This window comes from Poecilia mexicana, unplaced genomic scaffold (assembly GCF_051168715.1).
Source record: "Poecilia mexicana isolate PSO_F unplaced genomic scaffold, ASM5116871v1 scaffold_22, whole genome shotgun sequence".
NCBI classification, from domain to species: domain Eukaryota; kingdom Metazoa; phylum Chordata; class Actinopteri; order Cyprinodontiformes; family Poeciliidae; genus Poecilia; species Poecilia mexicana.
In genome coordinates, this window is record NW_028263391.1 from 3,583,074 (window position 1) to 3,644,021 (window position 60,948).

General features: G+C 38.7%; 6 protein-coding genes across 6 annotated transcripts in view; 3 read left to right on the forward strand and 3 right to left on the reverse strand.

The window, feature by feature from the left end:
- LOC148152751 (uncharacterized) overlaps positions 1–3,216 on the reverse strand; it is a 4,989-nt gene extending 1,773 nt beyond the window's left edge. Inside the window, exons 1-2 of the mRNA XM_088002871.1 lie at positions 3,068–3,216; positions 1–887 (exon numbers count right to left, since the gene is read on the reverse strand). The exon at positions 1–887 is cut by the window's left edge and continues 1,773 nt beyond it. Coding sequence (XP_087858997.1) covers positions 1–887; positions 3,068–3,110 — 930 coding nt within the window. The 5' untranslated portion in view covers positions 3,111–3,216. The remainder of the gene's footprint in view (positions 888–3,067) is intronic.
- Positions 3,217–4,825: 1,609 nt separating this feature from the next.
- LOC148152752 (uncharacterized) lies at positions 4,826–7,272 on the forward strand. Its single transcript, XM_088002873.1, has 2 exons — positions 4,826–4,943; positions 5,691–7,272. The coding sequence occupies exon 2, from the start codon at positions 6,150–6,152 to the stop codon at positions 7,134–7,136; it is 987 nt and encodes a 328-aa protein (XP_087858999.1). The 5' UTR covers positions 4,826–4,943; positions 5,691–6,149; the 3' UTR covers positions 7,137–7,272.
- A 3,261-nt stretch (positions 7,273–10,533) lies between these two features.
- On the forward strand, positions 10,534–13,269 carry cfd (complement factor D (adipsin)). Its single transcript, XM_088002872.1, has 5 exons — positions 10,534–10,686; positions 10,782–10,938; positions 11,130–11,271; positions 12,386–12,676; positions 12,830–13,269. Exons 1-5 carry the CDS (start codon positions 10,629–10,631, stop codon positions 13,007–13,009), a joined length of 828 nt encoding a protein of 275 aa, XP_087858998.1. The 5' UTR covers positions 10,534–10,628; the 3' UTR covers positions 13,010–13,269.
- Positions 13,270–13,645: 376 nt separating this feature from the next.
- LOC148152754 (GTPase IMAP family member 8-like) lies at positions 13,646–19,340 on the reverse strand. The gene is made up of 3 exons (XM_088002869.1): positions 19,235–19,340; positions 18,275–19,114; positions 13,646–15,681 (listed from the first exon to the last, which is right to left on the reverse strand). Exons 1-3 carry the CDS (start codon positions 19,242–19,244, stop codon positions 14,981–14,983), a joined length of 1,551 nt encoding a protein of 516 aa, XP_087858995.1. The 5' UTR covers positions 19,245–19,340; the 3' UTR covers positions 13,646–14,980.
- A 1,336-nt stretch (positions 19,341–20,676) lies between these two features.
- Positions 20,677–50,963, forward strand: dnaaf9 (dynein axonemal assembly factor 9). Its single transcript, XM_088002358.1, has 37 exons — positions 20,677–20,829; positions 21,612–21,691; positions 21,808–21,933; positions 22,024–22,148; positions 23,389–23,485; positions 25,437–25,543; positions 25,647–25,724; positions 25,963–26,064; positions 26,808–26,863; positions 26,950–27,085; positions 27,258–27,339; positions 27,668–27,704; positions 27,823–27,907; positions 27,983–28,059; positions 28,140–28,184; positions 28,323–28,368; positions 29,558–29,669; positions 29,927–29,997; positions 30,141–30,188; positions 30,311–30,401; positions 30,502–30,605; positions 31,861–32,004; positions 33,087–33,172; positions 33,295–33,396; positions 34,983–35,100; positions 35,233–35,321; positions 35,439–35,555; positions 35,716–35,841; positions 38,832–38,869; positions 39,156–39,291; positions 40,521–40,607; positions 41,163–41,269; positions 41,561–41,635; positions 42,863–43,035; positions 43,125–43,190; positions 44,585–44,678; positions 44,944–50,963. Exons 1-37 carry the CDS (start codon positions 20,774–20,776, stop codon positions 45,048–45,050), a joined length of 3,426 nt encoding a protein of 1,141 aa, XP_087858484.1. The 5' UTR covers positions 20,677–20,773; the 3' UTR covers positions 45,051–50,963.
- A 297-nt stretch (positions 50,964–51,260) lies between these two features.
- Positions 51,261–60,569, reverse strand: ky (kyphoscoliosis peptidase). The gene is made up of 7 exons (XM_088002359.1): positions 60,328–60,569; positions 58,054–58,652; positions 57,542–57,656; positions 57,322–57,439; positions 56,416–56,607; positions 56,061–56,251; positions 51,261–55,961 (listed from the first exon to the last, which is right to left on the reverse strand). Exons 2-7 carry the CDS (start codon positions 58,630–58,632, stop codon positions 54,625–54,627), a joined length of 2,532 nt encoding a protein of 843 aa, XP_087858485.1. The 5' UTR covers positions 58,633–58,652; positions 60,328–60,569; the 3' UTR covers positions 51,261–54,624.
- Between the last annotated feature and the right edge of the window lie 379 nt (positions 60,570–60,948).

A 60,948-nucleotide genomic window follows, 5' to 3' on the forward strand; every position in this document is an offset into this window, starting at 1 on the left:
AGTGTGGAGCACCACGTGTTGTGCTAAATGTCCCTTTTGAGAGAATTTACGGCCACAGAGGTCACAACAGTAAGGTTTCTGTCCTGTGTGGACTCTGATGTGTCTGTTTAGACTTGATTTTGTGCTAAATCCATTTCCACAGAGAACGCAACAGTAAGGTTTAGGTTCCCTGTGGATTCTCATATGTGCATTTAAAGTTCGTTCATGACTAAACATCTTTCCACAGTCTTCACAGTGAAACTTTTCTCCTGTCTGGACTTCTAAGTCCACAATTTCCTTCTCTTTCAATCCACTGTCATCCAAAGAGCTTAAATGCCCTGTTTCTGAATCTGTCATATGTCTCTGGAAAGAATAACAACGAAAAAGTTGTTCAGTAATTTCAGAGACGCTTAAAACTCGGTCAACAAGGTCTTCCTCTGACTCAGGAGCTCTACTCTCCTTCCATTCATTGCCCATGTTTTTAGTTTTCAGTCCAGAGTCTGACAAGTGTGTCAGCTCAGAGACGGGGTACTTTACATCATCATCGTCCTCTTCATCCTTCTCAGTGTCTTCAGGCTCTAAGGAGTTGGAACCATTTCCATGATCTTCTATCTTGATGGATTCCCACTCGTCGTTCTCTTCTGGAAACTCTCTGTATTTAATCTGGTCTTGATAAAACTGTGAGAGCAGAGGGGGATGTTCATCATCTTCAGTCTTTATGGCAATAGCAGTGATTGGAAACTTGAAGGCATCAATCTTCTCCTTCCCACTGAACTGCCCTCCCCACAAACTGATGCAGATTCCCTCCTGTTCCTCTTTTATGTGGTGGGGCTTTGGGTCATACAGGTCAACACAAGGTTTGTGGTCATCAGGAGCTTCTTCTTTAACTATCATTAGCTGTTGAACATCTGCAAGAAACAATGAAGCACATTACACATTTTAGAAAGTATTTAGACTGCACCAGACTGTCACATAAGGTGAGCCACTAACCATTTCTCAGTTTAAACATTTTTTAACATGGGCAGCTATTAAATAATCCTCAAACTAAAAATAATAAAAGAAAATTAAAGCTGTGAACAGCACCGAGCGGCTCTCGCAGTCGAGTGCCTCTCTGACCATGTAGACGAGAGCTATGGTCACTTCCTTTTTTACACAGTGATTTGCTACTAATTGTCAGCACTGTGGCAACTACAAAAAGTCCATGAGTATCACATTTCACAGGTCAGAAACAAGTTTTAATTGGAAAAAAAAAATAGAGAAGTAGAGGAAGGTAGGTTAGTTGTGCTAGCTTGACTTTGACAATCTTCACATGTACATGTGCTGCAGAATTCAGTGTGTTTCGGTTCAGTTTGAAAAATAACATGACACCTACTTTCTGACATATATACATTTCATCAGGTGTTTAAATTAGCTAATCAAACAGATGTGTTCAGATGGTCATTTATTAATAACTGCAAAATAATCATCAAGCTTCAAAACATGATATTGTAACAAACTGAATATTCTGTTCTTTGTGTGGGTAATTTTTGCATATTTTTTGGCGTAATCTTTACAAGAAAGTGGAATGTGAATGTGTTGTGTGCTGGTTTGTGTTGACACAAAGAAACTGATAGAGCCTGTGTAAGGAGTTTTTTTTTCTTTACGTGTCCTGTTCAGCAGTGTGGCATATTTAAAATATGTAACTTTAACGTGATGTCACATTTATTTTACACAAGGGAGGAATACAGATGGAGAGCAGGCAGAGAAGTAGCTAAGGATCTACCATTTGAAAAAAAAAAAATACTATTTGTACAGTTTATGGCTGCTCCAGACATTTTAATGAAGGAAAGGGAAAAGGTTATTACAGAGTGCTAAAGGGAATAACTGGAGATGTGGCTTTAAAATCTATATCTGAGGTCAGGATGAGCAGAGTTTGCTTGATAATGGTGTGGCAAAAAAAAAATTACATAAGAAATCTGATTCTCAATACCACGATTTTAAAAATAAAATAAATCAGCTGTATGTCAGCCTCCATTTTTTAACTAACTATTGTTTTTTTAACCTGTATTGTCTGACATTCTGGCAGACAGTAGTTGGAAGTAAATGTGTGGACGGCACCAAAACAAGGAGGAAACTACAAAAATAAAATGGAGAAAGATTCAACCAGCCCCATCTTCGTTGAAGACAAACATTTGGACTGATTTTTTATTTATTTATTTTTTTAATTCCTGGGACAACTGAGTTTGACCTGAGCCTCAGAAGAAACACTTTAATACTGAACTTTACAGAAAATTAGTCCTCGCCACAAATAAAGTGTACATGTTAGAACAGGCCAATATACTGCCAGTGAGAACAAAGTGTTTACTATATATTTTTTTCCATTTGTGAAACTTCAAAGGCAATATTAATGCTTCTTTTTGTTTTTTGTTTTGTTTTTCATTTGGATCACACTAGAACTGGTCCAGCAAAAAGGAGAAAAAAGTCCAAGTGTGTTTGTGCGTTAGGGGTCTCCAATTAGATTAGCCTAATTGTAAAGGCTAATAAAATACCACGATCAATGAATAATATATTTTCACTTTTTCCTGCAGGCGACATGCGCAGTACAGTAGATGCTGACGTAGAGTGACGTCAACTGATAATCCCTCAATAAAACACTTTATTTATACTGCTTGGTTTCGAGCAACCTTTGTCAAAAGAACACATCAATACATTTTATACATGTCGTTGAAGATACTGCATGCGAACTTGACATTTTTTTCTTTAAAGAATTTAGTACGAGTCGCAGGAGACCAGCGGCCTATGTGTGGTCAGTCTATCCGAAGCTAAAACCAGCCGATCGGTGCTAATGGCCAACAGAGGAAGTAGGTATTCCAATGGGTGACCAGACTAGGCATGCTAGTCACCAGCCTGCCCAAAGCTAGTTACCGGTTGCTCAGTTACAGGTACCGGCCTATCAGAAATCAGATCCGTGGCTTCGGAATATAAATGTATATAGCCTCCTGCGAGAAGGAAGTAGCCACCTATGGTTGCACAATATTCAAGAAGCTAATCCACTTTAAAATCGTTTCTAGGCAACAGCTGACACATATATAAAAATAAATATACAAACCTAATCTGTGTAGCAGAACCTTGGGGTTGAAACGAGCCTCCATGGTAGCTTTCAAGGTCGCTACGTTGGTGTAATTCACTGTGTTCAAGCCAGCCTTCGGGTGGTTTTGACCCGCAAGACGGCAAAACAAAAGCGTTAACGGTGCCTTCGTTTACAAATGCCTTTCAAAATAAAAGCACACTTCCGGTTCACGGTTGATTCCAGAGTGGCAGTAAGAAATGACCTTTAAGAGTGGCTTTCAAAGTAAAATGCTTCTTGTTCGTGTATTAGTGGTTGGAAATGGAATGTATGCATATGAATGTGAATCAATAAATTGTTTTTAAAAGTTAATGTATCTATAAAGATTTGCAATATCTTCAAGTCCATTTTGGTGATGCTTAACATTTGATTATTCAGAATCTTTCTAATCCCAGGTTATGCTGAGACAATACAAATTCCATTCAAAAATACTTTATTGAACTTATATGGAAATTAAATAGTCCTCTGTTTTACAATTTAAAACTGATTTGATGTGGAATTATATCCCTGAGTTGCTGTTCTTATTGCTGAAAAATTTTAGACTTCTCTTGCTTCAGAATGACAAGAGAACTGCTCTAGAGGACACCCAGCAAATCTCCAACATCTGATGTGCAGTTTTAACATGGGAACCATTCAGAAGTCATTTTTAGCAATATTTTATTATTTTCCTCCCCCTATATTAATTTTGCGTTTGTATTCTGCTAAACAAGGAGTATAATATGCAATAATTTAATTGAGAGCTTAGATTTTGGTTTCCAATTAACAGAGATACTCAATTATTTCCTTTTAATACAGCTTTGAGGCTTGATTTGAATCATGATTAGAACACAAAACTATTTGTGACTTTTATGAAATAATAAAATGATCATAGTAGTAAAATTACATTAGATTTGGCCACATATTTTCCATTTAAAAGATCAGAAGTCAGTAAAACAATCTACAATTGGAATTCTACATCAGATTGGGATATTTGCCGTGTGTCATCACTAGTGTTTCCTCTGTCACTGTGAAATGAGAGAAGTCACTGGAAAACAGAGTTTTCCACCAATAAGCATGTCAACTCATCATTCATTCATTTTTAATTCCTTTGTTTTGTTTTATTTTTTATGACTATTATTATTAGTTTTGTTTCTCTACCTGTTACCAGGTTCTGGAAGAATTGTGACGTGTGCTCATTTTTCTCCTACGCTCTTCCTTGTAATTTCCACCAGAGGGCGCACGGGAGCCAGGTGCTGCAGCTGCTTGAGGTCGGACCTCTGCTGGTGTTCTACTGCTGCGCACCTGCAAGTGATCAAGCTTCACGGTTCTGGTGCTATAATGAACTGGATGGGTGCCACTGCTTTGACTCATGAGTGTTGAACCTTTCCGGTAAAATGTAAGCCCTCCGAGACTCCACTCCATTTTTATTTTAAATGGCATAATCAGTATCAAAAATTACTGCCTCTACACTCCTTATTTAGTTGTACCGTTCTAATCTCACACTCTAAACAGAATGCTGAACCAAATGTCGCCTGTCTCCTGAAACAACTCTCTGCTGATACAGTTTATTTATTCTCTATGCAGTGCGTCTGGAAAGTATTCACAGCAATTCACTTTTACCACATTTTATACTACAGTCTTATTCCAAATTGCTTTTAATTTATCTTTTTCCTCGAACTTTTACACACAATAATGCAATATGGAAACATGGAAAAGGCTTAGCGCTGCTGTTTTACAGCGGCAACTGTTTTGTGCTTGTTTCCTTTCCACCATAGACACCCGGAACAATTCCTGTACCATAACGGTTGCTATCCGGGCATATTAGTTCAGCACGCATCCTACCTGTCTGCGGTTTCCCTCCTACTACAGAAAACTGCAGGTGAGCTATAATAAAGGGACGATTACCACACTTTTTATGCAAGTTGTGCATGTGCATTTAATGGTTTAGGACCCATAACAAGCCAACTCGTTGATAGTAGTTAGCAGTAGCTAACGTTGCCTAACACTTTATGCGCATGTCTATGCCCAGTTTCTTATTGGCAGCCCATCTGGAGTTATTTTAAATTTCACAAGCCACAGTCTAATTTGTCTTAGCCGCATATAAAGTTGTACAGCTCTGGGCTCTTTTGTGTAATGTGGACACCACCGAAAGAGCAAAGTAATCAGTACTTTGGGTATTATCTTCTTGGTCACGCACGTCCGAACAATAGACTGGAAGTAAGCGACGCCGGATAGGATACCAGTAAACAGCGTTACATATAGGAACAGCATTACCAAGGATTGAATTCGGCGTTTTCTACTCTTCAGAAGAATTAATTTAGAGATTGGGATTAACACATCTTATAAAAATAGTCACATTATTTGTGTAAATTTAAGAAAAAATATTATTTGTTAATATTGTGCCAGAGTAAATATGGTCAGATGACCAGTAATCGAATGTACTGAAGTATAGCAGCAATTCTGAATGTGATTTAGATGTGTTTTTTTGTTCAAGTTCAGGTGTAACAAGAAAAAAAGTGTACATGTGCATTTGCACACCTATATTTCATCGTTGCATTTCAAACTTTGTACAAATGGTATTATGTTTTCTTTCTGTAAGATTGACAACGTTTTATGTTTTAAACAGAAACCTCCAAATCAAGAACTCATCCACCCATCCTGCCATGACTGAAGCTGTGACTCTACCACTTTCTGGACCATTTTAGACCACATCAGACCTGGTCTAGCTGCTGTCCTAGACACCACACACCTGGCTTTTCTCAACTCGCATACCTTTTTTAAGCTGTCCACCTGATTCTCCAAGACATCCTCAAGATTGAAAACAATTTCAAAAATGCTAACGTGAATAGGAAAGCGGATATCCTTGGCTGAACAGCTTGTACAAGCAAGGTTGTTAGAACACAGCTTGCTCAAACAAATACCTCCTCTTGGACTGATCAGCACATCACATCAATAGCCATTTCTTGAAGGCTATAAGAAATGGTTAAACTGAGAAAAACCTTACTGAGTCAATAAAGTCACTCAGTCCAGGCTGCAGTGTAAATACTTTCTAATATGCATAATATTTTGTGCATGTGATAAGCAGATGGTGATGGTTAAAGAAGAAGCTCCTGAAGACCCCACAGCTTGTGCTGACCTGCACGACCCAAAGCTCCTCTATATAAAGATAAAGGAGGAACAGGAGGGAGTCTTCATCAGTCTGGGAGGAGAGCAGCTCTGTGGGAACGAGGAGATTCACGCCTTCAAGTTTTCAGTCACTGCTACTGCCATAAAGAGTGAGGATGATAAACATTCCCCTTTGCTCTTACAGCTTCATCAAGACCAAATTAAACACAGAGAGCTTCCAGAAGAGAACAATAGCAGAGAATCAATCATGATAGAAGATCATGGGGATGGTTCCAACTCTTTAGAGCCTGAAGACACTGAGAAGGATGAAGATTATGATGAAGCAAAGCACCCTGCTTCTGAGCTGACACACTTGTCAGACTCTGGATTGAAAACTAAAAACATGGGAAATGAATGGAAGGAGAGCAGAGCTCCTGAGTCAAATAAAAACTTTACCAAGACTTTTAGCTCCTCTGATGTTGAAGAATTTGTTCATTATTCATTGTCTCTCCAGAAACACACAAATTCAGAAATGGGGTCAACCTCTCTGGAGAATAAGAAATGTTTGACTGAGAGGAACAATGTTGACTCACAAAGGAAAGTCCAGACAGAAGGAAAGCTTAACTGTGAAGACTGTGGTAAAACATTCACCAGAAAACAAGCTTTAACCAGACATAAGAAGATCAACACGGGACAGAAAGATCTTCGTTGTGACCTTTGCAGAGTCAGATTCAGTTGCAAATCATATTTAAACGCACATGTGAGAATCCACACAGGACAGAAACTTTTCTGTTGTGAACTTTGTGGACACAGATCCAAACAGAAGTCACATTTAAACACACACTTGAGAAACCACACTGGAGAGAAACCTTTCCTCTGTGACATCTGTGGTAATGGATTTGTTGAAAAAATCTTGTTTAAACAGATACATGAGAATTCACACAGGAGAGAAGCCTTTCTGTTGTGATGTTTGTGGACAAAGATTTGGCCGAAAATCACATGTAAACACAGACATGAGAATCCACACAGGAGAGAAGCCTTTCTGTTGTGATCTCTGTGGACATAAATTTACTGAAAAATCTAGTTTAACCAAACACATGAAATTTCACACAGGACAGAAACTTTTCTGTTGTGAAATCTGTGGACAACGATTCACCATAAAATCTAGTTTAAACACACACATGAGAATCCACACAGGACAGAAACCGTTCTGTTGTGATCTCTGTGGACAAAGATTTGTCCAGAAATCCCATTTAAACGCACACATGACAATCCACACAGGACAGAAACCTTTCCATTGTTATATCTGTGGACATAGATGTAGCCTGAAGTCAAATTTAACCAAACATATGAGAATCCACACAGGACAGAAACCTTTCTCTTGTGAACTTTGTGGACACAGATTTAGTGTGAAATCAAATTTAAATGCACACATGAGAATCCATACAGATTCTACAAATATTTAAACTTCACACCTGCAATTGGCTGTGACGAATGTATCCGTTGCTATGAAAGGCAACCGTCATCACTTGTTGGTTTCTGTATTTGTCTCGTTAAAAATTTTATTTTAGTCTTAAAACATTTTGGGAATTTTGTTGCAGTTGCATAACTGGTGGTTTCTTATCCAGTCATGTTTTATTCACTGTCTCTTCTATGGGTCAGGTTGAGTTATTGTCAAGTGTGCAGGTGCATGTAAATAGCGTTTTATTGTATAAGATATATACTTGGAACACATCACTGTTACTGAGTTGACCATGAAATCCGCTGTATACAAGAATATCCTTGGGTCAAAATAAATTCAGCTGACACTTTGACCAAAGTGGACCAGTGACAGGACAAAAATCCCAAACAAAGAAGTAAATCTAAATGGGATCAGTTAATAGGAAGAAAAAAAAAATCAAGGCACTACAACACCCTAATTACAATCCAGATTAAAATAATCCCACCAGAGCTGTTGAGAAATAGATGTCTCCAAATTTCATGGAAAACAATCTGCTTTCAGTCCTCTGAATCAGATTTATTTCCACTTAAGTGCACATCTCAAACAGTATTCACAGCCATTTTGATAATATCAGAATCTCTATTTTGTTCAAATAAGTGTTTGTAGAAATCCAAACTTTACAAATGAATCGAATGGAGAATAACAATAAAATGTGTTGTACTTTTAACACTCATCTCTTTTTCCTCTTTTAGTAAGAGAATCGATTTTAAAATACTGTAGAAATGTTTGTTCAACCATCTTCTACATTTGAATCTACATGCACATTTTAGTTTATTTGACAATGAATCAATGTTGATTCAAGTACATTTAAAATATTCATATTTTCTAAAGCAATTTGCTATGTGAAGCCCATTAGAAAAATTTAGTTTTTCCCCAATGAGCTGCTGCTGATAGGTCTACATCATAACATACCATTAAAAGTTTCTTCACTGGTGTTAAAAACATAATTTTGTTGGCAGACAATAGGAATTATATTGCTCAAAATTATCTTACATTGACATATTTCCAAAAATGTGTGTACACAAGCTTAAAAATAACATAGCGTTGATATTACATTTTATTTAATTTCACTCTAGTTGGCGTCACTTTGGTTGCCTTCAGATGCCTCCCTTTCTGGTGTATAGCAAAGTCATTTCTTTACAGTTTCACTGTAGGCTTGGTCAGTTAGCTTCGGTTCAAACTCCTGAGCAGCAGCTGAAAGAAACGGAAGAGTGAGAAAGATAGAATGTATATCCGATAGAGTGTTATCCTCTCCAATATCCAGCTTTTGATGTGTGTCTCACAAACATTCATTGTCAGTGGGAATGTCAGTCCATTCCCACTGACAATGCATGGACAAATTTGAGTGTTTGTAGCACAGAGGATTGCAATACATTATAAGAGTTGGATTAGAATTCTCTACTCTATGGCACACGAAGAAACCTCTAAATTTAACCTATTTAGAGGTTTCCAGGGGAAGAAGCTCACCTTACATGCAGTGTTGCAGCGTTGTGTCCTTGAATGGCTTCTTGCTTTCTGAAGACTTTATTTTTTCCCCAGCCCAGTTGAAGTGACTGGACAGAGCGTTAGTCATAGAAGTTGCCAACATTCTTATGTTGGCTGAATTGCTGCCTCCTACTAAACCCAGCCGAGCAATCTAAATCAGAGACGAGTAAATGAAGGCACTGCGTTAGTCAGCAGCATGACGTCATTTAATTTAAAAACAAAGCAGAGCCATAAACTTGTCTTTACACTTTATGCATACACAGATCTTCCAGCTCATAGTGTTCTTTCATGTTCATGCAAGTCATTATGTTTAACCACATTAACTCTCCTAGTCCCAATTTTGGTCATGTCAATAAGTAACCGGTATATTGGAACAACTGCAAAGTGTTTCATAAATAGCATATCTACAAGCTTTTGCATGTTTTGAACTTGTAGACCAGAATTTGTGCTAAACAACATTGATTCAATGGCATCCTTTCAACGTTAGTTAACTGGTTTAACCAAACATCTACCTTTTTGACCATAATGCAGCGTTGAATCACCATCGCCTTATTGCCGTCATCCTGCCCACCACAGAGACTTTTTCCCCTCCCATATCACACCAGTTTTATCTGTTTTGACTGTTTGTTTATAAATGCCCTAAGAACAGCTGTACTACTAATTACAATGACAGTCAATCAAATCTATATTTTTATGTTGTTATTAAATGCAACAGTCTGTGGGTTTTGGCATTTTTCTTGCGGGTAATTTTTGTATTATGTCCCTTTTGAATTTTAAGATTTGTTCAGTTCGTTTATTGTTTGAACTGTAGTATGAGTGGTCTCAGAGTTTCAAGCTAAGCTACAGGTAGCTCTTGATGCTAACGGCATTTTAGAGTTTCCACAGTGCAAATTGTAGCTTTCTATTACACTATTACACGATGAATAGTAATATTGTCAATGTTTCAGACTTGGAGAGACAGACTTGACTGCAACAATTAGAGTTAGAGACACAGGAGTTTGTGTAGATATTTAAAGAGCATGAAACCCAAAGTTTTGCAAAAAAAAAAAAAAAAAAAAAAAAAAAACGTAGTCTTGCTCCTTGTTTGTATTCTGCTGTATTTACTGGAAGAAATCCAGGACAAAATCTTCTTTTTATTTTATGCACAGCTTAATAAATTGACTCCAAAACATTATGTAACTTTAAGATATTGTGTCCACAGTTCTTCATGTTCCACTGATGGGATTTTTGCAATGTTTGTATCTTGCACAACTTTGATGTTTTTCCTCACTGAGAAGAAACAGAACATTTCTTCAGCATTGCATGTTTTCCTGCTGTTCCAAAAAAAGAAAAAAAAGAAGAGAAGAGAAGGAATTCAGCACCCCCCTCCACTTCTCTCTTGCACAACATCCTCCTAATTTATGTTTCCTTTCTTTCGGGAGGAAGGCTTTAAAAGAGTCATTTTTGGTTTTGGGGGTTAGTTACAACAGGACCATGGAGAAACAACCAGCTGTTGGGGTTGCTCTTTTTCTAATTGCCCTCATTTCCCATGGTGAGTTTTAAGACTTTTTACAGATTTACATTTGATTTATTGTTGTATTTTGAATAATTTTAAAAGCTATGAAATATGCTTGTAAATCCCATCAGGTGAGGGTATAATCGGTGGCAGAGAGGCAGTGCCACACTCTCGACCCTACATGGCCTCCATCCAGGTACCAGAGGGCAACACGCTGAAGCATGAATGTGGGGGATTTGTGGTTGCAGATCAGTGGGTGATGACTGCAGTACACTGTATGCCGAACGGGTGAGGGAACTTTCTTCTAACCACCAGACAGGCAGGGAAGACGAGCATTTCTTTGTAAATGTTTATTGTCATTTGTGTTTTTGTTTTCTTCTTGTGAAGGAATTTGCTCTGCAACCTCTGCAATTTTTAGCAATTACAATTAATTTGAATATTTGTTCATTTTCTTTTTCAATATCTTTGTCCTTGTACAGTGCAAATGGAAGGAAAGTGGTGCTGGGTGTCCATTCTCTGAGTGATGCTGAAGATACAAAGCAAACCTTTGACATCATGGAGCTACACAACCATCCCGACTTCAGCATAGAAAATTATGATAATGACATTGCTTTAATCAAGGTAAACCTAAAATTTAGCATCAGTTTTGTTTGATATATAGGAATCGATATATTTTTTTTACATTCATCAGGTCAAATACAGAAACATTTAATTTTTTTATATTATTAAAAGTATTAAAACAGGGGTGGGCAATCCTGGCCCTCGAGGGCCGGTGTCCTGCAACTTGGCCCAACACACCTGGATCCAACAGCTGAATCACCTCCTCAGTGCAGTCAAGTTCTCCAGAGTCCTGCTAATGACTTCATTATTTGACTCAGGTGTGTTGAAGTAGAGACACATCTAAAAGTTGCAGGAGACCGGCCCTGGAGGCCTGGAGTTGCCCACCCCTGCATTAAAACTAAGATATCCCATTAATTTTTTTGGTCAATAATAACATCAACCAACAGAATTTTTGATGCACTTCCATGAGTTCAATACATGTGATGATGTGTTAGGGCCATTGTAGATGGCAAAAAAAAGAGTAAATTTCTGAGTTTTTTTGGCAGATTAATCTCATAAATTTTCTATAAAAAAACTGAGCTTCAAAAGTTGAACATTTTAGATTTCCCTAAGTGGACAATTTTTCAACTTTGGAAATCATAAATTTTCTAAAAAAAAAAAAAAAAAATGTTTAGAACATTTCTGAGATTAATCTCAAAATATTTTTTTTTCTGGCAAATTTTCAACTTTTGAAACTGAAATTTCCAAGTTTTTTTTTTTTCAGAAAATCTTTGAGTTGAAACTCAAGATTTCTGAGTTTTTTGGAAATAATTTCCTCCTTTTATTTCTGCCTAAAATGGCCCCAATATGCCATTATAAATTTATGCTTTGGCATATAAATACAGCGATTCAATAAATCCTCCCATTCTAGTTGTACTCTGAACAGCTAGTAACCATGTGAATCTCTGTGTTGTAATATTACAACACACCTATTTAAAATAATTTTAAACAACCATTACAAATGCGTTTTTAAAAAAATATATTTTATTTCTGGCTGACGTACTTAATTTTTTGTGCAACACTTGTCCAAAATGTAAATAAATTTAACATTAAAAGAAAAAACGCAATTTGAAAACATAATTTAATCTCACCATGTCAGATAAAAACATCTAAATGTTTTACGATATTTTCGCAGTTGGACCGACCGTTCAATGCCTCCAATGCCATCAGGGCCATTGAACTGCTGCGAGCGGGAGGCACAAACCCCGACACGGGCGCCGTGGTGGAGACGGCTGGCTGGGGGTCGCTGGACAACCTGGGGTCAAGGCCAGACAAACTCAAAGAGGTGGTCATCGAAGTGATCAACCGGGCTAAATGCAGGCGCACCGACTACTTTGGCAGAAAGTTCACCAACAACATGATATGTGCCCACAAAGTCTGCCGAGAGGACTGTGTTCACTCTCATGCAATGGAAGACAGCTGTGATGTGAGTTGTAGCTTTTACCCCCACCCCTTAAATCAAAACAAAAACATTTAAGATTTCTTCATTTACATCATTTTAACAACCCCATAATCTCCCAAAATTAAAAAAAAGTATATACATTTAGCGACTCTTACCTGCTCATTTCCATTTCTTTAGGGCGACTCTGGCGGTCCTCTGCTTTACAACGGCATCGCTGTTGGCATCACCTCCAATGGAGGGAAAAAGTGCGGCCAAATTAAAAAGCCCGGGGTTTACACCATCATCTCCCACTTCACCGAGTGGATAGACAGCACCATGGGCACTCAGCCGGCTGCAGCTCCACAGGAAGCAAGTTAAAGGGAAACTTCACACAAAGAAACAGTGTTTGGGCCACGAGGTTATGAATTCTGACTCTAGCACTGTGAACATACTGCAAACATGTGTAATCTCATGAATTTCACCTGTGTATCTCACTTTTTTTAAAAACAAAGAATAAAGTTTTGTCACTGTTTCATGTTTGTTGCAAACGTATGCATGTCCATTCAATTTTCTTTCGCGTACAGATGAAAAGAGGTGAAATTTTAAATAAAGTTCAAATTGCTCTGCTGGCAACATGATCCTTTGAGGACGGATATCCATCTTTTTTTTAGGATGAGTCACTTCTTTGGTTTAAAGCGGTAGAACAAAGTAAAAGAAAACCTGTCAGAGACAGAAAGACTTAAGACTGGCATGTCCTAGTCAAAGTTGATAGACACCAAAAAAACCAAAAAAAAATTCTAAAGTCTTTCCTTTACAGTGCAAAATATTAAAAACCTCAACGAATATGATTTTTATTTATTTATTTTTTTTTATTGCAAAGTACTGTGTGTTAAACCCCGTGAAGAGAAGGAACACATAAAATGAATCGATCAACATGAAACATTCCCTAAGCCACAGAAAAAGAGTAATGTGAGTTTGCAGTTCTGGAGGAAAACAGCAAAACAAGACAAGTGATTTACATTCAGAATGATACGTTTTTATTGCTTGCTGTACAATGGATTAAGAAAAAAAGATTAAAAAAGCAATAAAAAGTCATACCAGATAACTCTTCTTTTTCTGCAGATGTTTATGAGGAATCCCTCTTATGCAAGAATTATATTTCTTAACAACCCAGATATCAACAACACAATCTCAGAGTCTTGAGAGAAAGAAGAAAAAAAAACCTTCCAAGCAAAGCAGACGTAAATGAGGAGCAGATGTACTTTATCATTCACTCCCTTCCTGGCTCAGTAGACATGCACACCAATAATGTGAGTTTTGTTACTTAGACAAACCAAGCAAACCACCACCATTACATGTTTCCACATTTCTTCTCTCATTACAGGTAGCTGATATTTAAAAGGAAAAGAAAAAAAACAATTTAAAGTTGATTTTGGTGACATTTCTTCATTTAAAGATACATTTCTGTTGCTTATCCAACTTTTGTAAAACTGTTGGAAACCGGTAGCAGCTAGAAAGTTAAAGGGATGATATTATGATGTAAAGCACTTTGAAGTGCCTTGTTGCTGAAATGTGTTGTACAAATAAACTCAATTAATGGGCATGTATTTTCCAGCCACATAGCACCATTTTATAGCACAATCAAGTAACTGTTACCTTCAGTTATTATAAAAAATTATGTATTTGTCAAATATTATGAAATTTGACTTTATAGTCCTGCTCTTTCTGAAATGTGGTGCTAGATCCAACCAAGGGTTTTGCACAGTTGATTGGTTGCCATGGATATTAAAGAATTTCTGAAGTCATTCATGAAAGAACCAAAGCAACACACCAGGTATGTTTTTGATGAGGGAATAACATTGTAAAGTTGATTTTACCTAATATTGTTTCTTTAAAGAATTCATGCAATTTAATTGATCTCACATTATCTTCCCTTTGCATTTACCAATGCTATTGGGTTTCTTATAAGGTCAGACGTAAAGCTTTATCTATGCACAGCTTTGAACAAATATACACTGCTCAAAAAATAAAGGGAACACTCAAATAACACATCCTAGATCTGAATGAATGAAATATTCTCATTGAATACTTTGTTCTGTACAAAGTTGAATGTGCTGACAACAAAATCACACAAAAATCATCAGTGGAAATCAAATTTATTAACCAATGGAGGCCTGGATTTGGAGCCACACACAAAATTAAAGTGAAATGTTCCCTTTATTTTTTTGAGCAGTATATATTTCTATTGGTAGATGCGCCATTTTTTTTTTTGTAACTTTACATATTTTTACATATGGAACTTATTTCTAATGCATAGTTTTTTTTTCCCACTTCGATACATGGGGGAAATTAACTATCTCTTAATAAATACGTTCCTTCTTTTCTCTCTGCAGTCACATTGTTTCTTTCCTGGAGCTCTTGTAAGGAAAACCTCTTCACCGTGTACGCTCGGTCCCCGTGTGACGCCACCAGCTTGTCGATCCCTGAGAGCAGCTCCCTTACCTGGGAGTAACTCAAAGCACTCTGAGACCTTGTGACGTTCAGCTCGTAAAATCGGCTCCCACACTTCCGAACAAGATCCTGCAGGATCGGATGGGCCCTGGTCACGTAGTCGTTGATCCTCAGAGGCTTGGGCTGGTTGCTGTCGAAATGAACGAACAAGACGATGATGTGCTCTGCCACCTCCCGTCCAAAGATCCTCTGGACGCGTCCGAGCATTTCGCTCTCTCCCTGGGTGAAGCGGCCCACCTGGAGCACCAGCAGGAAGACGTGGGGTCCAGGTAAGGCCAGTGCCAGGCAGTCTTTCACCAGCTCCGTGTTCTCAACCCCGTCTTCATCCCAGAGTTCAGGGGTGTCCACTAGAACAAGCCGCTTCCCACCTGTGAAGATCTCCTTTTTCTCGCAGGATATGGTTGGCTGGGTCTGGTCGTGACTGGAGCTAATGAGTGAGTATAGATTGGCTCCTCTGTTTAAGATCAGCTGGTGAGCAGAGGACTTCCCACTGCCGGTGAGGCCCAACAGAACGACAGATATCTTCTTTGTCTTATCACCTCAAAGATAAAACAGAAAAATGTTATTGTCAAAAGAAATGCTAAGAAGCTGATGAGAGAATAGAGATAAAAGGGAAGAAAATCCCATTGAAACAACAATTGCAGTGAAAAGTAAGAGACAATTATTAAGCATCACAAAAACACTAAGAGACATCCACTTATTCTTGCAAGGTCACGAAGGGGCTAGTACCTATCTCTAGCGGTCATCAGGTGACCGCTAGAGATTCTGTGTGTTGCAATTGCAGTTCTGTGTGTTGTTCTCTGTGTTGCCCTGCAACACACATGCACACACTCTTACCTAAGGACAACTTAGGGTGCATTCACACCAGACCTGATTAGTTCACTTTAATCCAACTCTAGTTCCTTTACCTAGAAGGTCGGGTTCGTTGAGGGAGGTGTGAACTTGCAGTCAAACTCTGATCCGCCTACAAACCTATAGGTTCTGGTTTGGTTTAAGTTGAGTGTAGCGCAGTTCCAATGCAAATAAATGCAAGTGGACCAGAGATCGCTCCAGAAGCAGGAAGTGGACTGTAGCACAGGGCATTGTGGGTAAATACAACCAAAATAAAAACGCTGGTGTCTAGCGCCAGCGGGAGAAATGGCTCATCCCCAATTGAACTGAATATATCAGACTGTGAAAACACCCTTAGAAAGATCAATCAACCCACTCTATGAACTCTTTGAAGGCCTACATCAGCACTTGTAAAATATCTCTGGTTAGATTAAGAACCCTAACGAAAATGTCAAGCATTGTAAAAATGAAACAAATGAACGTGAACAGCTGTGATTTTACACTGCTTTACATTTTTATCAGAGAGTTACCCTGACAAGGAATGCTTTTACTGCACACATTTTACACAGGAAAACCTTTGTTGGTGTACTGTTACTTCAGAATGTAAATAATTCTTGACTTTTCTCTAAATAGTCCAAAGCAAATTAAGGACAGTCTAAATGTTTATAACATAATATTTACAAAAATTGCTGACATTTTAGAGATTGGAGTTGTTTTTTTTAGATGGTTTTATTTAACTGTTATCTATTAGCTTCAACCTCCAGGTCCAACAAATCTGGATTTATTCTAAGCAAAGATACCGAGAGTTAGCTACTGCAGGCTACATATTAGCTACATATTAGCTACATGCAACATGCTAATTAAGCCTACATTCAAAGGTGTTACTGTGGACTTTCCTAGATTTTTCACTTATTTGAACAAACTGTAACAGAAATGCATTGGTATGAAATCTACATTTGTATTTCCATAGATGATACATTCTATGGCACTGAAGTCAGGGATGGCACTGCTCCAAAAACTCTACCCGCCTCCTGAGCCTCCTTGGAACAAGGAAGTACTTTGACTAGAAATCACATTGGGTTCCCTGTTTATTTTACAGCTTCTTGATAATTACTGACACTAACACACCCTGTCATTTAAGAGTAGATCATATTTTTCAATTTGGCTAAGAGACCCTGCAAGTAACCCCTTTTAGATCCCAGTGACAGCCTTTTTTTGTCTTTTATTTTTTCTTTTTTTTTACTGTCTTTAGCTTTCTAACTGTAGCCTCACACAGAAGCCTGAAAAGAAATTCAGTGTTGACACCCTCTAGTTGCTGAGCTGTGCAATGCAAGATTTGCCAACCTTTTTTTAAATTACCCCTTGGTGAACTAGTTCCGTAACAACACCGTAATGACAACACAAACATCAATTCAGGATCCAGTCTCTGTCTGGAAAACATCTTATGAAAGTTGTTAGGATAAAAAAAGCTGAAAGGGAATGTTGAAACTTTTAGGGAGGGCTCCCTAAGCCTGATGCCTCCTAGAGGAGAGGTCATTAGGCAGGAGGGAAAGAGGAGCCAAAGTCATTTGAAAACAAGACAGGAGGCACTGCTTCCTGTCCCACCTGAGACTTCTACAACCCTAAGCGGCTATTTGTGCTTTTGCAGCTTGAGGATCCAAAATCCAACAGGGAGTTTCCCAAGACAGAAAGTTTCTCACTGCATGATTTCACCTTTTGTTGTATTGACTCATAGCCGATATAAAATAACATACTTTTCTCTGGTTTTGCTCTTTGGCATCTCTTGCCTGTCGAACTATCTCACATAGAGTGACCATATTCGGTCACTCTATGTAACATGCAGGCCATATTGAAATTGGTGTGTTTCGCAAAATGGTAGTGTAAATACTTTTTTCGCATCCCACAGGTGCAAACCATGAAGAAGAAAACAACAAGAAGCAGTTGGAAGCTTTTTCACAGCGTCAAAAGTGTAGGGAAATAGATATGATCGGTAAATACTGCCAGAACAGCAGTATAAATATCGGATATCGATATCGGCTCAAATTTTCAAACTACTCCATCCCTCATAATTTCTCTTCTGTAGCTTAGAAAATTAACCTGTAACAATAATAGCTCACTTTTTAAGTCAACCTGGACAAAAGTGTCGTAACAAAAATTAAAAGTAGCACCAAAAGTTAATATCACAACTTTCCAATTATTTTGGAAATTAAATAATATGAGTTTATTTTAGCTATGTCTCGTCATATTTATACAATTTTTTTGTTCTTAGAAACGTCAAGGAACCTGAGGGATGACTCTTACCATCAGGTGCTTTTGCCTGCAGCTGCAGCATGGATCTGTGGCTCATCATTGCCTCCTGAATATTCTCTATGTCCGTTTCATGCTGTTTTTTTTCCTCTGCCTCCTTCCTTCTTTCCTCTGCATGTCTTCCCTTCAGGTCCTTCAATTCCTTGGCTCTTCTCTCCTCCTCTTTTCTCACCTTCTCCATGAAAACCTGTTCTTTCTCCTCCGCCTCTTGCGCCTTCTGCTTTAGCATGTTCATGGCCGAGTCCTCCACACACCGTCTCTTTGATTTCTCCAGCATGGCTTCCGTGTAACCGGCTTCGCTGTTTTCGCTGCGCACGTTGTTCACCATCTCGACCAATGCATGCAGACCGCCGTTTGCTGTGGACGACGTGATGCGACAGTATCTGCCGTCGCACATGTTTATCAAGTCCAGCAGGGTGTCATCCAGCGTGTCGGTGACTTTCCCATCTTCCACAGAGAGAATGACCAGGAATCTCAAAGCCTCCACTCCGAAGTGCGACTGCAGGATCTCGACCATCCTTCTCTCTTTCTTTGTGTAATAGCCGCCTTGGATCAACAGTAGGAATGCGCTGATTCCACCTGAGCAAGACTTGAAGCAGTCATCAATGATCTGACCAATGGCCTCATCTGGCATGTCTTCTTTGAAGTCCTTGTAGTGCAAGCTGATCGAAAGCGAATCCATTGCCAAGTCACAGACTTGTTTGGATCCCGGAGAGCTCAAGGTAGACTGGAAACATTTATCTCCGGAGTTGTTCTGGAGCAAAGATTTCAAGGACTCCCATTCCTCCCCCATGGCAATGACTGCCAAAGCATGCTTTGTGTTGGTTAACCCGTCTGTCAAGCAAAGCATAGCCACTTGTCAGTCAGTGGAAGTGACACCAAGTAACCACATTTTTAAAAAGTTATTGCTAAATTACATGTTTTGAAATTAGAAATCAGAGGATATCAACTCACCTTGAGACATGTCTTTTGCAGATGAGCCTACCTGAGTGCTGAAACTAGATACACTGGCTCTGTTACAAGCAGTCTTCCTGATTCCACCTGCTTGTCAGGAAGTGCATACCAAGCATGCGTGTTCTTCCTCGTGCCTGTGAACACAAAAGAGCTTCCATTTTAGCCCAGGATAAATCTTTCTACTTGTTACATTGCCTTGCAAAGGTATTCATACTCCTCAAACCTTTTGACTTGTAAAAAGACACATAAAGACGGTTATAAAGTCAGTCTTCTTTCCAGGATTGGAAGAGTTATATCCTAGCAAGATCTAGAGAAACTCATCCATGTGTTTATCTTTAGGCATAATGATTTCTGCAACAGTGGCCACACTGGTCTGCCTATAACATCAATCTGCAGTTGATCCAGAATGCTGCTGCTCGCATTCTCACTAAAATCAGGAAGATACAGCACATCACCGGAGTCCCAAAATCCTTACACTGGCTCAGAAAATAGAATCACTGAGCGGTTTAGCACCACAATACAATTAAAGATCTGCTGTTGTTGTATCAACTTTCCAGACCTCTCAGGTCTTCTGGTTCTGGTTCTGGTTCTGGTTCTGCTCTGCATCCCCAGAAACGGAACCAAAAGTGGAAAAGCAGCATTCTGCATCTATGTGCCACAAATATGGAACAAACTTCCAGAAAACTGCAAAACAGCTGAAACACTGAGTTCATTTAAATCAAAGCTAAAACCCCACCTTCTTAGAGTTGCCTCTGATTAGTAATAAGTAATATTTGATGTGCACTTATTTGAATATTTTGATGATGGCATTTGACAAAATGTAGTGTTTACTTGTTTCATAATTGATGGCTGTATGATGTCTTTATTATGTAAAGCACTTTGAACTGCCTCTTCTCTAAAATATGCTATACAAATAAACTTAAATTGATAACATTTGAGGGATTTTATTGAGATTTTCTGCACTAGACGTGAAAGAAGAAAATCGAGCAAAGGCAGAAATTTTTCCTTTTAAATTCCTACAAGCCATTAGAAAACATAGGCTAAATCTAATAGCAGACATAATCTGCTATGTCTGCTTAACACGAGAACTTTTGTTTCTTTGCCAACGAATGATATCAGCAATTGTTGCACATTACTGTGGGATTGCACCATCATCCGCAGCTGATGCCTGCAGCTGGCAAAAGGGCCTCTTAAAGGAACATACCACGAAATAAAAACGGGGAAATTTATTTCTAAGTTAATCAACAATGCTTTTTTAGAATTAAAATTTAGGGTTAATTTGGAACCATTTGTAAAGTAATTATCAAAGTGTGAATATTAATAATAATAATTAGTTTTTTTGAACACGAAACGCCAAGAAATAACAAACCCGTTTCCCCCGTCTACACCCCCCTGCTTCGAATGGTTCGCTCCGTTGCTATGCCATCTTGTGTGGACTTTCTCCAGGGTGATGGAGAGAAATATGTATTAAGTCGGCCTGAAAACGTTCAAACCTAACAGTGTTCGCTTGATTTTTGTGCTCTGTGACAAGGCACAGCTATGGCCGGTATACGCAGAGTAAACGGGAAATTGTCCGGAGTTAACCCCGCTGTCAGGTACAGTTTATATCGAGTTGTGTTGACGGGAAAAAAAAAAGCCTCGCTACAGCTGTCAAGCTAGCCAGGCTAACATTAGCTCCAACCGCTGTCCGTTGGAACTCGATTAGCATTGATGTTAATTACTGTAAACGTTTATGTGCGTATAAAATGCTTGGCTAGCATTCTCTACACCCAATGATGCTTTAAACTTACAAGTAAAGGCACCTAACAGTAACATAAGAATATTTACTTATTTATATAGTGATAAAAATCTATTTTAAGTAAATGTAGAATTGTAAATAAGTACTAATCCAAAACGACACTGAGAACAGCGTCTTGTAAAAAAATTGTCATAGACTTAAACTTTTTTAAATGTATTTTATTAAGATTTTATGTGATAGACCAATACAATATAGATAATATTTCTGAATTGGAAGGGGAATTATAAAAAAAAACAAAACTATATATATATATATATATATATATATATATATATATATATATATATATATATATATATAGTTTTGTTTTTTTTTATTTACAAATACAAATCTGGAAAATGCGGAGTGCATTTGTATCCAGCTTCCCAGTGACAATGCTTTGTAGAACCATCTTCAGTTCAGAATAACTTTATTAATTTGTAGTACATGGTGATGGCTACAGGTAGCAAGGATCTTCTGTAGCCATCTGTATCGCATTGTACCTGCAGAAGCTTCTGACTGAAAACCAGCACAAAGAGGGTGTTCGTGGTTCTTGGCAATTTCTGCATAATTAATAGCTATTGTATTCTTTTTTTACAGTTGCTCTCGCCTGCGTCAAGTTCAAGCCCTGCTCTGCAAAGGAGACTCCGTCACCCCTGATAGCATTTTGTGCTCTCTCGGTATGTAAACATATATACTTTGTTTACATTCTGGTCTAAGGTTATATTGGCTCTATATCTGATTTTGCAAGAAAAAAAAACACTAACAAATTGTAACATGTTTTTGACAAAAACAGGAATAGACAGTAGATATAACGAGGGATGCTCAGAGCTGGCAAAATACCTTTTCTATGGGCTGTATGAACGGAATCAGCCAAACCTGGAGCATGCCTTTGATGACGTTCCTGAGGAAATGCTGGACGGTGAGTTTTTTTTTTACTCCCCCCCAGTCTTGTTTCGCCTGTTCTTGATTTGAATCTGCCTTTGGCTCATCTGTTGTCTTGACTCGTCAGACGTGATTCTACTGATAAAGGAAGAGTGCGTCCATCTCTACTGCAACCCACTGAACTACAGTTACCTGTTGCCTTATGTGTCACACTGGAGGAACCTGCAGCTCTACTGCATGACAGAGGCTGAGGTAACAACTGTTTTGTTCCTTGAGAGATCTGGCATTTGTGAAAGTTTTCTACTTCCTGCATCCTTAATGTGGGCACAGATGAACCTTAAAGAACCTAACCCTAACCTTTAAGACTTCCTCATAATTCTTCAAGGGTTTATTAATATGAATAATAGTTTGCAGAAGTAGGTATAAATGAACTCTAACAAATAAAATGAGCTCATATCAAAAATTCTGGATGAATTTATAGAAAGATAAGCATGTCAGAGAGCCGTTCTTTGTTGCTGAAGCAGCAACCCCATCTCCTTTCAGTTTTTATTCTGGTTTTAACAGAATTGGATAAATATTTATTTCCCAGTAGAATGGAAAATGGCCTCTGGCACGCAAGACAGACTGACAGGAATTTTAAAAAGAATTAAAGGATAAACAAAACAAAAAAAACTCCGCAAGGCTCAAATCCAAAGAAATTAGCATAAATATTTATTTAAAAAAAAGTCACATATTAAAACTGTTCAAACAGGAATAGACCGGAAAGTTTGCATGAACTAAAAAGAGCAATGCTATCATCCTGTGCTCTTAATTGCCCTCACTAACGGTTATGTTAGCCAGTAAATTTGTTTACTATTGCTTCACTCTTATCATAATAAACGACAAAGAAAAATGTTCACAATCAGCCCGATTGTGTCGTATATGTCGTCATAAAACAGAGTTTTTAAGCTGTAAATGTTCACATCTGGAACATCCTATTCTATTTGTTTACCTCAGCATGCATGGGAACAAATGGACAATTTAAAAGTAATATTGAAATCAGAAGTAATAAAGACACAATAAAAATGTATTTTCCTCTAAAGACCCGCAAAACACTCAACTCACATAATTCCCAAAATTACGACAAATTGACACAGCATACAGTAGCAGTCTGGGTCCATCAGGCAGTCAGCTGCTTACTCTGAACTGTTAGACTCTTTCCATATCTATCATATTTTTCTTTCTTTTTTGACCAATGTGCTCTAAACTAGTGCCAAAACTTAGATCAGAAAAGCATAAACGTGTAGAGTTTCATCTTTCAGTGACCAATGGCTGAACTGGGTGCTGAATAATATCAAACCTTAGAGGAGGCAGAACAAAGTTTCCTCACAGTCAGACCCTGATAAGGACATGAACATTAGTCAGTGGGAGTTTTACTCCAAAAAAGCTGTTATCTAATCCATTCTGTGTCCTCTATATTAATGTGCTGTAACTCTCCCACCTCCCCTGACAGTATGAAGACGAAGAAGCAGCGGAGGAATTCAAAATCTCCAGCTTTGTCACGATGGTGCAGGACTGCCGGCGTATCGGAGTTGCCTACAGTTCCCAGGGTACGCAGCTTCACATCTTAATCCCCGCGTTCATCAATGACACACATGCTCAAAGAGATAACATGATCGCAGCCCAAAGTGCCAAATTTGTATGTGCTTTATGTAATGCATCATATCAAAGGTGAGGAAAATGTATTACTTATCATGTTATGGACTATTTTATGTCACAACGATGATATGTGTGTATGTATATATATATACATATATATATATATATATATGTATATATATATATATATATATATAGATGTCACGATTATGTTCTACCACAATTAAGTTTTCAGCCATTCTTTGAAAAATCTGATAAAGCAAAATAAAATATCACTGCTTACTTTTTCCAACTTTCTTTTGAAATGATTTTGAACCAAGTTGTCAGAAATGAGAATAAAGATATTTTAATGCATCAATATATTTGTATCAAATGACAACAGATTAGGGAGCAGTACAGTAGCCTAGGGCTGAAACGATTCCTCGAATGATTCGAGTACCTCGATTACTAAAATTCCTCGAGGAAAATTTACCTGCCTCGAAGCTTCGTTAATTTATGTTTTATTAGTTAGCGCACCGTGTTCCGGCCGGGACTTCATTTGCGTTGCGAGGAGCTCTCACTTCCGCCTCTGAGTTGTTGACAAAAGCTAAGTCTCAGCGGCATAAAGTCCAATCTTCAAGATTGGCCCGTGGGGATTTTATTGATTGATGATAATGCCCGACTTTTTATCGTTTTTGGGGAACCAATAAGCATCCTTAAAATGACTGGGGAATGCCTGGAGTACGGCAGCATTTCTCCTCCGGGGCTGCTGGTTGAAAGCGAACGGCGGGAAGAGCGCTGAGGTGAGCGGATAGCCTGAACAGGGCGGGCGGCTGAGTAGCTGATGCTTACCGTGTAAATGTAGCTTTACCGACGAACCGCACAATAAATTTCATATCCCGGTCTGAAGAAACGGGTGGCGGAGCGCATCGTACATGGCTGGTAGATGAGTTTCTGAGTGTGACCAGTGAAGGTGTCGTAAATATCCCGTATTGCTTCCCCCGTGTTCGTTCCCCGGTCTAACGGTTCGTCAGTCCGCTGGTCTATTTCCTCCCCTCCACCCCATGTTCGTTCATTCGCCCTCTCCTCCCACTCCAGGCGGCATTTCCCGTATTTTCAAACCCAAAGCGTGACAGGTTAGGTGGCAAGGTGAGTTTAATTAATCTATTAAACTCACTGAAGATGAATACATAAACTAAAAGCTGGATTGTAGACATTTTTTATAAGCATATTTGTGAGCCTGCCTCTTTGTTATTAAATTCAATATAATTTCAGATTTTTCTATAACTTTTCTTCTGGTTAACTTAGAAAGTGAGCTATTATTGTTACAGGTTAGTTTTCTAAACTACAAAAAAGCAACTGTTAGGGATGCTCAAATATGAAAAATTGGACTGATATTGATATCTGATAGTAACACCGGTATTATGCCAGATTTACCAGTATTTCATTTTAGAATTTTTTTTATCCGATTACTCGATTAATCGTAAGAATAATCGATAGATTACTCGATTACTAAAATATTCGTTTACAACAGCCCTACAGTAGCCTTCTCGGTTTTTTTTTTCAACATTACTGAAATATACTCAATTCTTAACATTATACAAGTGCACTATTGTTTCAAGTTGTTGAGCAGAAAAAAATATTTTTTTCAACTTGCTACTGGGCATAACATACCTCGGGTTAAGGACAAAGATAAAAGTAATTTTCATTTAATTTAATTTCCCTTTGGGATCAATAAAGTGTTTCTGAACTGAACTGAAGTCTGGGAAAGTGTCCTGAACTGCATACACATATAACGCGAGAAGACAGTGTGATGCGTTTTGTTTTGATGACGTAATGGGTCAGGAGTTTGTTTCCATCTGATTACAAAAGAAGTACAAACAACTCTACATTAACTGTTGATGATTTTTATTTTTATTTTAGGGCACATCCAGAAGTTTGATGTGTTTATGGTGGAGAAGTGGCCCCTGATTCAAGCGTTTGCCCTTGAAGGGATAGGTGGTGGGAGCTTTTTTACCATCAAATACAAGGTGCGCTCATATCAAAGTCAGGATCCTTATAGTTTCCAAAGAAAACCCCCCCAGAAAATGTGATGTTTTGTAGCTTATTCCATGTTGTTTCATGTAATTATAGATTGTGGATATGAGTGAGAAGCTATGGCAGGTTTACACCAGACTCGACCCAGTGTCCCTGGATAATCTCTTAACTGAGGTAAAACGATGCAGCTTCTAAACAAGGCATTCTTTAACTCTACCTAAGAAAAATATAAATCACAACCCAGCTACAGAAAATATCAAAACCTGTTCAGCAATCATTGTTTTAGTCAAACTAAGACTTTTTTTTTGTTTGTTTTTTTCCGTATCAAATGTCACCTTAAGGATGTGAAGAAGAGAAAAATATCAGTTTAATTTTATGCAGTGAGATTAACACCTTGCATGTTGGATTTAAGGACCTGGGAATCTTTGAGAAGCAGTGGAGCAACTTCTTCTCCCGCATCGACCTGGAGAGTCATCTCTCCATCTTGGATCTGTCTGAGGCTCAGGCAGGAGAGGTGTGTTAACGACCACTTCATGCTGCAAAATCAGTCTTCAAATAACAGTAAACCTCCTTTTTAGCCTTTCATTAATAAGTGTCAGATAGAAATGTTGGTTTGCAGTTGAGAAAAAATTTAAATTGACTGAAAACACTTTTTCCCTTGTTGCATTATAATATCTATGATGTCACACTGTATTTTTAAAGACAAAAATTGGAACACAACTATGGTCCAATCCGCTTCTTTCACTTCCGATACCGATATCTAAGGTTTAGTATCAGCCGATACGATGCCAAAAAATGGTGCTGAGTTGACTTAAAATGTTTTTTTTTGTTTTGTTTTTTTTTTAAACACAGACATAAATGTACTGAATTATAAATTTACAAATTTACTTGGTCAGGCATGTAAAAATAAACTGCAACAAATCTTCTTCCATATGGTTCAGAAAGTTTAGTTATGAATTATTTTATAAATGTAAAATAAATAATAAAGCTTGACGTTGCTCAGAGCACAACACATAGAATTAGACTGAATAGATCTGCCCTTATGGATCAGGGACGTTGTCATGATACCCGATGTAGAGTTCTTTTCAATATTGGGACCGAAACAGATATTAATTGGATCGGTGCATCTCTAAACACATCCAGCTGGGGATGTTGTAGCTTTAGTATTGTTCCTGAACAATAATTTAGGTTCAATTCTCTCTGACTTCTAACTCCATATACTTGTATGACGCAAAGTGCATTGTCATCCATTCTCAGGCTTTCCGTACTTTCTACTGTCACGGGTTGATTTCAAACAACATCTCAGATAAAAGGTATCTTTGTAACATTTTCTAAATACTAAATGTTTTGTGATTTAAAAAAAAAATACTGTCGACTGATCATCTTGACTGCGTTTCAGTAAAGGTCGGCAGCCCTTCATGCTGTTTGGAAAGCACTCCTCCTCTGAGGACCTGGAGAACATTAACTTCAACTTTCCCTCAGAGAGTCATCAGGTCCGCAACACGGGACCTCAGGGCTCTGCTGCCAGACACATGGTGAGAGGCAGCCACACTCTGCACACTAATAACCACACTAGTCTGCCATCTGTCCAAGTCAAGTTTAAGACTGCAGCGCCATCTGGTGATGTAATGCAGAACAACAAGTGGTGTCGCACACTTCTGAGTTTTCCCCAAATGAGCTCATTCTGTTTCCATTTGTGTCTCTCAGATTCTACAGTGTGTGGCCCCCAAAGGCCCTTTGTCCTGTTCACGAACATATTTCTTTGGGACTACTCATACCCCATATCTTGGTGAGATTAATTGAATGAAATAAACAAATCTCTTATTCAGTATCGATGAAATTTTGGAATCTGTTATTCTTTTTTTTTTTTTTTTTTTTTTTTTTGCCAAAAGTGATTTTTTTTGGCTATAAAAGCGGTGGTGCAAAATCACTGTTTTAAGTTTTTTATCTTTTTTTGTACAAACTTGATCGGTCGGATGAAATCCCAAATATTTTGGTGAAAAGTGAATTCAGTGCGAGTTTAAGAAACCAGTTAAACGTGGCATATTATGAGAGCAGTAGTAATTATTTTTAGCATTTCCGGTGTTTTTATTCATGAACCTGAATTTCTCTCGCAGGGATTCAGATGACAGAGCAAAAGAAAACTGACGTCTTGTGAGTGTTTTCATCTTTCATGCTCAGTTTCTCTCGTTGGATCTTCCTGCTGTCTTCTGTTGAATATTTCAGAATGTAAAAAAGTTGAGTTTTGTTCCGTTTCTTGTCTTATTTTCAGAATAGCATCACAGATTTACTCTGCTGTGGTTCAAGGAGTCTTGTCTGGAATAAAATGCTACTCCAGTACTTCCAGTTTTACCAAGGTTAGTAGCGATCGCACTGGTTTTCCACCGTTCGCTATAAGACGAGCCCATTTCTCATCAGGAAATCCGTTGTAGGCTAAAGATGATGCGGTGAACTCGTTTCTTCTGGCGTTGGACTCGATGGATTTAGGCCACTATTGCACTTATCTCAGGTAGAAATATACTAACATGGCTGCTGCAGTGGGACAAATACAAGCCTCAATGCTAAAATTCTTTCCATGTGTTTTTAAAGGTCAAAATGTGAATTCAGCATTCAAGCCACAAATAATCGAGGAGTGTAGGTTTTATCTCTTTTACTTGTCATGTCCAAATATTTAGATTACATTTTTTTTTCTATCAGTTGATTGTTTTTACAATAACCTGTTGAGGAATATGTACCATAGAATCTAAAAAGCTAATTTTCTTCAATTTTCAGTGCAATTCCTCTGACTGACCAAAGCAGCCGTTATCTAATCAAAATGGTAAGTTAGAGAATCATCTTTTTCTTAGGCTTTCAGCAAAACAGCTTGTCTGTTAGAGGTGTGCCAAAAACAAAATCAATTCACATAAGAATCTGGATTCTCATTTACTAAGATTTAGAATTGATTTAAAATGTCTAAACAGATTAAATTAAAAAAAATAAATAAACAAAATAGAACAAATCTGCCGTCAGTTGGCCTCTGTTTTGTAGCTACACCACGGCAGCCGGTACTGCAACATATGTGTGTTTGGTTGGCACCACGATGAAAAGGAAACTACAAAAATGAATGCGATTCAACATGCCCGTCTTGGTAAACATTTGGAATTATTATTATTATTTTTATTTTTTATTTTTACGGAAAGGCCGGGATCACTACAAAAATTGTCAAATGACTAAAAATTTCTGAATATAAATAGCAACTTCGTCGTCTACGGAGGAAGCTGTCAGCAGAAAGGTGTGTCGCTCTACGTGACGCTTCGTGAAAACAAAATGAAAGACTCAGGGAGAGAGTAATTCCATCTAAACATTTTTTTTATTCACCAATTAGTGCATACAAAACAAACATTACAGAACAGAGGTATGACCTATAAGATAAGAGGACAAACGACATCAAGAAAATTTAAAATGGAATATATATGATAAACAATCAATCATAAAAGGAGGTACACGTAAAAATTGCTACATTTAAGACAAAGACAAAACAACGCATAACCAAGTGCTGTTGCAGCAAAAATGGAATTGTTTAACATATGTGGACCAGGATACTTTTTTTTCTTTTAATCTTGACAGTTATTTTCCGACTTGCATTATTATTTTCCTTTTCCCCAATATTCCTTTTTTGATAAATTTTGGATCACATACATATTTTGGTTAGAAATGGGAAAGAGCAGAAGAGAAAACAATAACAAGAAAAAAAACATGCCAGAACAAAGAAATAAGTAAATCATTTAAGGATAACTAAAGAATACGGATTCATGTTTAAAACTTAATTAGTGTGGAAAAGACACTTTACTGTGTTTATATAATTCTGCCTCTCAAAGCAAACTGGGGCAGATCATGCTGATCCTTTGCACAACTATAGATCAAAGCAGAAATCATAATGAATCGAATTGTGACCCCAAAAATCATATTGTGATTTTCCATCTATATTTTCTGCCTCTGTGTTTGTTACTAATTGCGCTTTGTTAAAGGCTTCCCTGATCGTCAGAGACATCCCAGACCTGCAGGAGAACAGGGGAGAGTTTGGCACCGTGCTCTACTCTGAATCTTTTCTGGAGTCCAGCATCAACATTCAGCAGAGAGGTACAATATTAGATTAGATTACACTAGATTAGATTGTGTCTTATTAGAATATATTACTGATTGAATCCACAAAGCAAATTAGATTTATGAAATAAGCAATATGAATCCAGAGGCCCAGAGTTAGCAGAAAAAGACAAAAGTCTCGATGGAGCAGCAGAGACTAGTCTAAAAATAGCTGTGTTTCCTGCATCAGGCGTTGGGTTTGTCATTCATCTTTTGCTTTCTTCTCTCTTGCTTTGCTGATTATGCTTCTGTAGATGGCACTGTGTCCTCAGACAGCTGCTACGCCATCCTGACTGCAAATGTTCCCCGCTACGCCTGCTGGCTGGTGTGTGTGTGTTTGTGTGTTTTGTTGAAAATACATCCTTGTCTAATCTTAAAACAAATAAATTGGCAGCGACTTGTTTTTCCATTTGTGTGTTAATATATTTTAAAAAATGGCTTTTTATTGTTTTATTGTTGTTTTTTTAGATGGAATCTGATGTCAAGCACTCAGAACAAGCCCTGCATCTCGCTATGGTAACTAGACTACTTTCTTAGGATACTTCTGTTTTTTTCCCCCCAGCCCATTTTTACTATGTGAACCAATGTACAACAGATAAAAAACAAACAAAAAATGCTTTGTTCTGTTTCGCAAACAGAAAGAGGGTGGCAGTTATCTGGGAGCTTCTCTGACTGAAGCAGATGCTGCTTATGTGTTCTCCGGTGGCCAGCTCTGCTCACCTGAGGAAGGTGAACCTCTTATGGATGACTTTCTTTCTTTTTGTTTTATATTTCTGTCCAGGTATTGTTAAACAGTTAAGCTAAATGTCTGTTATATTTGTAACTGCAGGTAAAATCAGGTTTTTCTCTGAGGGACTCCTGTTCATCCACTCTCAGTTTGGGTGCATCACTCTCTCGAAGGGTCACATTCGTAAAATCATCTTTTATCTCCTGGTATGCATTTTTATTATTGACCTCTCTGTTACATTTCAAACTGTCATTACTTACCCCCTTGAACGTTTTTAAAAATTTTTTTACCTTTGTTGATTAACAAAACCTAGGGATGCTCCAATTAATTTTTTCACTTCCGATACTGATATAGTTTAGTATCAGCCGATACCGATCCGATACATAAAATTGGTGATAAATTGAGTTAAAAAGCTCCTTTATTAAAAAAAAAAACCAAACACATACGTAATTGTACAGAATTACAAATTATTTTGATAACTCTGCACCAGTGCAGCACTCTTCACTACACCAATAGCTTCACAAGATTGGTCAGACATGTAAAAACAACAGTAATTTGTTCAGTCAGTTAAATTAGAAGTAAAACAGCCAATGTAAAATAAGTAGTAAAGAAACTGAAACTGACAAAAACAATAGGTTGACTGTCTTGGAAAACTGAAACAAACCTTTCAAATTGTTAAAACAGTGCAATTATGAATTCTAAATATAATGTAAATTAGATATCGGGACTGATTGGCGCATCTAATTACAACTTTATTTTCCAGAGAAAGATTGCAACAATTGGAATGACAAGATAATGCAAAAGAAAACAGTTGAATACCAAATACAAAGAAATAAAAATGCACCAACTACAACATAGTACTAAATAATGATAAAGTGTGTCTATTAAAAGAAAGTGGTTTTATCAAGCTTGGTCACAAAAAGTAAACAAAGTTTCACATAGTCTACCCAACTTTGCCACTATAAACAAAATTGTTTGGTCTTGTAACTGAGACTGTATTCATGTTATACATGTTAGATGTTATATCCATCCAGTCATCCAGGGTTGGTTTGTCCAACCCGTGGAACTTTTACAATTTGTATATTATTTAGTTTTATATGGCAGCCCGAGACAAATGGTGCCAAACTGTAAAGTGGAAGAAAACAAAATACACAATTTTAATCATATTTACTTGCAAAGAAAAGAAACTTCAAAGGGCATGAAGACTTTTTTTAAGGCACTGTATGCTTATATACATTTTTTAAAAGTTATTGACTTAAAGCTTATTGATTTCAATGCTGGAGGTACAAAAAAGTTGCTGTGAAAAAAGCAGTAGCACACTTATAAGTTTCCTCTGTTTTTCCTGTTTTGTCACACTTAAAGGTGTCATATCATGAAGTATTTGCTCTACAAGGGAACAAATACCTCACAAATTCCTATTCTCTGTTACATTAAGTGTGTGTGTGTTGTCTTTTTCGCCAGGACTCCTGCAGTGTGGGCTCTCTGTTTGTAGAGTACGAGAGCAGCCTGTTCCCACACCTTCCGTTCCCTCTGCACAGCTCTGATCAGTGTCTGCTCTTTGCTCTTCAGCCTAGATCTAAGAGCTACAAGGCCTTCTTTGCCAAGGTGAGACATAGAGTCGAGAACCTCTACAGCCGTTTGCCGGCCCTGGAGAAGTTGGGACGTGGTTCATTTTTAATGAAAAACTTCAAATGCGCAACCTCTAAAGGAGACTGGAATTATCAAAGACAGGAATATCACTTTAGAGCTGTTATCTGAGATGGAACTGAAACGATTAATTGTGATTAATCGATCATTGAAGTAATTGCCAACTCATTGAGTAATCGATTAATCGTGAAGTGGACAAAAAAATATACATTTTGCATTTAAGATATGTTTTACAAATTAACAAATTAAGCACCTTTTGCTAGCCAATAAATTATTCAGTAATCCAAATTTAACCTCCAGATTAGCTCTATTATATATCGATATTAAGTCACACAGAATGGACTGAGCTTTTTAAATGTTGTCAGGAGCTTTTTTTTCTTAAACTCCAGATGTATCTTTTGCAACAAATGATCAAATGTTCACTAAAGGAATGCTGCATTATTCCATTTTGGGCAATAAAATGTTTATTTTCTTATTTTAAAAATAAATTGTGCTTATATATGTATTATACTCTACAAAAAAGTCTTTAATTGAAAAATCTGCAGTGTGCCACTTTTTTTCATCTGATTAATCATCAAAATAATCGATAGATTAATCTGTAACTAAAGTAATAAGCATACATTCTGTAGTTCTGTTCGTTGTGATATTTTCCAATAACAGAGAAAGCAAATCACTTGATACCCAAACTTTTAGATTTACTTTTGTTACTGACTGGGTTTACTTAAAAAAAATTAATTTTATTTCAATAACCACATTGCTATAGCAACACACATTAACGAAGAATTAAAACTGAACTTTGTACATCGCAGTATGATAAAATCCATTTTGGTGCTCTATAATAATAGAAAAAAATGGAATTGATTCTGATTGTTCTCATCACCATGATGTTACTATAATCAGTTAGTAATTTACAATGTAAATCTACATTTGTAGCTTTAATCTTAGTCCACTAACAGGAAAATGTTTGGAATTTTTTCCTCGTATGCTTATTCAAAACATAGACACAGATCAATTTCAATAAACCTTTTGCCCTCTTGTAGGTTTTGCCAGTGTGGAAAGATCCAGAAGCTGGATTCGGCTTGCAGCTGCTGGACCAAGAACAGCTGTCCTTGAACCAGAGAAACATGTATGAAGGTTTTTGTTTTCCAGTTATAACCAATATAAAAATGTAATTGTTTAAAAATAGCTTTAAAATAATGAATTTATGTCTAAAAGTTGCAATGTAGCATTTAATTTTTTTTTTCCCAGGCACATCAGAGTTCAGAAGCTGCATGACAGCCAGGAGCCGCCCGTTGCTAAGCGCAGAGACAACCTCAAGACTTCACACTGCAAGCTGCCAGAGCAGGAAATGTTAGTACTCACAGACTGTCAAACTACATTAGAGTGGCTCTGACATGGACGCTGCAAGTAGTAAAATCTGATGCTGGGATCGCTCAGCTATGAATAAGTTTTCTTTAAATAGCGTTAAAGCCTAGTTTATTTCTTTTGACAGTGCTGACCGTGTGCATTTAGAAGGTGATTATTTACTCCAGGGCGTGTACAAAATGTGTAGCTTAATCAAGAAGGCGAGCATATTGAAATGATTTTTCAGCAGATTTTGCTTATTTGGGGTTTTTCTTTAACTATTTCACATTTTGTCACATTACAGCCACAATGTTCAGTGTAATTGGTTAAAGTTTTATGTAACTGGCCTAAAGAAGTGAAGAAGGAAAAGTCTTAATGGTTTTCAAGTTTTTTATAACAGTAAAAATCTTAAAAGTCTGACTGGATTGCATTAACGTACTGACAGCTTGAAGAATGACCTTTTCTGTAACTACAGCTTTGCACGTTTTACACACCTTGTAACTAAAGTTTCTTCCAATCCTTTTTGCTGAATAGCTCAAATTCAGATTAAATTAAAGGGTCATTATCATGAAAAATGAACTTCTTTTAGCTTTACATCATGTCATAATCTTACCCTCTCATCAAAAACATAGTTTAGAGTGTTGCCTTTATTGGGAGTGTGCAAAATGACTGGTGGGACCTAGCTCCGCCTTCAAGGACAAAGCTCCTCCTTCAGACTAGCCAACAGCAATTAGCAAACACTTAGTGGAATTGTACATCTGTTGAGCTCAATATACAAGCTACTTTTCAGTGAAATGCTGGTAAAACCGTTAAGAAGCCATGTTGAGATGATTTCCTGAAGGCTTCCTGAAGCTCCTGCTCAGAAAGAGCAGGAGCTTCTTAAAGAGACAGAGGCCTAATTTTAAGATGTTCAATTATGAAATCAAATTTCTTTTAAGTCATATTTGATATATCTAACATTTTTACAACTGGATGTAACATAGTTTCTTGATTGTGCCATAACATCATACTATGTAGCTGGAAAACTCCTTTAATCTTCACACATTCTCAGGTTAAATTCCAACACATTAGTATCTTATTCTTAAACGGGCTTATAGTTACAAGTTTATGCAGCTTTTCTTCAAGCACCATCTCCATTCATAAAATTAAAAAAACTACCTTTGTATCATTTTACACCTTTCACCTCACATTTATGCTCTACTTTCTGCTAATATGTCAAATAAAATTCCCCCACCAAAAAAAAATAAAAAATCAGAATTACTTTTCAAGTGAATCTCTCTCTTGCGTGGCACTTCTCACCCAAAATGTCCACCTGGGTCCCCCGTGTTTGGCAGTGAGAAGTTAATCACCCTCCTTTGCATAATTGAGCTTTAAATGATCTTCCCAGTTGGCAGTAATGAAAAGCTTTATCACCCCCATGTCCACGTTCATATCTAAAAGCTGGATCAGATCTATATCGTGCTGCAGAACTTGCTTGAGCAAAATTGATCAAAAAATAAAAGTGTCGGTGTAAAAATGCATGAAAGTGGCACTGTCTCTCGGCTTATCCGCTTACTGATGCGGACTGTGCGTGTGTGTTTGACCTCTACCAGGTTTCTTCAGCACTTTGCTTTGAGCAGCATTGGTCAGGAGCCCATTCTGTACGACCACCTGGAGGCGCTGTTCCCCTCTGCAGAACTTACAAACCAAGCCCATGAGAAGGGAGACAAGGTCAGAGAATTTCATCTCTTTTTTTTAAAATATTGATGAGAAAATCTTTTTTTTTTTTTCCCTCTCTTACTTTCTGTTTGTAATGATTATAAATCTAACCCAATTAAAATATCTTTTTAAATATACTTTAAGGTTATCATTAACATCATCACTGGACTACCAGGAAGCCATAAGAACATCCTTTCTTACTTCTTAGTGGACCAAACCAAAGAAGATGGAAAGTAAGCTTTTTTTTTATTTTTATTTTTTTCTTCAGAAATAAATGGCCACAACAGATCTGACACTTCTAACCAAAACAAACAGGACAAAACAAACGTCTCTGTTCATTACACACACAGGTGGGTGGTGTATGAACCTGACAGCTTCTCAGCCTCACACCTCCAGCAGTATTTGTCGAGCTTCCTGGAGAGCCGAAGAGGACGAGGAAAGCCTCGCCTGTTGCTGCTCACACCCGGGTAGGAAGGGGAAAAAAAAATGATCTGAGCAGGAGTAAACATCAAGCAAAAAAACAGACTCCTATCATTTCATTTTCTGTTACAGGATCGGGTGTAGTATTTCACTGTTGAGAGTTTTTTCAATTTATTGAATCGATTGATTTCATTTTCTCTCGTTCAGATACACAGACGTTCTGGATGTGGTCCAGGCTGTGCTGTTCCACCCAGATGCGGCCGTCCGGACTCGTTTCGCCGTCGGTGCCGTCACGGCCTGTGTGAACCCGCTGGCATCTTGTATGGAACACTGGTGAGGCTTCAGGAACTCAGCACTTCCTCTAATACGATTGTGGTGAAACTCATTTTTCATTTAGCACTTTTATTTTTTTTTTTGCAAACTTTGTTATTACAAAAGTACCTCGAAATATTATGGTAAAACTCGGAGTGCACCGATTTATCGGCCAGCTAATTTATCAGCACTGATTCCCTTAATTTTGTGAGATTTATAATCGACCAATGAAGCTGATCTTATTTCCCGATCTTACCTACCTCTGCAAAGGTCTAAAAATCAGCCACTGTCCTTTTCTGCTCTGCTGTGTGAGGTTTGACTGATAGACCGGCCTACCAGGTCATGTCTGCATGTTTGCAGTTAACAATAGTGACCCCACTGTTGCCAACTCAATGACTTTCTTGCTATAATCAACGACATTTCAGACAAAAAAAAAAATCAGAATTGGTAGGTCAGGCTTTTTAAGGATCAGCAATAGGCCAGAAAACTACAATCGGTGCAGCTCTAAATATAACGTTAAGTCCATAGCGGTCCATCGCTGTTTCCCCTCCCCTCCTAAAGAAAAGCATCCCCACAACATGATGCTGCCACCACCGTCTTTCTCTGTGGGAATGTTGCTGTAAGTAGGTCTTTTTGAATGGTTTTCTTTCAGTAATGGCTTTTTTTCACCACTTTTCACACATAGAAGGGCTCCACTTGTCCTGGTTTTACTAGATTTCAGTTAAAGGTAAAGAGTCCTGAATACAAATACACAGCACACTTTCCAATTTTTACTTGTAAAAAAATCTGTTGGAAACATCGTCATCATAATAAATATGTGCTATTTTACGTCACATTAAATCTCGAATAAATTGACCATTGAGGTCGTAACGTCAGATTCAGAAACATTTCAAAGTGTGTGCATACTTTGGAACGTTGCTGTTGTCTGTTTTCTCGTTAAGCTGAAGTGAATGTGCATTATTTGTTCTTTCAAGTAACATGTGGTGAGACAAGAAGAGTAAAAATAGGACTGTATGCTGATAAATTTGTGAGATCACAGGATGTTTCCAGAACAGGGTTACATGACACTTTCAGCTATTAAAGCTAAAGGCTGAGCTTTTTTTTCTTTTTTCTTTTTATCAGAGAAGATCATCCCTGCATTTAATCTCACTCTGCTATTGTCGCTGGCTTTAGATGCAGCTTATAGAGCTTCTCGCTGCTGTACTCAATATGACATTGCACTCTGATTATTAGGGTGCTTTTGACTGCAAGGCCAAGATGAGCTGGCCACTATACTTAACATAAAGATTAGATTAGATTCATTTATTTTTTGATGTCCTGTTCTGAAAGCTTAAGAAACACTATGGTGGGTCTGGTTCCCTTTCAGTGTTACGGGCAGATTTTCTTTGCACAAGTAGGAAAATTAGATGCTTTTTTTTGTTTTGTTTTGTTTTTTTTTCCTCCACAGTTGGGAAATTCTGGTACAAAGTAACAGACAATTAAAGCAGGTAGGTTCACACAAAAATAAGAATATAAAATAACTAAAACCTGAATAACTTCCAACATAAACACGGTGCGGTTTTTGCAAAATAGCGTAAACTGGGGCAGTTAATTTAAAAAAAATTTACAAAATGTCCATGTTTATTGGAGCAGAAATAGAGAACAGACTGTTTACAATAAGTGATAAAAACCCTGCAGAGAAATGCTGTTTAAATTATCTATTGGTTATTCTCACAATTAATCGACTAATTATATAAAACAAAATTGACACATTCTACAGATTTCGTCTAACCACGTAAGCAGTATTGAAAATACACAAAAATGCAAATAAACAATTGAATTTGTTTTTTAAATAAGAAAATAAATATTTTGTTGCCTAAAATGTGTCACAACGGATATATCTGCAGCTAAGACAGTTCTATTGATTTTTTTTTCAATTAAACAATTAATAATTGGAAAACAAAAGGTGATTAATATAAGTTTCTTTTCTTCTCAGAATTTGAACCAGATAAAACTAAAATTACCCCTCTAAATGAGTTCTGGTTCGAACATTTTACACACAAAGAAGAGTTTTTCATCTTAAATGCAAAATGTCTGTTTTTGTTCAGGTTTGTCCTGTGTTGCTCCGACCGTGTTGTCTTTTTAGAAGATGGCATATTTTAGAGTCTGTATCCTCCACTTAATGAATATTCGATTACTAAATCAGTCGACTAGTAATTCAATAATTGTTTCAGCATTTTTAAAAATGAGTAAAACTGTGCAAATACGAGTAAGGGTGTAAACACTTTTTGAGTTTGTTTATAAGCAGTAAGGGCTCTAGTGTCTAACAGCTGCTGGGAGGAGAGGAAGGATCTCTGATAACGCTCTTTGTGCACTTAGGATGCAGCTGTCTGTCACTGAAAGAGGCAAAAATGAGTGGAGCCAGAAAAAAATGACAAAACCAGAACCAGAGAAAGATAAAAAAAAAAATTTACCGAAGCTCATCATGCTTTGCGTCGCCGTTGAGGCTGTAAACCACAACTGTTGCGCTAATTGTGTGAAGCTATCCCAGCTTAGGCCTGACCTAGAATCAGCATAGATCTGCAATCCCCTCCTAGATCCACGTTTGTAACCACGGCACACGTCTGAATGGAGCTCCTCAGTCAGACGTGACCTCTTCTTTTTGCTGGGCACGAGCAGCTCATCACATGCAGGCAGGAAAAGATAAATGCCTTCCTAATTACCGCCCCTACGAGCTTTAAGCCGTGTTAGCCGGGACACTTGGCTCAGAACTAGAAACGGAGACTAACCTTAGAACAAAATATGTGATTCTAATTGTCCATCAAAATATCGATGTCATGCCGTGAAAAAAAGATCTTCGTGATGGATTATTTTCAAGGCTGTAATGAAGAATTACTTTGTTGCTGCACCGCCGTGGCCTGCATGCGTCCGTCTTAGAGATGCATTAGTATGTCTGGCAGTCGGCCCAGCCTTATTCTCAAGCGTCTTGTAAATTTAACTTGAGTTCTTCTGTCTCTTGTCTTTCACTTCAGGTTTGCTTTTCCCAAGCTGTTGGAACAGTGCAGTCAAGGTTAGTCCCGCTGTGTTCATGGCGGTAAAAATACTCCATCAAACACCTCCTTTAAATTTGCTACAATGTTTTTTTTTTTTTTCCCCTCCTCACCAGTCACCGAAAGGAATACAAACAAACGTCACTTAAGATTTAGATTTAAGAAAGAACAAAGCAGTAAAATCAAATCTAGTGTAAAAATAAGGTGTTTTTGTATTTTGCGGGAATGAAATCTGTATTCTTCTTGAGTTCCACAGTTTTTTTTATTTTTTTTTTACTTTCCACTGTGCTGTGTTTGTGTTGCCAGGTATTGTGAGTACAGTGGTGTTCACGGGGCTGACAGCAGAGCAGAAGCACCCTCTCATGCAGCATGTTCAGCAGTTGGTACGCTCCGCTAACCCCACCGCTGCCTTCATACCGGCGGAGAGAGGAGCTGTCACCAGGTAGGCGCCCACAGAATCGTGATCAATGCTGCAAACAGTCGTTTGACTTCTTTTATCTTCGCCTAAAATATTCTATCCGGCTTTGTAACGTCTATTTTTAAATCCGGCGGGGTCAGAGCGCTGCTCATTTGGAACCAAAATACACTTTTTAATCAGTTTCCAGCTTAGTTTAGCTGCACAGAGCCTTGCGGAAGCTTTTCTTGTTTCACGTTTTGCCGCACATTACCATTACAAGCTGGAATACGTTTTATCAGGATTTTCTGATTTTCCTTTGTGGCACATATAGAAAAAAAATTAGCAAATTTGTTTCACATAACTTTTGTGACTATATTGCTATAGACACGTGATCAGTATCAATAGATGATTTGTCTGATAGAATATTCAATATTTTCACCTTTCTAAAGGAGTGGCTTAAGTCATTTCTTGCCAAAAGTGACCTTTTCCCTAAATCACATTTTGAAAAAAAAAATGGATTGATGTTTTTTTTTTTTGTTGCCAAAATCAAATCCTAAATTTTATTTTAGGAAGGTGACTATATATATAAAATTAACTGAACTCTGATCCAAAATCACACAGGATTCTGGGGAATGTAGGGAGAGAAAAGACTTTAGCTGCTCAACTTCTCAAGGCTAGCTAAGCAAAACTACTTCACTCTTTGGTTGCCTAGCAACAACCTGTTGAATAACTTGTACAGCATCAGTATCAGGCTTTGCCACTTTGCCTCATAACTGCTTAACGATAAATAATGGTGTGAAGTGAAAACTGAATAAAAAAGGAACCACCAGTTCGGGAGAATTTCACGTGTTTAATGCAAAAAAATAAAATAAAATAAAAAATCAGTAATTACCGATATTGCTCGATATGAAATGCTGATATCATGAAATGTTTTTCAGTCTTATTGTTTAGCCCTACACCTGTGATATACCAGCATACAATTGACAGTCATTTAGAAAAAAATGCACGTCACACTATTCAGGGATTTTTTTTTTTTTTTGCAAAAAATGATCTATCCAATCATGCACAATTTTGTGTTTATCTGTCACATAAAATCCTTGTTAAACACATTGTAGTTTGTAGCATGACAGCCTTAAAAGTCCAAGCGGCACAAATATCTCTGCCAGTCCCGTTTATTTATTAATTTTTTTTTATGCATTGCTGCCACGATTTGTGCCATAATTGTGTGAAGGAAGTGTGAAGCGGCTGATCCGTATCGTTTCCTCCTCAATCAGGGACGAAGATGTGAGCCTGATACTGTCTGAGAGCAGCTTCGGTGAGCCGCAGATGCTGAGAGCGCGCTACGTCCTCTACCCTGGATGGTAAGGCCGCGTGTGTTGCCGCGCTGTCGGTTTAATTGGCGCTCGTCAGTGGCGGCGGGGGTCGTCGTCCGCTGATTGCTGGAAAAGGCCCTCAGGGCGTCTCATGTTCTCTCACCAGCAGCCTGCCGGCCGCACGGCAACAGGCAGTTGGCTGTGCGGTTGCCATGTACACACGGAGGGGGGGGGGGAGGGGGGTTTCTTTCTTTGGACTAGGGCCAGTCAGCCTTCATGCCTCAGTGGTCAGCCTAATATGAACCTCTGCTAAATCCTCCCGTCAGATCACACACACACTATCTGGCCGGAGCCTTTTAATGTGCTTATCTGCAGGCAGTAATTTGTGTAATTTGGTCGTGTTCGTGCACGCGAGGGTATGAGTCACGCCGCTCCAGAGCTCGTAAAAGTCACACGGGAAACTTTTTTTTTTTTTTTTTTCATGGCCAACACACGAGAAATGGAGGACGGAGCTGCTGCAGTTTAAGCCGCAGATGACCACGCCGCTCCAGCCTTCGATTTCTCACCGTTTGTGTAACGTGCACATGCTGTCATGCGTTCCAGGTGCAAAGGACGCTTCTTCTCTGGCTCGGGGACTGTGAGCGTCGCCCAGCACCGTGTGGCTTTCAGCCGGCCCCTAGAGAGGCCTCTGTTTGTCATCCGCTGTAAAGGTGAGATGGAAAAAAAAAACCCTCTCTCCCTCCGCCCTCTAATCCCCTCCCTCCTTTTTACATTCTTACATGTGACAGAAGTTCCAGATATGAGCTGGCAGGGCTTCGTTATTACATAAGTTGCCTTTTCCTCCATGTATGGAAGCACCTGAGATGGCAGTGCAATCTGAGGCTTTGTTGTAAAAAATTGTTTTTATTGCTACAGAATGCCTGCCAGTTTCTTAGCAAATTGTTCATTTATATTTTTTAGGTGTTGTTTTTGATGAATTGCTTGTCTTGTTTGTTCTGCAGCAATCAAGTCGTCATTAAAGTCGAGTCCATTCAGAGGAAATGTTTACAACATTTGGGGGAAAGTCAAATTTTCAGGTGGGAGTTTTACATTTTGTTATAAACAACTGGCATTATTAAATGCGTTGCATATTTTGCTAACTTGGAACAGATCCAGACCAGATTCTGGATCCTGAAAACCTTGCTTAATAGAGACTTTGCTTCTTTTCTTCATATGATTTTACTTTTCCACTTTTGGTAGCTGTTGCCAGAAACACCAAGACTGGGAGAGACTGGTTTGACTTATATTAGTGCCATCAATCAATTTTAAAAATGTAATCAGATTAATCACACTCTCGCGCTGTGATTAATCACGATCATTCACCATGCTCAACTTTGCAAGCTTAAAATGTAAATAAGAACTTTTAAAAAAAAAAAAGCTATTGTGTTAAACCAAACATGTCTGAAGATTCTCAGTTTTCCAAGTGTTCATATTCAAAAAAGATTTAAAAGAAGTAATTTAGTTTCATATGTTGATTTAGAAAAGTTAACTATAAACTGCTTCAGTGGAAGAAGAATTGTTTTCTTTCAATGGCATTTGCGACTCGGCATTGTTGACCGCAGTACAAGACCGTGTATCGTGCTGCCGTGAACCAGGTAACCCTCTGGGGAAGAGAAGTATTTAGGCCAAAATAGGTAATGCGATTAATCTGGATTATGTAATATTAACGTGTTAAACTTTTTAGATTAATGCGTTAACACGTTAACTTTTATATTTAAACTCTTTACATTTTTGTGTGAAGCATTTTGAGTAGTCATGTACACAAAAGTTCATACAAATGAATTTGCCTTGACTAATAGTTGCAGTGCATTTACTCTGCAGCTTGTTCATCGTGATTTAACAAAATGTGAATTAAGTATCAGCTAAATAAATGACACTTTTTTTTGTTTTAGATTGAATTGGTCACATACTGTCATATGTAATATAAAATAAAAATCAAGTGTTTTTTGTGTATTTAAACTTATAAAACCATAACTGAGATGTATACACTTGAGCATTGATACACCACACATTATTATGTGTGCATACACTGAAGAAAGTACATAGTTGCATCCCTGTGTTGATGTGTATATACATTTGAAGCCTCTATGCTTCTATACTAATATAAGTACAGATCACAATAAAATACTCTATGAATGCTAAAGCATTAACACTCCAATAACATCATGCTGGGGCTGTAAAAAGCTGGTGGACCAGGTGTTACACAAGGTGTGAGCTTAATGTGAGACTTGAATATGAACTCAAGTTGTCTCTAAAACCTGCAGACTCAGCTGGATGGATGGATGTGCGCTTCAATGCGGTTAGCGGGAGCCTGACCATCATCCCGGACAAGACCCCACTCCACAAACAGACCAGCCCCTTCTGCTACCTGACCTTCGACGGGGTTGGTCTCATCCAGGACGAGCTGAAGACCTGGTTGAGACTCTGCACCAAACAGGTCAGTTACGACTGCCAACATACAGCCTAAGGTTGGGGGGAAAAACTGAGTGAAAGCTGTTTTTTTTTTTTTTTCTTTGATGTTTACAGAAGCAGGCCAAGAAAACAAAGAAGACTCCAAACACCCTGTCGACACAAGAAATCCAGAGCATACACGTGAGTGTATTGTATAGCTTTTTGTGGTTCCCAGCCTTTTGTCCTTGACCACTTGAATCAAAACGCTCCACCCACCTTCCTGCTCCCAGATAATCACCAGACTGTTTTTTACACTCCTGTTTTAGAACAATTACATTATTGCTTTCATGAAAATAGGGAGAGACCAAAGAGGAAACAAAAGCCCAGATGTGATGTTTGTGACAGAAAATTACAGGTCACTGTGCTGCTTTAAGCGCTCTGACGGGAGAGTAATACACAGTTGTTGGTCTGGTTAGTATGGGTATTACAGTTCAACTGTCCTGGTGTTGTGATTCTCTGACAGCTAGATGCTTTATTGTATTGTGCTCTTCTTGAAACTGAATCATTTTGGTAAAAAAATAAATAAAAACCCTAAGCAATACTTCTTTTTGATTCATACTGGTTCTTTTGTAGCTTCTTGTTTGATTTTTTTTTTTTAAAGCTTTGCTCTTTTACAATTCTATCACTCAGTTGAATTATTTATATTATTCCTTCCTTTTATATTTCAGTTTAATAAAGCAAAATCAGTCCGTTAACTTCTTTATATTTATCACAATACCACTGCGAACTTCATGTATTTTGTTGGCATATGGTCGGGCCGAACTGCCAAAATCAATTCTCATTGTTGCAGCTGCCTGATAGAAATCGCCATGGCGAACATACAAAAAAAAAATCCAGAAACAAAAAACTAGATACAATAACATAGTTATCCACACATGTAACCCCCAAATATATATATTTTTCTTATAATTTCTTTTCATTGAAAATCCATAACAGAACTCACGGAATAATACAAGCATGGACTTATGAGTATGTATCCTCTTATGGGTTAAAAAATAAATAAAAAGAAATTATAAGAAAAAGTTGCATAATGACAATCACCATGGCGAACATACCAAAACAAATCCCCCCAAAAACTTAAATACAATAACATAGTTATCCATACTTGTAACCCTCAAATATTTTGTTTTCCTTCAAATTTTTATTTGAAAACCCATAACGGGACACACGCTCATCAGTCCATGCTTGTATTATTCATTATTCTGTAATCTAAATCCGACAACAGAAAAATCAGCTTGTTTTGTAAATGTAAAAACATGTCACCCATCATATTTGAATTCAAAGAATCTTTGCACCTCAGGCAGGAAATGAAATTTTGCTCTAACATGTACTGAAGTAAATTATAAAATTTCATGACAGCTGATTTGCATGTTCATAGTAATCAGCTGTATTAATAACACATATGGCTTATTATTATTTTTTAAGTTGTTTCATATTATATTGTGTTTTTGTTTTATAGTTGGCTTTATTTCAGGTGAGTAACAATGGTGTATGTTTTAACATTTTTTTTAAAATAGTTTATGGTTTCTCGTTAGGTGGCCCGACACTTGGATCCACTGCCACCAGGTTATTTCTACAACGGCTATCAATACGTCGACATCTTTGGAGAAAAAAGGAGCTTCCATCCCAGTATCCTTTGTAATGGGCGCCTTCACTCTGCCGCTTATTCCCTGTTGGTCCTAATACGTCACTCAGGCTTAGTAACCACAAGCAGACACCCTTAATAAAAACACAGCGTCAGCCTGACCTAGTGTTATTACAGTCTGGTAAATGTAAGTCAGTTGAGATGGAGCAAGAAGAGCTGAGAACAACAACTCGTAATTCACTCCGCAGACGGATATCCTGCTGTATTTATTGATTTATTTATTTTTTCCTTACATTTCTGTTTCTGCAGACATGGAAGAATTCATTAAAGAATACGTCTCTGAGGCCAACGAAGAGATTGAGCAGTTCAACCGTCAGCTGGAGCTGCAAGAGGAGCCTGACTTGTTTGATCCGTGATAAGAGTCTGTGTTTGATCGCTTCGCCTGTTGGTGGGTTGGGCGGGGCAGACACACAGCACCAGTTAAACAGTTTTCAATGAGTAATCCCACCACGCACGTCTTCAGAAGGTGCCGCTTTGTCGGATTCGTTCCATTTGTCTGTTAACATCGTCACTTTTTTTTCTTTTCTGAATAAGCCGAGGTGTGTCTTCGAGCGGCCTCCAGTCCGTCATGTGAGGCAGCGATCCCCTTTCTTGCGCTGAGCTCTGAACGAATCTGCAAGTTGTTTTCATTCGAATCAAAATACAGACTGATCCAAAACCAAAACACGACCTTAAACTCGACATTATAACGGCAGAAAGCCTGTGAGCTACGGCACTTTCACAACCGAAGGGGGATTTCCAATCACACACTCTCACAGCTTGAGCATTTCTGTTTGTCACAGTCGGCGAATTAATGCGTCTATTTCTGTGCTGGCTTGAATAGCCGTGTGATCCTGGTAGGCTCCCTGGTGGGGTTTCTCAAGAATCGCTCCTCCTCTGTTGTCACCCAATCCGCCGTCCACCTGTTAGCTTGTTCGCGAGCCACGCTGGAGCAGAGGGAGCGTTTGGTCGCGGAGTGGTAAACATTAGAAAGCCCGACGGCTCAACGCCGCTGTTTGTCACGTCTCCACAAGCCATCCCCAGCTTTATTTAAAAAAAAAAGAAAAAACGAAAAACACCCCACGAGGAGATTCTAATTGTACAGTACTTTAAATTAATTAAGAGTCTAAACTGAGGTTTAGTCATTTTATACCAGCTGTAAGCTGTCAAAAACACATGGAGTCACACAGATGACATTTCCACTTGACATATTTATTCTGTAAACACTTCAGCCAGTTAATTAAAGCATTCTTTCAAATAGGAGAGACAGATCAGTGGTACTTTTTCAGAATTCTTCCTAAAGCTGCAGTATGTAACTTTTAAAAACAATGTTTTTTTTTCGTTCTTTTTTTACATATTTGTTAAGCCTGTCAACATGTTGTGACTGTATAAAATGAGACAGAAAAACCTGAGCTCCTCTGCCTTCTCTCTGCCATCTGCAGAAATAAACTGCTCTAGTTCAGAAGCAACCAATCAAAGCAAGGAGGAGGGGCTTCACGCAGTCAATCATGCTTGTGTACTAATGGCGGAAAAACAACTGAACTTTACAGGAAAACAGTTTCTGGTTTGCCAACTAGTCTTAGCATTCACTCGAGTGAGTTGCGGGGGAACTAGCTGTAGCATAACAAAGAGCAAGGAAGAAGGTGTGAGCAGCACATTCACAAGGATGATTGACAGTGGTAAGACCCTCCTCCTGGTTTTGACTGGTTGTTTTTGACCAAGCAATTTATTTCAGCAGATGGCAGTAGGACCACAGGGTGAAGACAGTGAAGCTTGAATTTTTGCCCCCCAGAGATTTTCTGTCTTATGTTATGCTGTCATGGTGACTGTTTTCACAAATATGTAAACAAATATATACAATTTCTAAAAAGAAAATACTGCAAAAATTGTCTTCACATTACATTGGTGTCAAAATATTTGGGCAAAACCTTGATTTATGTTCATGAATGGTTAGTGTTAGATACACAGTGGAGCACATAGTTAAAGGCTTAGTCAAAGATTTGGACTTAACGTCCTTTTTAAGTGAGTTGCTGTTTGCTCTGTGATTGAATACCATGTTGATGTTACATGCACGTCTTTGAAATTGAAGAATTTCCAAACCTGTGATTTGCTGGTCCTGCACAGGCTTTGGGATTCTACAACTTTTGAGAAAATGGATATAATAAGCGCAGATTTAACTCGTAAACATGTACTGGTATTAGTGTGGCCGCATAGTAACGTAGTGTAGACACTCTTGAATGATGAACTCTAAAACTCAATTTCCAGACCCATTTTTAAATATATTCGGTCGGAATCTTCCAAGTAAAGATGCACCATTCAGGAATTCAACAGTTTTTTTTGTTGATCTTCAGGTTTTGGAAAACTTTGACCTGCTCATACGGCAGGTCTAATGACAATTTCTCTTTAACCGCGATGATATGAGATGGTAGAACAATATAAAAAAGCAATTACTGTTAGCCTTCCTCACATAAGCAGCCTTTATAAATAGATCAGAACCAACACAAAGTAATGATTGCGTTGACATTTTAACCTTGGTTATTTTGGCGATTAGTGTGAATTACATGGCTGACATTGTGAAAACGGCAAGCACATGTTGATTTCCTTCAGATTCTGACCTTAAGCCGGACATTTCTATTGATAAGACTATCAACATTTAAACAGTTTTAAAGCACAAAGGTTCTTTGGTGTTCTGCTCAGCCTTCCTGTTACCTGTTGAACCTCTTGCTCTCTCACAGATTGAACAAACAACCCAAATGTTGGCAAACTGTAAGAAATACAGTCCCTTTAAAATAACATGTTTTATATTAATTTGACTTTAAGACTTTACAGTTAGGGAAAATAGGTAACTTTAACCCTTCTTCACTCAGTAACAGCATCAACACTAATCAGTACTAACAGTACAACTATCACTAACTGGGAAAAGATTCTTGAGTCTAACAGATCACGATCAACAACCGATTTCTCGGTCCATCTCTGCTTCCGATAGTATTGGAAGATTTAAACGCATACATTCAAAATGGGTTTAGCAATGTAATAAGCAGACTGCACCTTATAGTCAGGTGGCTAATAAAAGCAGACGTCAAGTTAGATTAAATTACATCTTTCACTGTGAAATGATCTCATTTGGCGAAGCTTTCGTACAAATGTGAATGTAAACCTGTCAAATGAGCAAAACGTAATTATCGCAAGCTAAAAGTCAACGTGACACTGCTGGCCCCATGGTTCCTCTATGGTCTGTAGAAGCCATATCCTTTCATTCTAGTGGTGCTGCAGTCCTTTTGTCAAGTTATGTAGACTACAGAAAAGCAGCTAAACTTCACTATTATCTACCAAAAATTCACATGGAGAGGAGCTCGTTTCATATTTCTTCTCTTAACTATCCTTGATAAAAGTGCAATTCCTCAGTGTGTTTTTATATGTTACAGTCCTCAGACGCCTCTTTAAGGACGAAGATGAAACAAATGAGATGCTGGATTCTCTGGCTCCCACGGCTGGTTTTCTGTTCTTTGCTGCCACCACTGCTCGCTTGGCAAAATCGAGGGCTTTGTTGCAATTAAATACCACTGGGGAAAAAAAAAAGTATTACCTCAGCTCACAACGGATGGGACAAAATTCCAACAGATTACGGAGCTTTTTCAGAAATGGTACAGGATTATATGGAACCTTAATCCTTTGGTGACAAAAGGATAACTTGCGTTTAAGCTGGATCCCTGCTTGAACGTTTCAACGATGCACTCTGTGAGGCTCTCTGTTTTGAGCAACAGTTGTCATATTTGTGCGCTTATGTAATACTGCAGAGTTACCTTGATTGACAGTGAGGTGGTTGGGCGGCAGATGCGTGGGAAACTGTTGGCAGACCTTTGAACCCGGCTGTGGATCAAACAGTAGGGAGCCAGAGACCCCAGCCAGTCCTCAAAGAGATGGGGGTTCTGCTACACGTTAGTGATATTTAAACAAAGTTTCCACTAATGGATATATAGACTCATTTATACACGAGTACTATCACAACTCTTGTGTGTAGATTTGCATGTGTCGAGATGTCATTTGAATATTACAATACATATATTCAGATTTTTTTTTAAATGCCTTTCACCAAACTGGTACAACGAAGCAAAGAAAAATCACGTTTATTTTACATATCTGCGAAGAATTTGAATTTACCTCAACTGGCAACAAATAGTATTTTTGTAAGACTGTGAATTGAACAAAACGGTTTCCTCACGCACAAGCTTCAGCAAAAGTAAAGGCAGATGCAAATCTTTTGTAGAAAAGCGCGCGCACGCACAAAAACAGAAAAAGAAGAAGAAAAAAAAAACCTACGAGAATCTGATCAGTTGTGAGATGTCAGGTTTCTCTGATCCAGCGGTGCCTTGGCTACAGCTAAGAAAAGCAGAGATTAAAGCTGCTTTCAGAGCTTCATCCTTCTCCCTGTGACAGGGAAAGGAGGTGCTGTCAGGCAAGGATCTGTCCTTCAACAGTGTTGGTGAAAGGAATCCATGGAGTCGCTCTTTAAAGCAGTGTGTTTTATTTACAAAGCCGGAGGGCGAAAGTGGGCGAAGTCACACAGCGAGGCTGCTGGCAGGCTCGGGGTAAAATCAGGTGTTCTTTTCGAACTTGCGAAAACCTCCAAGAAAAAACAAATAAATAATATAAAGACAATAAAAAATCGGGTGATCCCTGTTTATTGTGAATTGGGAGCCCAACTGAGCCCTCCACAAGCCTCCAGCGGGTGACTGCTTCACAGCTCTTCGGCAAACTGAGCGCTCCTTTGTTTTTGACTTGTGTGTTGTAGCTGAAGTTATAGGACAAAAACGAAGTTTGGTGTCAATTGGTTCTATTAGGTGGGAGGAATTGTGATATTCTTGTAACTACAGTTTGAGAAAATGTTTTTTTATTTTTTTATTTTCTACTTTTAAAGATTGGCTTTAGAGGGATAGTTAAGATTTTTAAGTGAGATCTGAGAAGTTATCAGTGTTAGCTTCCAGATGTCAGAGATGGCTAATCTGAAGGGCCCCTGTTTTAGATCATTTTGGCAACTCAAACTGATTTTACATGTGGATTATAACACTACCCAATATTAACCCCCTACTTTTTCACTAGAGGCCATTATTTAATTTATCCAGGTGTCTCAGCTCGTCCTCTCTGGCTTATCATGAAAAAAATACTTGAACTGACCAAAGTTGAACTGTATTATCCTACACTCAAGTATTTAAAACAATTAGATTTATTAATGTTTTTTCTCTAGGTTTGCCAAAACCTAAGATTATTTTTGGCATTAGAACTAACATACATTAAGTATGAAAACTTATATAAAATTTGTCAAATTTAGGATGCGTTCTACATTGATTGCATGTGTTTTATATTACACTTTTTAATGTGCCCACATTTTTTACCATTTAATAATTTATCATTTTAAACAGAAATAGTTTTCTGGGGGGAGGAATTGGTAAAATATCACCTCCCGGTGCACCATTAATGCCAGAACCGCCTCTGTAACTAAAAGTAACTTCATGAAACGTCTCTTCAGAAAATCTGAACTATCCCTTTAAAACTCTACAGCAGTTTGGCATGTGCCCACTTGTTCACAAGATGGATATTTTTTATGGTATTTTTGTGCGTTTTGGGAAAAGGCAGCTTGAAAACGGATTTTACCTCCCGGAATATTTTAGTAGCCTAAAGGGAACATTGATGCTAATTGTTTAGACTGTTCTGCCCTGGTAAGGTTAAAAGAAAATCACAGGCTTCATGTCCTTACAGTCCTCCCAGGAAATGAAAGGACTTTGCTCAGGTGTAATGTGATTAACTTACCTAAGGTTCCATATTTGAATGACCAAACTTAAGCATTACCGAGGCGTACGGAGGTGAAATTGTGCTTGGAGTATTTGATGTGTAGCCACACACAGACTGGTTGCAAAAAAACAAGAACATGCAGTTATATATTTTAAGGACAGTCATGATTGAAGTCGGCGGTTATTTGATTTCATGATGGCGGGATTATATCTATTTACAAAAAAAGGGCTAATTTCTTTTCAACTTTTACAAGCTGCTAAGACTAAATAAAATAACAGTTTCTTGTTCTCTATTGTGATGAGAAGCAAAGTAACTTTTAAAAGTGCCAAACTGACTTCCAGATTTTATTCGAAGGGTTCGCAAGGAAAGTGAGCTAAAGCGACTTGCGTTTGCACAAAACTACTGTAACTTCAGTTTTTTCTCCTGTGACTGATGCTTTTCTAAATTGACTGTTGTATTTATTGCACCACATAACTAATAAAGATATTTATATGGCAGAAGGTCTTCTCTTATCCCTCATCGCGGCATGTGGTGGACTGAATTTGAAAGCCTACAGGTTGTTCCCAGACAGTGGCAGCAGCGCTCCCAGACAGCTCAGCGCAGCTGTGGATTTGTCACCTGGTGAGAGAACATGAGCCCTTCCTGCCTTTGAAAGCTTGTATCTGCGCCATCTGTGGCAGAGAGGGATTGGGAAAGTTGGGTTAAACAGATCAGCAGTGTACGTAAGAGCTTTTATGTGTGTGTTTTCATAACATGTTTTTTTCTTTTTGCTTTTTTTTTTTTTTTTTTTTTAAGTGAAAGCAGCGGCCCAAATTCTGCTGAGAGAAATTGAGGATGGTGCCCTACATATCCTTCAATTTCCTAATGCTTCGTGAGCCCTGCGTGTGTGTGTGCGCGTGTGTGTGTGTGAAAGAGAAAGGAAGACGGGGCCCTTTGCGTGTCCTTGCATTGTTGCCAGGCAGATCCAGTCCTCCGCATGTCTGACCTCTGACATGAGCGTTTCCTCGCCCCTCTCCTGCCACCACCGCGCCGCCAGTTACTCCCCAGCGACTAAGGGCAAGACTACCCACCCTTTACACTTTTAGCCCACTTAAAACACTCGCCATATCTCCACCTTTCCCCTTTTTCTCCTGCCCACCCCTCTATTGTTGTATTTTTACCTAGCCGCTGAGCCGAGGCTATTTGTGGGCTATTATATGACAGCAACATGTAAACACTCATAACTTCCACTAGCGTCTGCCAAAGCCTGCTGAGTGAGCCCAGGTCATTACAACAATGGATCGGTGTGCTGGATTTATTCACTTTCACACAGATGGAGACAACTTTTTTTTTTCTTTTTTTTAATCTATATGTGCTTTTTTTTATTTTTTTAAATTTTTTTTAGATTTTCTTCCTTCTGATCTGACAGGATTTATTCAGTCAGGGCAAACCATTTGTGCTTTAAACCATTTGTCCAAATCTAGTTTTAAGACTAATTTTGGAGTACCACAAGTTTCAGTCCTGGGCCCAATTTCATTTTCAGTTTTTTTTTTTTTTTTTTTTTTTTTTAGTTGAGAAGTATTCTATTTTATTTATTTATTTTACTTAATTTCACCTTTGTGTCAATAATAGAGCTATGCTAGTATAGAAAGAAAAAAGGAGTAAATTTCTGCCCAAAAAACTCAGATATCTTAAGATTAATCTAAAAGGTTTTCTAGAAAACTGGGAAATTTCTGAGCTCCCAAAGTTGAAGATTTTCTACAAAAAAAAGCAGATTTAAAAGTAAAAACAATGTGGGTTTTTTCTCTAGAAAATGTCTGAGTTCTTTTAGCACATTTTCGACTTTTCAACCTCAGAAACTTCCTTGTTTTCTTTCTCTCTCTTTTTCCAAATTGTTCTAATTCACTACTTTTCTTTCTGTCTACAATGGCTCTAATAGCTGTACATGTTGCTCTAGCTACCATAGTTTTGTCTTGAATGTCAGTATGACTGAGATTAGTCAGGCTCTTCTTCCCTTTTTACAGTTCCAGTGCATATCAAATCAATATTCATGCTCTTTCCATTTAAGTAGCCTTTCTAAGTTGTGTTGAAGAAAACCATTCAATCATTGTCGTCATCATGCCCAGAATACAGCAATGAGCTTTTCATTAGACTACATAAGCCATCTCTTTCACAACTCCAAGCCATTTATAATTCTGCTACCCAGCAAGTAACACAACACAACATAGGGAGTATGTTGGTATTACTCCTATTTTCTTTTCTTTTCAGTCTCCCAGTTGAGTGTAGGATAGATGACAATTCTTTTTCTTTTTCTGGACTACAAAGCTGTAAATGGCCAAGCTAAAACTGCCCTCTCTCTTCTCTACTGCTCATTGATTCTCTGAATCTCTGACATTTTCCCTGTACAAACTTAAAATTGGGGTGGCTTTCCTTCTTGGCACCAATGATCTACCGTTACGACTTAATTTAACCTAATTTATTTCTCCTTCTGCACAGTACTTTACTACTGTGTGTCTGTAAAAAGCACTTTCAACAAATTTTATTTACTGCCTTGCATACTTGTGTTCTGCTGTATATTGACGTGCTGTGGACAGAGTGGGATTAGCAGCCTTGAACCTAGCTTCAGTTCATCTATTTCTGGCACCATGGACGGTGTCTTATCTGCTCACTGCAGAGTTTATTTACCAAATGTACATGAATATGAAAAGGGAACTCAATGTTCTGGCAACAAATCATGCTTTAATGCTGAACATGATCTCAGACCTTGTTAAGTGAATAAGGTGTGATCCTCCAATGTGGTGTTAGCACTGTAAGAACATATGCTAGTATAGTACACCTCGGGCTTGTCGCTCCCAAGTTGGGCTCTCACTCATACCTTCCAATTTAATGTTAAAGTAAAGGGCTAATTCAATGGGGGTTTTTAGGTTTTTTTTTAAGGGATCTAGACCATATATTTTAATATCACAAATGTTATTGGTCAAACCTACTCCAAAAACATTTATTCTGGTTAAGGAAGCACAGAAAAGAGTTGAGGTGGCGCAGATTGATAAACCAGTTACTGCCTCTTTTTAGAGGTGAGCATTTAAAAAATTATAAAATTATCTAAGTAGACATCACTTTGAATACTGTGAATAAAAATCTGCATAAAGCTGTTATTTTCACGATGCATTTTTATTGCATACCTTTTAACAGCAGTTTGGCATTACATACCACACTGACTATACACCAATGCATTCTTGATTGATGTGACATCACTTAGCACCATTTTTAAATGTATATGAACTTAGGCGGATAATGACTATGAAATGCATCTGGTCTTCACTCAGTCATAAAGTTAGGTTAACGCCAGATGAACGACATTCATCACCTACTACACTGGGTCAGAATTTTTTTATTTTTAACAAAGGCATGGTCAGTGAGATGCATATTGGAGAGATGAGGGAGAAGTAGAGATGTTTAGTAAAAAGATAAAAAAAAGCATCTTACAGGAACTACCTCATACTGAAAGTCAAGCACAACAGTAGTGGTCTGTATGTTTGCTTCCTCTGAAGCAGCAGGGCCTTTGCATCTTGTTCTCATTGAATCAACCATGAGAACTGAATATCACAGGCTTCCTGAGTCAGTAGAGGTTATTTGACCAACTGCCTAAGCTTATTTAAAATTGGATTATCTGACGACGACAGTAAGTCAGAACAGAGAAGAAAATCCACAGCTGTTTGGCTCACCAAAGGCAAAAAAAAAAAAAAAAACTGGTGTAATGGTCTAATAAAAGCCCAGCCCTCAATCTGACTGAGGTACACCAGTGGAACTCTAGCAAACTGCACAAAAAATGTTCCCAATAAACTGAAGTAGATTGGAAAAGAACAAAAGGTAAAACATACAAGTTATGAGACAGTTAATGTTATTCAGAAGATAAATATTACTGCTAATGGTTCTTCAAGTTTTTTATGACCAGCACTAGAACTGTTGGAGAAATCTTGTATAAATCTAAAGTGAACCTCCATAATAATCTTGAGTCAGTCACTGTCTCGTAGAGCTTCACTGGAACGTAGCTCACACACCTATTCACACTTTAAAGTCGAGTCATAATTTCTATTGTGAAGATTTAGTTCTAAAACTGACTCTTAAACCTGAAAGACCACAGCTCACAGTTTGACTGGTTTCTCTTGACTCTGAGGTTTGTCAGTCCTTATTAGCATCTTCTGTCTGAAGCTGCTTTACATCAAACATCATCAAAACGGACATCTCACTGGAGTCACCCAAAGAAGCTGCCAGTTTCAGTTGCTGAAGACTGTTTCCACTGAAAACTTCCCCCTCCCAGACTCTGCTCTTGTTCAGTTTTAGGTCTGTTCGGCTCTCTCCCACCACACTTACCCGGAGGGCTCCAGGGACCCGAACCCTGAAAAGGACCCAGGAGAGTGGCTCCAGCAGGCCCACACGGGGCTCAAACAGCACGCATCCTTTCCCCCAGGCAGAGTAGACACAGGGGAATGGAGGTCTTATCTGAGGAGAGTTGTTCCTTAAAACAAAATCACACATTGGGCTGAAATCTCCTCCGGCAGTGATCCGGGCATAGAGTCCTAGCCGATACACCCCAGCCTCTGGTAGACTGAGGCTCACAGTCACCTTGCGGTCTGTATAGGTGCAGAACACGTAACGTGAAAGTGGAAAATTTGAGCTTATGTTCTCTTTGCTGAGAACATAGTGAAGTTCAAGGTCCTGTTGGTTGTGGAAGGTGAGGTTACACTTGCCTTGCTGGGTAATCACAATGGCTGAGTTGTGGCTGAATCTTGATAGCCCTGCCTTTACCGTTCGGGTTCCTGGCCCACATGCCGAACCCAGATTGGGAGGAAACAACTCTTCTACTCCAACAACCTTCTCTTTGCAGTGCAATAGGTAATTCGCAGCATTCTGGAACTTATCTTCTGTCTTCTCATAGTCCCGCACAAACAATGACAGTCGGTAGAAACCATGAAATGGACACAAGACATGACATGTGAGGTTATCCGGTTGAATCTGAGTTGCCAGGCAGCACCTGGCTACAGCATCTTCCATTTGTGGGTGGACAAGTTCACACAGCACCATAAGAGGCCGGCAAGTCTTCAACGCTAAGTAAAAGACCCCATCTTCCACTTCAGCAACCTCACTGTTCTGGGAACTGCCTATGACACCCAAGGATCCTGCAAAAGGCTGTAGGCCCCAGGACAGGAAAGGGTTCTCTGGCATGTCCTCAGTGGCCCTAGGGTTTGGACACTCAACAGTGAAGGAGCAAACCCAAACCAGAGGAGTTGTAGCGTTTCCAGATCTTGCAAACAATTTGACATTGTATGTGTCACTTTCAGGTGGCAGTAGCTGCAACTTCATACTCCTGTGAGAGACGGTTAGAAGGCCAAAGGAGGAATTGATTGACTCTTTCTGCTCTAAAGCTCCAGAGTGGAGGAGATCTTGATGCTGTGTGATCTCATAGGTGAAGGTTGTCAGCTTGGAGAAACCGAGGGATATGGTTGCCTCCCCATCATCTGAGTAAGAAGTCAAAGGAGTACAGAAGAAGTACATTTAACTATAAAAACTTTCATACATTCAGCATAATGTTCTGTAAAATAAAAAAAAATGTAGACCTGTGACTATATGATAGTGAAGAGGACTTATCAGGCTGAGCCCCATGGTGAAGAAGGCTGAGGTCTTGAAGACCCTTTGTTCAAATTCCTCAATGGAGATGGGCTTATCCAAGAGCTGCCATTTCTCCTCATCTGGGAAGTGTGAATCGATGAATTCCTCTGGGTCAGTTAGGAAATAGAAGTCATCAAACCTTGATAAAAAGGACAAACACCAGGTTGGTTTGGCACTCAACTCCAAGTCCAGTAAGAAAGAAACATACTACAAGCTGGGAAACTAGTGACTACTCCTCTGCACGAAGTACTGTTTGAGGCTAAACAATGATGGATTCATTTTAGGATCATTTCCTTTCTGCACCTTTTGACAAAGTTTTCATGTTGCATATCTACTTGTCCAGCTCCCCAACAGGCATCCAGGAGGAACCACTCCCCCCCCAGAAGCACAGCGTTCCACAGATGGTCCGACTTCACATTCTTTAAACTATGACCTTGACGGTAACCGATGCCCTTACTGTGGCCTGGCACTTCTTGGCACTTGATTCCCACTTCTCTGTAAACAAAGACCAAGCACAACATGTTTTCACTTGTCTTTTGTTCATTATGAGCTAATATTCTTTAGGTTTGCTGTATACTAAAAAATTGTTTCAAAATAAATTCTGCTGTGAGATAAAAGTGTACATTCGTCTTGTCCAGAGGATATGATGAAGTATTCTGCCTTCCGATTTTAGGAGAGTCAGCAGCACTCAAGGTGAGGAACACTTTAACATCTCTTGATGTCTAAGGTCTTGCCTAACATCCACTAGTCTCCATTCAGTCTCCAAGGTAACCAATTGTTGACCTGGCTAGTGGGTGGTGGTAGTGTTCAACATTTCCATTATAGTTGATTTAGAAAGGACCTTTATCATCATATCTCATAGTAGAACCACCACTTTCTCATAAGTGTATGTTATCTGCCAGGGCTGGTGGTACTTCCAGCTGGATTCAGATGTACTGCTATGGAAATGACCATAAACAAAATGGGGTAGCCTGTTTCTTTGACTGCCTACGACACCCAAGGAAATAATCAGATTATTGGTTTAGAAATAGTAGCTTGTTAGATCACTTGTTTCTCAAAAACAAGTAACTACGTAAACCAATGGAGTCAAAGGTTTCCACACTTTTGACAGACACTCTGACTGCCAATTTAAAAATAGCTGCTATCTTATATATGTTTTTCTTGTATCAGTGCAATAACATTTTGGACATCAAGAGTGATTGTGATTACCTGCACATCTCTGTACAAAGATTGGAGTAGCCACAGCAAACCCCGCGCCCAGCAGCTATCACCTCCTCTGGGGAGCTCAGCTTTTCTGTGTGGCCAAGATACCCGCTCACATCATACTCTGTGAAGAGATTTGACACCTGCTTGTAGAACGAATCACTCACAAAGTATTAGTACTTTATAGAATGATGCAGGTTAAGGTTGTGTAGTTCAGCAAACTCACCAATGTTGTTACACAGCCACACCCAGATGGCGCGCAGTTGCTCCAGCTCGTTTCTGCATCCTTGTGTGATGCTTTGTACAATTGTCTTCACGTCATACACACGCTTTAGTTTCAGCTGGACAATACATACACACACACACACACACACACACACACACACACACACACACACATATATAAACTAACTATCCAGTTCAGAAAAACTAGTTTCTACGGGCCAATAACGCCAGATCTAATCTAACATCAAAAACGTTTTGGATTTTTTTTTTTTCTAAACGGCTGAGGATCATGTATTTTAAATGAAGAAGGTTACCCTCAGATCTGCTTTGTTTGATGCCTTTTTTTTCCTGCAGTAGATGGACTAAATTATTGAATGGCTAGTTTTAAATTGGTAATACTGTTTACATTTACTGGTGAAAGAGAACGGCCAGGCACTGCTAAGGATAATCAACCGGATAGGACACAAGGGAGGCGTTCTTCAGGTGTAACGATACAGTAGAGTGTGTCCTCACCTCTTCTCCGGCCCTGATGACATGGGAGTCCAGCCTGAGGAAGACCTCTGGGCTCTTGAACAGGTCCTTTCGATGCTTTCTTTTGCCTGGCAGAGTGGCCTTTCCTCCCCCTCCCTGTCCCAGTTGTGCTTTCTGGTGCAGGTGTTTCTGTTCATTTGGCTCCTTCCTCAGTGCACTTTTTTTCACAGCTGTGATGGACTTGGCTGCGCTCTCTGAGGACAGCTGCCTCTTTGCTGCTGGACGTTGATCCTCGCCCTCCACTCTCAGATTTTCAGCCACGCTCTGCCTGGCAACCATGGCATTCTGGGAGGCTTCTGGATTGACAGAGGGCCGGGCGGCAACTGTGTCACCCCCGTCAGCAGGCTTTGTGCTCTCCAGAGCTCGGTCCTCATTTTTCACAAATGCCTGTACAACTGTAATGCGGTTCTCCTCTCCTAACGTTAGGTTCTCTTTAGGTTTGTGAACTTCTGGGTTCTTTACCAGTACAGGTACCTTCTGGGTCACCTTGTCTTGAGAAGAAAGGCTTACAGAGCAGGCGAATGGAAAGGAGAACTTGTGCAATGAAACTTCGGCAGACATTACGCTGGGGGCATGGTGTTCTGTGAAGAGAGAAGGGAGGTGGGATTTAAAGAAGGTGCTGGTCCCTGCGGTGCTTCAGCTCTGTACCTTTACTTTGGATGTTTCATGCACAACTTTTTGACGAAACTGGACTTGTCTGCTGCTGTGTTTTCAAAGCCGACCATGTGGCAAATTATGCTGCCAGAGGAACCTTTTTCTCTCTGAATTTTCTATAAACCTGTTCAGAGCCAGCTATAAATGACTATATAACTTGAGTGAATAGTTCCTACCACCTGGAAGTCACTCATTTTGATTAGGAGCCATAATCTCTCGTATTTTCTAGTGGTTAACTAGCCCAAACGAGTATCAGAAGTAAAATTAATGAAAATTGGGTGTAATGTAGCTTGGTAAAAAAACAGCCCTTTGTTGTACAGTATTTGTTTTGTACAGAGTGTCTGGACTCTCAGCTGTTGAGAAACAATTGCTTCCTGGAGGCTTGGACTCTGTTGAGGTTTGAAACTTTACCCAGTCCCTAACGCTTGTCTGTGATGAATGTAGTGCACCAGTTCAAAGCTATGGATGTTACCGGAAACTGCCTGCGCTGTTTAACAACCACCTTCCACTGCAAAGAGAGAACTGCGGAGCCGAACGAGGCAGTTGTTAATATTAAATCATTATTTGGAAGTTGGCCAAAATAAATTGAACAACTTTGTTCTCTTGCTCAGCTGCCATTGCTAAAACTACACACAGACTACAATTCTAAAGCACAAAAAAAATCACCGTCATCGTTCACAACTACTCTTTCTGTTTGCTGATTGGCTGAGTAGAAATTCTACAGGAAGGATCCAAGTGAAGGGGAGAAAGCCCAGACTGCGGTGTGAATAGAATTGCATAAGAAGACAATGGTCAAGCTAGATTTAATGCCAAGCTTTCAGATTTCCTGACTGTTAATCTTCCATTATTTCTGACAAAGCTAAGCTACAACAAAAATCAACTGACACACAACCATTTAAGTACATGAGCGTCAAATGGTTTGTTTACGGCAACAAAACGGATGTGAAACATCATTTCTGAGGTATCTGTCCACATAAGACTCTTAATCCTCATAATTCATGCTGCATGCGGAGAGATTATTCTTACAGCACATTCCATTTAAGACAGTGATAAATCTCCAATTAGATAAAGTCTATTCATAACCATAAATGAAACCAAAGATTAGAACCATTAGTTAGTGTCACAGCTCCAGCACAAAGAAGCCTTGTGACATTTTCCTGCCAGCCAAATGAACATGTTCATTGTGAGATATAAATAAGCCACATGTGGGAACACATTCATCTGGTAAAAAACAACTTATTTCAAAGAGAAAGCCATTGGCACAGTGATCGTCCTTCTGCCGTGACCCAGGCTAAAGGCCTGTGTTGGCTAGCATCTGTCCTGCTCAAGTGTCCCTCTGCAGATCATTAAGTGGTGTCGCGGTGGCCAATGGACCGCGGCTAACCCTGACCTCAACATTTCTTGGAGTGCAATAAAAAGTCCCAAACTGTGCATCAACCTTCATGTTGGGGTAAATTGAATGCCAACTAGCAAAAAAATATAATAAAAAAAATGAAAAGCATGATTGAGTTCATGTCACGTTCATTATGGCAACTCCATAAAAATCCTTAATTACACAGAAAATTCTTTTTGTTGCTCTATGTTGTCGAGGCTTCGACTTACCCTTTCTTTTCAAAATGCTTTATGTCTGGTGGATGTCTGCCGGTCTGTCGGCCGGTGATGTTTCCACTGTGTGTTCTCACTGGTCCCTAGTCGTTGGTGGGGAGGCTTAAATACTGTACAAGTGGCCTGCCAGGACAGGCCCCAGAATAACAGGCCTAAAAATACTACAAAGCAGTTAAGACCAGCCAATAAAAAACAAGCCCCAGCCGAGGAGTGTGTCGATGTGTGTATTTGCAAGCATGAACGCGCTCCCATGATGTACGCTGTGACTTGCTGTGGGTATGCTTTACATGGATCATCTGGTCAGTGCATCCACAACAGAGCTTAGGACTCAAGTGAGTGTGAAATAGTGATTGTGTGGGTGTCACAGTCACAAACATTATGTAAGTCGGTGTGTATTTTGTGAAAGAGTGATTTTTCTGTTTAGAGCCCTTGGGGTATCTGAGCAAAATATCAATCAGTGAGTGGTAAGTGGTCTCACATCCCCCCCGTCTACATAGTCAATAAAAAGGTAAAATTGCTTTCATTTCTGCAATGTGAGCTGTGATTTTTCAAACTGAAATGCTTATTCAGCTATGTTGGACTCTATTGATGTATATAAACAATCATACATCATAATCA

What these genes read in the sequence shown, in the direction of transcription:
- LOC148152752 (XM_088002873.1), top strand. Translation starts at nt 6,150, where the DNA reads ATGGTGATGGTTAAAGAAGAAGCTCCTGAAGACCCCACAGCTTGTGCT.
- cfd (XM_088002872.1), top strand. Translation starts at nt 10,629, where the DNA reads ATGGAGAAACAACCAGCTGTTGGGGTTGCTCTTTTTCTAATTGCCCTC. An exon ending in GTACACTGTATGCCGAACGG is followed by an intron (nt 10,939 to 11,129) that starts GTGAGGGAACTT and finishes GTCCTTGTACAG; the next exon opens with TGCAAATGGAAGGAAAGTGG. An exon ending in ATGACATTGCTTTAATCAAG is followed by an intron (nt 11,272 to 12,385) that starts GTAAACCTAAAA and finishes ATATTTTCGCAG; the next exon opens with TTGGACCGACCGTTCAATGC.
- LOC148152754 (XM_088002869.1), bottom strand. An exon ending in GCAGGCAAAAGCACCTGATG is followed by an intron (nt 15,682 to 18,274) that starts GTAAGAGTCATC and finishes TTTATCTTTGAG; the next exon opens with GTGATAAGACAAAGAAGATA.
- dnaaf9 (XM_088002358.1), top strand. Translation starts at nt 20,774, where the DNA reads ATGGCCGGTATACGCAGAGTAAACGGGAAATTGTCCGGAGTTAACCCC. An exon ending in GCCACAAATAATCGAGGAGT is followed by an intron (nt 28,185 to 28,322) that starts GTAGGTTTTATC and finishes TTCAATTTTCAG; the next exon opens with TGCAATTCCTCTGACTGACC. An exon ending in ACAAGGCCTTCTTTGCCAAG is followed by an intron (nt 32,005 to 33,086) that starts GTGAGACATAGA and finishes GCCCTCTTGTAG; the next exon opens with GTTTTGCCAGTGTGGAAAGA.
- ky (XM_088002359.1), bottom strand. Translation starts at nt 58,632, where the DNA reads ATGTCTGCCGAAGTTTCATTGCACAAGTTCTCCTTTCCATTCGCCTGC. An exon ending in CATGAAAACTTTGTCAAAAG is followed by an intron (nt 56,252 to 56,415) that starts GTGCAGAAAGGA and finishes CTTTTTATCAAG; the next exon opens with GTTTGATGACTTCTATTTCC. An exon ending in TCACTATCATATAGTCACAG is followed by an intron (nt 55,962 to 56,060) that starts GTCTACATTTTT and finishes CTTCTTACTCAG; the next exon opens with ATGATGGGGAGGCAACCATA.